This window comes from Mercenaria mercenaria, chromosome 11, assembly GCF_021730395.1.
Source record: "Mercenaria mercenaria strain notata chromosome 11, MADL_Memer_1, whole genome shotgun sequence".
NCBI lineage: Eukaryota > Metazoa > Mollusca > Bivalvia > Venerida > Veneridae > Mercenaria > Mercenaria mercenaria.
The window spans coordinates 843,175-915,263 of NC_069371.1; the positions used below are offsets into that span (position 1 = coordinate 843,175).

General features: G+C 35.0%; 1 long non-coding RNA gene across 1 annotated transcript; it reads right to left on the reverse strand.

Annotated features, from left to right (window-relative positions):
• Positions 1-23,063: 23,063 nt before the first annotated feature.
• Positions 23,064-47,998, reverse strand: LOC128546968 (uncharacterized). The gene is made up of 3 exons (XR_008366226.1): positions 47,478-47,998; positions 45,998-46,087; positions 23,064-23,309 (listed from the first exon to the last, which is right to left on the reverse strand). It is a non-coding gene; the product is annotated as an uncharacterized LOC128546968 (long non-coding RNA).
• Between the last annotated feature and the right edge of the window lie 24,091 nt (positions 47,999-72,089).

Genomic DNA, 72,089 nt, shown 5'->3' on the forward strand with positions numbered 1-72,089 from the left:
TTCCGGCTATCACCAACTTTTTTTGTTTTTGTTTTGGGTTTTACGCCATTTTTTTAAAAGTTTTCAGTCAGTAACGACGGGGGTTAACCCAACAGTGTTCCGGGTTCGTACCGTACAAACCCGTTCTCCGCAAGTAACTGCCCAAATTCCCCCCTGAAACGAGGTGGAGGATATGATTTCGAAAAATGTCGTTTTTAAAAAAGTACGGAGAACTAGCCCCGCCCGAGGATCGAACTCGCGACCCCCCGTCCGTAGCCCACGCTCTACTATGAGCAAGGGGGGGTCCCCAAAATGTAATTATTTTGTAATAAATTACTGAACCCCTAGTCCCAAAATAAAAAAGGGGTTAATAAACGATAAACTATATATTTGCAGTAATTTTACCTAAATAATCTTTATAAACACTTTTCCCCATTTTAGGCTTTTTTTCCCCCAAAATTTGGGAAAGTTTACAAAAGTTCCCGAGGATGTCCGGAGAAGAAAATTGTTTTTTAATTTTATTAGACAATACAGCAATCTTACCTCGATTCGGTTGGGTCGATTCCCCTTACACGATGGGTTTTTTTGGTCCGTTTTTCCTAATTATCTTAATGTAAATTTTTATCATTACTCGATAGATTAGCTCGATATTTTTTAGCTCGATGGATTTTTCAGTCCCGTCAACTTACCTGTACGTTTTTTCACCTGGTTTTGTCGATATCACAGTTGTTAAAAAATTTCCCCTGTTTTTGTAAAGGTGAAATTAAAACCTGTTGTTGTCCCGGGGATGTATTAATCATGTTAATTTGTTTGTGTGTTTGTTTTTTTTTTATTTAATCTTTTAAACAATTGAAAATATTAGAATTGATTTCATAAGTAAAGTATCAATACATGTCTTATATACTTTTTCAGTACAAAATGTAAATGGATTAGTTCCTCTTTTTTCTATAAATATTTGCATTGTATGCACAAGCGTTGGAAATGTGCAGAAAAAGAGTTAATTTATGCTTGCATTAGATTTTTACAATGGCGATGATCCACGGATGTATTTATCACTACAAATAAATAGGGATGAATTGATTAATCCTTTTCTTTTCTCAATCGGCTATTTAGATTAAATGTTAAAATAAATCGGGAACGCGCTAGATGAAATGATGGATTCATTCATGTTTGAATTTAAATTGATACCTTTTTTGGTCCGTGAATGCTTTTTTCAGTTCATGTCACATTAGTATTAAACATTTCTTTCTTTCAATATTGGCATTCATTCTTCATACACGTACACGTTCGAAAACATGCAAAACGTTTGACCTTTGAAATGACCGGAGAATATAATTTTCACTACACGTATTGATTGCATCCCGTATTTTTGAAATATATAAATTATTCAAACGCCGTATTTCCGGCATATACGGGAAATATACGGAGTTGTATACCAAGCATATACGGACATATACGTCCCGTATTTTCGAAATATACAAATTATTTAAATCCCGTATTTCCGGTATATACGGGAAATATACGGAGTTGTATACGAAGAATATACGGGAAATTTAATCCCTGTATTTTCAAAATATACAAACTATACATATCCGTATATCCAGAATACGGGAAATATACGGAGTTGTATACCAAAGAATATACGGGAAATATAAGTCCCGTATTTTTAAAATATACAAATTATTTAAATCCCGTATTTCTGGCATATACGGGAAATATACGGAGTTGTACACCAAGCATATACGGGACATATACGTGCCGTATTTTCGAAATATACAAATTATTTAAATCCCGTATTTCCGGCATATACGGGAAATATACGGAGTTGTATACGAAGAATATACGGGAAATTTAATCCCTGTATTTTCGAAATATATAAACTATACATATCCCGTATATTCAGAATATACGGGAAATATACGGAGTTATATATGAAACATATACGGGACATATACGTGCCGTATTTTCGAAATATACAAATTATTTAAATCCCGTAATTCCGGCATATACGGGAAATATACGGAGTTGTATACAAAGAATATACGGGAAATTTAATCCCTGTATTTTCGAAATATACAAACTATACATATCCCGTATATCCAGAATATACGAGAAATATACGGGGTTGTATATGAAACATATACGGGAAATATACGTCCCGTATTTTCGTAATATACGGATTTATGTATTCCCGTACACACCAGACATATACGGGAATATACGGTGTTGTATACGATCAGAATAACCCTTTTTAGAATTTCCCGTATTTCAATAATATACGGGGTATCGTATACTAAGAATTCCGTATTTCATAGTATACGGAAATCCGTAATTTATTAGTATACGGACTTTTAAATATACAAGCCCCGTACACGCCCGTATTTTAGTTTTCCCGTATTTCTTCCCGTATACGGGTAATATACGGGATCCCGTACAATCCCGTATATTAACTCTTTTTTCGCAGTTTTTTCCATTCCTTTTTAATATTTTTTTCAATAAAAAATAGGGCACATCTTTATAAATAACTTCTAAAGTTAGCATAATTTATAGTATAACCTTTTATTTCAGCGCAGAGAGGCAGAAATATTATAAAGACATATCAAAGGCAAAGTCTACACCATCCAAATACGTCAGTATTATACTGGATGCAATGGATCAAGACAAAACATCCATTCCAAAGGTGTATGAAACACCCAAATCATTAGGAAACATTTGGAAAGTGAAAATTAAGCTGATGGGGGCAATAGTACATGGATATGGACTGTATGGCTTCTTTGACAGTTTTCAGTGGAGTTATGTTGCAGCTTATACCATTTCAATCCTGGTACAAGTACTTTCGTTGTAGGACAACATTCCAGACACGTTGTACATACAGCTAGACAACTGCCCTGGTCAGAACAAGAACAGGTGACTTTAATTTTTCATACAATAATACTTTGAGGCAGAGTAATTACTTTTGTGGTCCGGGTTCAATAGCAGGTTTCATTTCTTTTTTTTTTCTTTTTTGAAAGTTGTCACTTCTATTTAAAGTTTTTAATTTCTTTCTTAGTGTGACACAAACATAATTTGAACTTAATTTGACAAAAACTGTAATGAGATATTTACAATTTTCATAAATGTAGTAATTCATAAAATCTTGATATATATATTTTTTTAAATCATTATCAGTCTCAAGAATTATTTTGAAAGCAAGATTGCCAATGATAGCATTTACAGAAAAGTTACAAGTTTAAAAACAAAAGGTCCGGGAAACTACTTGAGAGTAACCGATATGGAACTGCCCTTTCTGACACCTCATCTATATATAAAAAATGTCAAATATCCCCCATTATTTCAGGAAAATACAATGTTTACTGTTTCAGGTACGTTCTTGGGTTTCTGGCTAAACTTGTAGAAGAAAACATATTTAAAAAAATAAAACTATCTTTCCTGATGGTTGGTCATACGCATGAAGACATCGATCAGCACATTAGTCGGTATGATGATCTTATTTATAGAGGTTCAAACTTGAGGATATAAACAAGTACAACGATTATGTCATAAGAACGTAAGATATACCGCACGAAAATGACTAGTTTTGAACTGTAGATAAATTTCAACAAACAAACAAATACCAAAAACTACAAGATGTGGGATCAAAACTTAATACTTATGGCTACTGTATGGTCAAGTAAATGTTCTTGCCAAATAAACCACTTTTTTCAAACATGTAATGATAACGTTGTCATTTATGCTATTTTCAAACAATTTATACACATAGAAAGGCATGGTACACATGTCAAAATTTGAACATTATACCCCCCCCCCCCCCCACCCCCCAAAAAAAAAACAACATTGTAATTACCCCAACTTTTATTTTCACTTTCACAGCTTCTCAGTATGGTGTGCACGTGAACACATTTTCACACTAGATGAGCTAAAAGGTGGGTTTGAAAGATGTTCAAGGAAGGGACCAATAACTGGTAAATTGTTATTTCAATTGTCAAGATGAATTTCTTTAAATTAAACTTAATACTGTGATGTGTCAACATGTCTAAACATTCAATCCATGGATATTTTTCTGCAAAACAATTTGAAAATAGCATTTTAACACCAAGTTAATAAATTTGTAGGAAAAAGATACTACATAAAAACAAAGTAGTTACTGGGACACAGGTGCAGCCACTACCTGTCACTCTACATTGGTTAACAACTTTGGTGGAAACACAATTTAATACAAGCACCACTTAATTATAATTAACCTATCATAGGAAGTATTGCACTTGTGTTCTCTGTGACTATTTCTCTGAATGAATAGATTTTCTCCAGAACTAGTTTTACCAAGATTCAAACCAGCGCTGTGGTTACAAATAAACCATTTTATTAAGCAGTGAATTATGTCAAAAATTAAACCCACAAACTCCAATATTTTATAAATTGACTACAAAATGACTGAACACATTTGTCTTTAGTAAAAATTGTCTTTTTGGCTTGTCACTTCGAAGAAAAACTCAATGTATTAAATGTAAGACTTTGATGAGAGAAATAACAAGTCCGCAACATTAATTTTGTCCTTTTATTAATTTGCAAAATAACAAAATCCGGAATAAGACTATCCTCTGAAAAAACAATACCTCCCATGACATCTCAATTAAAACACCAGGAGCAAAAGCTCCTATATCATTTGGTAAAAATACAATAATCTGATAAGAAAAAAAAATAAACTGTATCACTTGGTAATTCATGCTATTACAGGTATAAAGACAAGTGAGGTGTATGATTTTCAAGACTGGCTGAAGTTAAACAGTATAAAAAACCACACGTACCCACATGTATTCAAATTGACAAGAAACGGAAATGGTAAAGCATTAATAAAATACAAGAATTGGACAACGGACAAGGTATGTAATAAACTTTGGGCAAATATGTACTGTAGTATGTACAACAACATGTAAGGGGCATGCCAGTTGTGTGCCATTAGTCGATCAGATTATAATGCATATGGGAACAAATTATTTCTGATGTTTTCAAACATGGTTAGTGCAATTCCAAGCAAATATAAATAAGTGAATATATTATCCCTCAATGTCATTAAATTTCCAAATGTCTGTATCGTTTGTTTTCAAATTGACATCATCACCTTTCATGATGCCTATGATAAAATAAGAGAACAAACTTCCAGTGTAGTTCCATCATTTGTACAAACAAGTTACATTTTATGTTTATTCATTTATCAACCAGAAAAAAGTAGCTGTAAAGGCATGGCTATGGATATATATATATATATATATATATATATATATATATATATATATATATATATATATATATATATATACAGAAAAGGAAAGACAACAAAAACGAACAAACCAAAACAAACAAAAAGGACCAGGCCTCCGTGTTCAAAAAATAAATTCAGTCTCAGCCGAGTCTGATAATGCAACTTCCTCATTTACATCTAAATAGCATGTTCAAAACTAAATTTAAAGTTTTTTTAAGTTTAAGTTAATATCTATTTTCAGGTGGCTATTCAATACTGATGTTCAGTCTCAGTAGGAATTTAACCTTGAAGTTTTAATAAAACTGATATTAAAATTTCAGTATCAAACTCAGCAGAGTCCGTAAAATGTTTTGTGAACACGGGGCCAGGTCACATATCGCATTCAGCAATGACTGTGGCCAAAAGGTTCTCTGGTACAGGCTAAAAAACAAAAACAAACACAAAACCAAAGTCCAGTGAAGAGATTCAAGTTTTCTGTATGACCAAACATAATTTTGATTTTAAAGTGAACAAATTTTGATGTTTTCTGCATGTAATCAAGATTTTCAGAGTTTGGAAAAAAGATGTCTTAAAATAAACCATTTTTTCTTGGATTACATGCCTTTTCGATTCAATGTACCAATGAGGTTCATATTTTAAATCTTGCATTTTCAGTCTAGAACTTACCATTTAAAGGTTCTTCAGGGAAGGGAAACACAAGTACAGGTTCATAGGAAAAGCTTAATTCAGAACATTGTGAATATATGCAAATAGTGCTGAAGGCAAGTAATTTAATTGCAAGCTACATGATAGCATATGCACTTAACACACGCAGTTAGAAAGAAAATCATATATACATTCTTATGTCCAAATTTCAGGAATGGTTATCCTGCTGTGGATCAGAGGAATATTTAATTCAGGGCAGTCCTTCCACATACATAAACAAGATACCACCAACAACAGAGAAAATAGGTATAGAAAAAAACCAAAAATGACATCCAACAGGTGGCAAAGTATGTTCCTTTTCTTTTTTTAAAAATATATAAATTGAAAGCATGCAACATAGATGCTTTATAACTGCTTATTCAATTTCAAATTTTACCATTTTACTCATTCACAAAAATTATGATAAGTAAATACTCATAGACCGAACAAATTACCTGGAGCCCTGTATGTAGTTCACTAATAGTAGGGTGACTTTCAGGGCAAAAATGGACATGGGGTGGTCACAAAAGTATAACAAAGGATGTTATATACCAAAATGTTGGCAAATGTCTGAAGTTTATGATTCTGGCAAAAATAAATTTCTCAAGTTAGTGCGGGCCGCGAAATCCAAGATGGCGTCCAAGATGGCTGCCAGTTCTTGTCAGAAATGATCAAATTAATCTTAAAATATTTTTTCTTTTAAATATAATAAAAACCTTATATTTCATATTATATCAATAAAAAGGTTAAAATAAATAAAAACTGAAGAAAAAAATGCTAAAAAAATTTCAAGGTCAAGGCCAAATTCAAGGTCAAACCTGAAAATTAGTAATTTTAACGTCTTTTAGGTACACATTATTGCCTGTATTTTAATGCAGTTCGAAAGATGTGTTATTTATTGTCATCTGGAGAAACACTAACAAGTATGCTGTAATACATTAATAGCGGAAATTAAACAAAATGATTACAAAAGGAAAATCCAAGATGGTGTCCAAGATGGCCGACATTGTCTTTAAAAGCAACATAATTACTATTACGTTCATATGGTTCTCAATATCTCCACTGTCAAAGCATTTTAGTTAAAACTATAAAAGGGTGAACATATTTTAAACTGTCGAAAAGAATGATGATAAGAAAGTAAAAGGTCAAGGTCAAATTCAAGGTCAAATCTCGAATGTGTCTTTTTCATTGTACGTTCTATGCTTCCAAAGGATCTTTTCACAGATTTTCTTGAATACTATTATTACCTGTCGTATGTTCATAGCAAGTGGATACATGTAATTGTTTACCATTGTTGCTGTTGAAAGCAACATCAAAAAGGGTGATATACTGTGTTAATATCAAAAATTTACTAGTACATTCTACAGGAAAATCTAAGATGGCGTCCAAGATGGCCGACATTTTCGTGAACTTTTACGCAAATATTAAAGTATAGTAAAATATGTTGTTGTTTTTTACATTCATTAACTTTCAAATATTTTAGTTAAAACTGCAAATGGGTAGAATTATTATTAAATTCTTGCCATTAATATTTGTAAGAAAGTTATAGGTCAAAGTCAAATTCAAGGTCAAACTTTTAAATAGTTCTGGCTTCCAAATTTAGCTGACGCTATTTTTATATTCTGATGGTTGCTTCCATTAAGAGATCAAAAACTTATAACATCTCTAAAGCTGAATTGTTTTAGCTTACTTCTAAATTGTCAGGTATTAAGTTAAATTTTGAATTTTCTCGTGAAAAACACAAAGTCTTTTTGTATTATAATGTATTTTAATATGTAACAATCTTGCAAATTTCATTGATTATAGCGATAAATTAAGGAATAATATATCCCAAACAGCAATTTATCATTGAATAAAATCACTGTTTTGGGTTCAGATGCAAAGGAAATATATCACGAGGTCACAGTCCGAGTGATATAATAATATGCATTTAAAAGAAAAATTATGATGTTATTCAACAGAAAATCACGGTTTGAAACATATCATTTTGATTCCAACACGAAATGAAGGATTATTATGTACATTCTTGACAACATTTATCAGATATGAGTCTGTTTTGTGTGGTTTTCTTTCCCAGCATGCCGCTATGACGTTTGACGCTATGGTGTAACTATTGTGGCGTGCAAACAGTGATTTCTTTCATAATAACACACAGTTTTCAGTCCCATCTATTTAGTAGGAAAACAAGTCTGGTTGTGTTTGAATTGTTGGCATTGTAAGGCTTAACTTTCATATTACTTTGGGTTGATGCGGGAGAGGTTGTTGGGGCTGTGGGCAGAGAGGATAAACGGATACTACAAGATTGGACAGACAGACATACAGACATAAGTAAATCTAATGGCACCCAAATTATTTGGGGTGTGGGAGCATAAAATCGTGGTCTTGAAAAGTGTTATCATGATATTAATGCCTCCTTTTATGAGGCACTGCAAATGGTGATGTTTGGAAGCGATATAATATCACACAATCCCCTCTTTACAGCCTCTAGATACATTTAACAAAATAAGACTCTTTTTAGTTTTGCCATTACCTACTTTTTTCTTTGAAAGGGATTTACCTTTGTCTTTGCGTCTGTCCTAAAAGTTGGTTTCACATGAATCTCAAAACATATTTGATCTAACATCTTGAAATTTTAAAGAAATATTATATAGTATATACTAGTGTAGTGTATTTGTGCACCTGAGGTAATGTTTGGTATTTTACTCTTGCAGATTACAATTACAATTGACTGAGTCAAAATCTGCATAAAGGGTCTAAAAGTTGTGTTGCATATAGATCTAAAATGTGTTTGACATAGAGTTATTATATAGCATATGGAGTTTTGTTTGATATTTCATTTTACCAGACCAGAGTTATGGCCCTTAACATTGTTTTGTCAAAGATATGCATAAAAGGCAAATAAACTTTTGTCACACATATCTCAAAATTATTTGATCTTGAATCTTGAAACTTTACAGGAATGTGCTGAGGTTGTGCACCTTTGGTTTTATTTGGGATATTTACTCTCAGAAAAACAATTGTTTACTCTTTCAGTTTCTTTTATCTTGTGTTTCTTTGTGATCTTTTTAGTACGCATACTCCCTCCATCTGATGATGTGCTCCCAAACACCCAACACATGGCAATATAAAAGCCCATCTAGTCTTGCATGTTCAACAAGTACCATATTACCATATAGTGATATTACCATATGGTGAAAACTAGTGGGGGTATGGAAATAATCTCACTTTATTTGTTATTTTTGTAGTAACAGACAGCCAAGGCAGTGCTTAAAGTTTTGCAAGATAGTTGACAGACAAATGCGTATAGATATTTCAATAACCTGATGAGTTATTTATTGAGCAGTGCAGTCAGAGAGATAGACTGCATAGTATAATAATGGAATACTCCTTCACAATCAAATTTGTTATTAGACAGAAATGGAGCAAAATTGTGTTTCTGAGACAACAAAAACCTTTAGTCTTTAAGAAAAAGTATTTTGTCAGTATCTAACCCCTTCGAATATACACTACATGTATTACTAATAAGACACAGATCTTGAAAAGCAAAGGCAGACAGTCTAAATCATTTCAGGTTAGTGTCAAATGTAGCAAATGGCTGCAGGTCCATTTAAAATATATTCTAGCAACCTGACTATTTTATTGGCAAAACAAAACTTTCTTCTAGAGATCAAACTTTCATTTGTATACTAGTTAAAGACCTATATTTATAAATAGATTTTTATATACTTACTGTTTTACTGTTTGGTGTTTGAGTTATTGTGACTATCATACAATGTTGCAATGCACTTCATGTTCCAATTAACTTACATACAACATTATCTTTTCATTTACTTTCACCAAAATACTAAATCCGAAACATCTTCACCATGTTTCAAAATGTTCTGACATTTCATTTATTACATAATAGACAAAAACCCATAAAATACTTTTTAAAAAATCTAGTGGTAGATCCAGCACACATTATGGCCTCACCAGCCCCCTAGACAAATTGGCTTTTGCCAAACCTTTGAATTTACACTGAGGTCTGTAACTTACTGATTAACATAACAAAACGTATCAGATTAGAAAAAGGAATATTTATATTATATGTCTACTAGAAAAGGGATCAAGTGAAAAGAAATACAATAAATGTAGATGTTCTTGCTGAATGGCATAAAATAACCCATAAATAATCTGTAAAATAGCCCTGAACACTAACAGAAATTTTAGCAAAAACGTTAAAAATGAGTCAATTTAGAGTTTCATTTTGACATATTACTTGCAATCTGCTCAAGATTCTGAATTTACACCATTTATTTAACAAATGAAAATAATTATCTGTATGTTTTTATTAATACCATAACACAGTTTACTTTACGAGGCACTGAAATAACACAGTTTATCAAATTACTATGAAGATACTGAAAAAAACATGTGTATCTTACACACTAACAAGATTGATGTCAACCTTGTTTGACACATTTTAACTGAAAGCGTTTGTTAGAATGCTTGAGAGAATAAAATATAAATAGAAAATAGGAGCAAACCCTAAACAATCTGATAAAAGAATTCCCAATAGTAATTGCATGTCATATTACTGATGATGGAAACCATGAAAATTCCATTTGAATTGGATGTAAACTGTAAGTAAAGTTCAGTGCATATATATAATGTATAGATGTAATTGTAATATTCTTAAAAAGAGGCATAATTAAAAAAAAAACAATTGGACATGAAAATCATGACAATATGCGTATGTCCGCTTCATGTTGGCAATGTTTCATATTTTATTTGAATCTGAATGAAACTCTAGAAGATGAATATACAAGGTACAGAGGTAGTTCTAATATGGCCGAGTTCAAGACAATAATATTTGGACAATAAAGTCCTGATAACATACGCATGTCCAGATCATGCTAGCAACACAGTTTTAATTGGATTGTGTATCTAGAATCTCTAAGAGAAGTTGAGTACACATGGTTTCTTCTTACATATATAAAAATTAATCAAATTTCATAAAGATGTTAAAATAATATAATACAAAACAGCTTATAGTCAATAGGGATCAAGCGTCACTTGAAATTCTAGACAAATAAAGTTTTACAAATTAAAAAAAACTGAATTTTCCCGCTTTGTAATTTTGACTTGAAGTCACAAACGACATCGCCTGGGTGAGACAGACTGAGGGACGATTAATAAAAGCTGCCGTTGAATCAAAATACCCGAAACCCGGAAAAAGTAGGGGGCAACAAAGAACTGAGGTTATTATTAAGGCATGGGCGTCAAACATTGGGACGAATCCATTCGGGTTATGGGCAAATTCGTTTCTAGGGCGAATTACCCTACTGATTTAGTTATAATAGGGATATATCCAGAAAAAATGGGAAATATCTCAAAACAAATAAAACACGAAAGTTCTGTCAATATGAACATGACCACTTCATATTGACATACAGTTTTATTTGAATTGGAACACTGTAAGTGAAGTTGAATGTACAAAATTGAGTGATGGAAAGACTGTTAAATACTGTATGTCTCCCGGGGTCTTCGGCACATGAGCCATCAAAATGACATTTTAGCGACGCGACTTGGTATTGAATTCGAGTTGTAACCTTGAAGTTTTTCAAAAATGTCTGTGAAGATTTCAAAACATAATTTATCCTTTGCTGTTTTTCCCCCTGATATCTGTTATGATGATAAACAGCAAATATAACAAATAACATTTTACGGTTTTCTTTTCCTTTTTGTGTTGATAATATCGGTAATCTAGGATGTCGTTTTGTAATTCTCCATGTACATTACTTGAGAAATTTCTGTTATTTAACTAATACAGTTTACTTTATGTTGCTTTGAAGTATAACTTTGGTTAAACTTTAATAAAGAATATTGATTATATGTACTCAGAATGCAAAAAAGTGCCATTGATAGTGTTGACCTTGAATTTGACCTTGACCTTGAACACTCTAACAAACATTCTTGAAGATTTTGAGATTCTTGAAGATTTTGAGATGTTTTTATTTTCTGCTTGTTTTAATATATTATATATATATATTATATTAGATGATTTAAAGTGAAAGAAATAAGATGTAATATTTTATTGTTCCGAGCACAATTTTGCGAAAATGTCAGCCATCTTGGATGCCATATTGAATTACTCCACAGTTACCAACATGAGAGAGTTCTGCTATGTAGAAAATACTTTACATGCATTATTGTTGCCTAGTATGATGATAGATAACCGGTAAATAAAAATACAAAGAAAAAAATGAAAATGATATATACTCAAAATACATTTTTTCAGCTAAATTACGGGTTTGACCTTGAGTTTGACCTTGAACTTGAACCACCCAATACCCTTTTTTTGACAGAAATTTTAAACTGACTAAATCTTTGAATGATATATGAAAAATGTAAATGTTTTATGCATTTTGGAAAGGAAAGACCCATTTTAATTAATATTGGTCATATACGACAAAATCGGCGGCCATCTTGGACGCCATCTTGGATTTCTCGGCCCGCACTAACTTGAAACAAATAATTTTTCCAGAATCATAAACTTCAGACATTTATCAACATTTTGGTATATAACATCCTTTGTTATACTTTTGTGACCACCTACCCCTTGAAATATGCCTCTTTTTTGGCTATAGTCACCCTACTATAAAGTACAGTGCTACATTTGATAACTGTAAAATGACTAGAAGAGTATACTTCCAGACACAGTGAAATCAGAATAACACACTGAAGGCTTTAACAGCAAAAATTAATAGGTCCCTCAAATAAATCATACATTTTTAATTGCAGGTTCTACGAGAAAGGAGAATTAATTTCCTGGTGGGACTCTTTCTTTAACGAAATGGAAGAAGAAGGTAACCCGTTCAGTGTTGTTACTCTATTTTCATTATTTTTCTCGTTTCAACTTCATCTAACAGCATCAAGTGGAAGACGAACTTAGTATATTCCATAACATCTGAAATAAAAACAGGAACAGTTAAAAAGATGGCTAATAACAGGGGACAAGATTTACAAATTTCAATGCAATATCATAACATTTCTTACAAATGATCATAAATTCTTCACACAAGTTTCTTACATTTATAATACCAGATTTATATAGCGCAGTTTTCATGATAAACACATTCAAAGGCGCTGTAAATATACCAAATGCAGCCACACGGGGCGCGAAATTCATCCTCTACTAGTAGACAAAGAGCGATCTGACCAGAGGGACAGAGTGAGATCAAGCCCCCAGAACAGATAGAGAGAAATCATTTTAGATACAGGCCTATATGAACACTGTTATAGTGAACTAGAGGGCCATGAAGGCCCTGTATCGCTCACCTGACCTATTGACCTAAAGATCATCAAGATTAACATTCTGACCAAGTTTCATTAAGATATGGTCATAAATGTATAAAGTGTTAACTAGCTTTTCCTTTGATTTGACCCAGTGACCTAGTTTTTGACCCCACATGACCCAGGTTCGTAATTGACCTGAAGATCATCAAGATTAACCTTCTGACTATGCTTCATGAAGATACTGTCATAAATGTGGCCTCTAGAATGTGTTAACAAAATTGCCTTTGATTTGACCTAGTGACCTAGTTTTTAAATCCACCTGACCCATATTTGATCTTGACCTTCAGATCACCAAGATTAACATTCTGACCAAGTTTCATTAAGATATAGTCAAAAATGTGGCCTCTACAGTGTTAACTATCTTTTCCTTTGATTTAACCTGGTGACCTAGTTTTTGTCCCCACATGACCCAGATTCAAACTGGAAATTGAGATCATCAAGATTAACATTCTGCGCAAGATTCATGAAGATAGAGTCATAAATGTGACCTCTATAGTGTTAACAAGCTTTTCCTTTTATTTGACCTGCTGATCTAGTTGTTGACCCCAGATGACTCAATATCGAATTCGTCCAAGATTTTATTAAGGGTAAAAGTCTGATAAAGTTTCATTAAGATTGGGTCAAAACTGTGACCTCTGGAGTGTTAACAAGCTTTTTCTTTCATCTGACCTGGTGACCTAGTTTTTGACCCCAGATGACCCAATATCGAACTCTTCCAAAGTTTTATTGAGAGTAACATTATTGACCAAGTTTCATTAAGTCTGGGCCAAAATTGTGACCTCTAGAGTGTTAACAATCTTTCCCTTTGATTTGACCTAATGACCTAGATTTTGACCCCAGATGATCCAATATCGAACTCGTCTAAGATTTTATTGAGAGTAACATTCTGACCAAGTTTCATTAAGATTAGGTCAATTTCGGTCAAAAATGTGACCTCTAGAGTGTTAACAAGCTTCTCCTTTTGTTTGACCTGGTGACCTAGTTTTTGACGGATGTACGGAGACCATTCACTGCGAAAAAAGAGTTAATATACGGGAGTGTACGGGATCCCGTATATTACCCGTATACGGGAAGAAATACGGGAAAACTAAAATACGGGCGTGTACGGGGCTTGTATATTTAAAAGTCCGTATACTAATTAAATACGGATTTCCGTATACTATGAAATACGGAATTCTTAGTATACGATACCCCGTATATTATTGAAATACGGGAAATTCTAAAAAGGGTTATTCTGATCGTATACAACACCGTATATTCCCGTATATGTCTGGTGTACGGGAATACATAAATCCGTATATTACGAAAATACGGGACGTATATTTCCCGTATATGTTTCATATACAACCCCGTATATTTCTCGTATATTCTGGATATACGGGATATGTATAGTTTGTATATTTCGAAAATACAGGGATTAAATTTCCCGTATATTCTTTGTATACAACTCCGTATATTTCCCGTATATGCCGGAATTACGGGATTTAAATAATTTGTATATTTCGAAAATACGGCACGTATATGTCCCGTATATGTTTCATATACAACTCCGTATATTTCCCGTATATTCTGGATATACGGGATATGTATAGTTTGTATATTTCGAAAATACAGGCATCAGATAAAAAATTATAATGACCAAAGCTATAAGTTATCGATTCACCCCACCCCCACCCCCACCCCCGTGTTACAACAACAACACTTTGTACGGAAATCGACAAATTGGATTATTTGTTCTCCCGCTTTATCGGTTTTAAAGATGTTACTAAAAATTGGTAATGCAAAAGATCTATAGTATGTATGTATTTTAGGTCACTATAAAATTCTTATAACTTTCAGATTAATAATCAAATTCTACATAATATAAATTTTTATTATTACCAACCTTTTTTTATATAATACTTTGAAAAAAAAATACGCATCACAACCGCTTACATAGACTTACAAAGTCTGTAGAGATAAAATAATCTGTAATAGTATTAATTTCTTCATACTGACACTGATATTTTCGCAGAGAAAAACATTTTCTCTCTAGACAGAGGCAAGAGATGTTGTAATTTTTTGCAAAAGTGTCATCTAGAAAAAAGCGTTATTTTGTCAGATTACCGGTACCCATTTTCTAAAAATAAAAGATTGTAATTATTAACTTTATTAATGCTTTTCCGAGATTCCAGTTTTAATCGAATGAATGAACGTGCGTGCCGCCTTATTCATTCTTAAAGCTAGCCTCGGCTACCTAGCTTCTACGAAATAAAACTTCTATCTGGAGTTGTTTTTGTCCTTTCAACTTTAATCTCGTTTAACCCCAATGGTATTCATCAAATGATTTTTGCACGATATTTTTTTTATATTTCAAACACTTGCAACATTAACATTTGGTGACTGGCATCCTTGTAGACTATCGGATGAAAGAATGAATGAAATAATAGTTAAATGATTAGTTGTGAAGAAATGATCAATCGAATGAATGAATGAATGAACTATTTAACGGCTATTCTGAATTTCTTTTTTATATTAAGATTACAAAATTAAACTGACCTTTTTGACGCTTCTGAATTTATTAAAGCAATAAAAAGCAACCCATGTTTCCGATTAATTGAAATATAATTCATGGTCTGGTTTGTCACAAAAAAAATCAGTTTATTAAAAATTAAAACATATAAATCAAATAAGTACTTACTCGTGACTTCCTTTCCCTCTGAAATATGCAATATACAGATTATCGCGTGCGGTCACTTGAGCCAGATGTTATCGCTTCGGGATATTAACGCGTGACGAAGCGTGTTCCCAACTGATTGGATACCTAATATCTATGCATTTAAGATCCCAATTAATTTGCGCTAATTTGTGTTAATTGGCATTCATCGAGTTTCTGATATTGTCAATTTGCGGGTAGAAAAATGTTAGAAATTGTCAGACTGGATTACCAGGCTTACATGGGCTATCTATCTGATTTAGTTAATATGCGTACAATTATTATCAATTAATGTTGCAGTAAAACTGTTCGGCAGAAATTATAGGTACAGTTTATTTTCGTGGAGATGGGTAAATCAGTGTAAATGCATATATCATTTGACTTAATGAAAGACACTCATTAATCTTTGCCAATATTTTTCGAGCATTTTCGTTAATTTTAAGCAATATTTGTATTTTATACAGTCAATCAGTGTCACGCCATCAACGTTACCACGGTTATCATTGCTTTAAAGTAAAGTAATGTGATGTTATCGCTACGATAATTGTGCTTTTTAATCGAACCTCCTTTCAATATTTTACTCCGTAGATGTTATTTGTAGAATTTTATCGTCAAGCATATCCTGTGCATTTAAGGAATATTGATTAAGGAATATTAAAGCCTGTTTGCCTGGGGTCTATATATTTCGAAAAAAAAACAAACTGTGAGAACAATAAACATCTCGCGCGAAGGTCTATCTTTGCATGTCTACCGTTTTTCTGTTACTCTAGCCAGGCCTGTTCACGTGCACGAATAGACATGCGCTCGTGCAAAACCAATCATTCTAAAAACAAAGTGGTCATTTATTAGGAATGAAATCGAGTATGTCTGTAAATTCGATCTTCAAACATTCAATCAAACTAGTACCATTTCTTTCATTTTACCACAGATTAGACATATATACACTGTTACATAATTATTATCGAATATTCGGCAACTCTAATATGAAATAATGTAAATTATATTGACACTCTGATATTATTTATTATATTTTAGTTAGGTTAATCTATGAGATTTGGATAATTTTAAATCCAGATTTACAGTAAGTTTTCTATTTTGATAATTTAATACAGGATTGCTGAATTAAAAACCGAGATGCATTTACATTTATTTGAACATAAAGAGATGAGACGTTTATGATGAATATTTTACTTGTCTAAGAATATTATACTGACCGCGAAATTGGAAATTCTGGAAACTCTTCAGATTGTTTAACCAAATATTAAAAGGTTTAGAGGCAAATATATCGTTCAGAACTTGTTCAGTCACAAAGTTTAAAGAGATGTTTGAAAAATTAAATTTAAAAAAGCCTAACAACGCGACTGTTATGTCACTCTGATATATTTTATCAAAACTGTACAAAAGATTTATTGTGCATTTTGAATAAGTTCTAACACGGAGGATTGCGTAATGGCGGACAGGTTAAGGAACACTAATTTAGCATAGTTTACGTTAACGCTAGCGTTGGTTTAAATTATACCGTGGCTGTAGTTTTGACATTTTGGTAGGAATAAAATGGGGAGGTGTTATTTAGATCCCATTACCGCACTTTATGTGCTTTTGAAGTTTTGTGACAGGTAAAATCTCTCTTGAAAAAAGTCTCTCCCGTACTTAAGTTATTACTGTATGTCAGTTTGAAGACAATCAATCAAAATGAGGTGAGGATTGGCCGGACAACGTGTGACGGCAATATGAACACCATGCATTTTATATTAAATATAATTTGGGAGATAGATATTAACGTAATATAACCATAAAATACAAATAAATCACTGTAGATAACTTGTATGAAATATCAACAGGCACATTTAATGATATCTAATTTCTTTTCGCGACGAAATGAGTATGGTGCGTTCTGACACTTAAATTATGTCGTCATCCCTGCCCACATGTCATTTTATTCGTCATAATTTTCACATCATTTAATAGATATAATTATCAGTATCTATGAATTGCAAGAGTCCATTTTTATAACTTTTAATGCGTGCATTTTTTATATTCCAGGTTGACACAAGAGTTGTTTACTGGGATCAGAAAACGGGACGACTATGTATTTTCACGATAGAGAATATACTTATGTGTGAAGTTTCTACTAGTTTGATCAACAGATGCAGACAGACAGCCCGGATGAGCCATTCGTTCTCAGTGACATTCGCAACAACAGATAAAAGCTTGTACTTATTGAGATCAGAAAACTGAATATTTCCATGGGGTTCATCATTTATAACCTGCTTACATATCGTGTTCCAGCACAGAACCAACATGCGTCTTTTTAAAGCGCTCGTTTTGAATACATCTTCAGACATTAGAAGGGGTGTACTGCTCTTCTTATCAGACGGCAAATCGAAAAACCTATAGCGGTAATCAACATTCATGGGAATAAGGAAAACATGTACAGACAGTAGTAAAAGAAGTGATACTCAACTGATTTGTTGAGTCAAAGGCGCAGAATTAAATGTGCGAATTGCTAGTTTTTCAATTAGAAATGAACAAATTGAGCCGTGCCATGAGATAACCAACATAGTGGGTTTGCGACCAGCATGGATTGTCAGGATCCATGTTGTTTGCTTTCAAAGTCTATTGCAATTACAGAAACTTTTAGCGAAAATCATGGATCCTGATCAGACTGCGCGAATGCGCAGGCTGGTCTGGATCCATGCTGGTCGCAAACCCACTATGTTGGTTTTCTCATGGCGCGGCATGGACAAGAAATAAAAATGATTCATAATCGTTTGAAAAACTGATTTAAAAAGTATTTAAGTTGAATAAAATGTTACTTTAATCTGACATGTCTCCAATTAATAACAATATGAATTTTTTCTCATACCCTGTCTTTGTCTTGCTTTTTTCTAACATACCGTATTCTGCTGTAGGTATGACTGACATTCATTTAGTCACCTTCAGTGTGTGCCCACATACGAAATCAGTTCACATAAAAGAAAAATACGGGATTTGTATACTACACATAGTGCATATACGGGAAAAGTCTGGTAAATGTATCTTTTAGAAATACTGGTCCGTGAATTCCCCGAATACGAAAACCAAATTCAGTCTAAATGTGACACAAATATGGAATCTGTATACTCTGCATATCTTGCATAAATGGGGAAAAACCTGACCCGTATATCAAAAGCTACAGGTTCGTATATCCCCGTATATCAGATGCAAATACATTCCGTATATGACACAAGTACGGGATCCGTATATTGCGTATACAATGCATATACGGGACTAGGCCGTAGCCCGTATAGTAAAAAATACAGTTTCGTATATTCCCCGTATATGACACAAGTACGGGATCCGTATATTGCGTATACCATGCATATACGGGACTAGTCCGTAGCCCGTATATCAAAAAGTACAGTTTCGTATATGCCCCGTATATGACAAAAGTACGGGATCCGTATACTTAGTATATCATGCGTATACGGAAAAAATCCGAAGCCCGTATATTAGAAAATACAAGTCCGTATATGCCCCGTATATTAGATGCAATCACAGTCCGTATATGACAAAAATACGGGATCCGTATACTACGTATATTCGGAATATACAGGCTCGTATACGTGTTCCGTATATTCTAAAATACGGAAGTATACGGGAAAAAAGTCTCAAGACCCTTCGAATACATGAAAATGAAACTTATGTTTAAGCAGGACACGAATAAATACCATTTCTAGGGATTTTTTAAGTACAATATTTGTGAAGATTATGGTGAAATTAAAACCGGGTACTCATCTAAATTTCACCAGGGTGCATTCCATGCTTATCAGATTGTTGGCTCATCATTAACAAACACTGAACACTTAAATAATAGACCCAGAATATCATTTATTCCTTTTTTCCCTAGACTTTCTAGAAAAAATCATTTTCCACTACACTTTTCTAAGTAAGTGGCGACCCTGCTATGCATTATACAACACAAGTATAAAATAATATATACAAGTTTCAATTTCGCTTACTCAGAGGACAGAGACTTGGATGCAGTTGATTTGATTGGCAAACTGAAGAAGTTAAAACTTGAAGAGGCATTGGAGTTGACCAAAACAACAGAGAACATAATCAACATTCCGGAACTTGATGAACCAATCCCGGAGGTGTGTATTGTTCCTGTAAATAAATTGACATTAATACTAAGATCAATATGCAAAATGTGTAAAATATCAAATCTTTATTCAAACATTAACATAATTAATAACATAGAAAGTTGTTTTTTCCAATAAAGCTATTGATTTTAATTTGTTGGCGAATAAATCATCGTTTGGAGTTCAGATGCGAAGAAATTATCCAAAGTGATATAATAATACACATCTGAACGAAAAACTATCTTCAACTGATTTATACAATTTACTTTCAACAGGTAACTATAGGAAGGGCTAGGAGAGTTATCTCTCAAAAGGAAGACATGAAGGTACAAGACGTTGTACTTTATTATGCAGAATAATAATATCTGTCATGTGTTTACAAATCGGATAGAAATATCCGTCCCAGGGTACCAGCGCATTGGGCGGTAATGAAGCTTGCAGAATTACCGCCCATGCGCAGGTGGTCAAGGGACGGATATTTCCATCCGATTCGTAAACACATGACTGATATTTTTTCCTGCATATCGTTTACATGTTAGCATTTTATCCTGGTAGATTATTTTTCTTGCACACCGTATTTTACAAATAACAGGTAGAAATACTTTCTTTGTAGCACTCTTTATATAGTAGAGCCAGGAAATTAGCGTCCGTATACAGAAGTGACGTCACGATGTTTTGCGTTACACACAATAACACAGTTACCTAGTTTTTGACTTTACCTAACCAAGACTGGAATTTGACATTAAAATCATGAAGATTAACATGCTGACAAAGTTTCATTAGTATATAGTCATAAATGTAATCTCTAGTGCTAACTAGCTTTTCCTTTAAATTGACCTAATGAGCTATTTTGTTTTGATTCCACATGACCTATATTCAAACTTGACCTAAATACCATCAAGATTAACATTCTGCCCAAGTTTCATGAGGATACAGTCATAAATGTTGCCTCTAAAAGCTTTTCCTTAGATTTGATCTGGTGACCTACTTTTTTATCCTAGATGAGCCAGTATCAAACTCATCAAATGTTTTCTTTGAGAGTAAGTTCCTGACCAAGTTTAATCAAGATTGTGACCTCTAAAGTGTTAACAAGCTTTGCCTTTGATTTGACCTGGTGACCTAGTATTTTACCCCCAGATTACTTAATATTGAACATGTCCCAGATCTTATCAAGAGTAACATTTAGGTGAGCTAAAAATAAAGTGATATAGAGTTATGGTTTATAAACACTGAACTCGCACTCGGTATTTTCTATGAAAAATTAAAATTTGATTAAAGTATCTATTACATATAAGGAGATATGCTCTGGACAAACTGTTTAACACAATGGGAGATAAAACAGTGTATTATTTAAGTCTGGACTTATTATTAAATCAAGACTTCAGGCCTTTTGTGTTTTGAACAGGCTATAAGTGGTATTTCTTATATAATTACACTAATAAAGAGAACAGAAATGTCTCCCCTATCTTCCGTAATTACTAACAATGATTCCGTGGTAAAACCTCTTTCCTATTGCCTATAGTGTCGAGGGCTGACTGAAAACAAAACCAACTGCTTAGTGTTAGCAGTTCAATTTCATGTATCAGTATTGCTCTAAGGATATACCAAGTCGTCCTTTACTTACCGCTTAACGCATCTGGTAATTTAGATAACTCTGTCGGTCTTAATCACAGGAGTGAGCATCGCTAATGGGGCATCCGTCGTTGCGTGTTGTTACATGTTCAGGAATGACTAAGTTAGACGTTCTGGAATGACTAATCCTTCTGTTTTGAGTTAGACGTTCAGGAATGACTAAGTTAGACGTTCAGGAATGACTAACTCGCCCTTCTAAGTTAGACGTTCTGGAATGAATAACCCGCCTGTCTGAGTTAGACGTTCAGGAATGACTAAGATAGACGTTCTGGAATGACGAACCCGCCTGTCTGAATTAGACAATCTGGAATGAGTAATCCTTCTGTTTGAGTTAGACGTTCTGGGATGACTAACCCACCTGTCTTGGTTAGACGTTCCAAAATGACTAACACGCATGATCTGAATTGACTAACCAGACTGTTTGGGATAGACAAACGAATAACCTCCGGTTCTGGATCAGATATATTCTTGAAAGGCTAATGTCAGGAACTGTGTTAGACATTCCTGAACAGCTAATTTTCAATAGGAGGTATATCTCAATACTTGGTTGGCGTATGGGGATTGCTTTAGTTTTGGAAAAAAATTTTAATAATTGGGTTTAACATAATACCGAGCTATTTTTTCCCAAATCACAGCCCTGGGTCCCTTCCCCGACTTGTAACAAAACCATGTTTGAGTTATCGTTATACTTAATACTCTGATATCCCAGCACTCAGCCTTTTGGATTCTACCATGCTAGCAATAAATGTTAAACGGGACATGTTCGCTACAGGCACTTAGGCAGGGATGTCGGAAGAAACCAATTACATCTAATGAATACAGTCTTCTGTGGGATGGTTTATTCAGACTTGGAAAACGTAAGTACAATAAATTTTATCAAGATTTTTATTCCATATTTTTTATCATGCTTAACTGTAAGCAACGTAAATAAGTAGCATTACGGATGAGGAGGTATTATGGTTTTTTTTGAATTATAATGTCACCTCAGCGCCAAATGTGGGCTCATTGAAGTAAAGAAGCACAAACATGCATACAGTTTTTGCGCCGAGATGACGATTTTTGCCTTAATATATCTAATGGTGGTGGGCGGATAGCTCACTGGTTTGCACACTGGCCTTCCAATCTCACTATTACTTGGTGCTATGACAAATCTACTTTTTGTACAATAAAGGTTGCACGGAACATTATGGTCAACATGACAGATTTGGTCAATATATTCTTCATCGGGTCATCCACAATATTATTTCATAAAATGGAAAAACCTCTATAGTGACCATATACAACATATTCCCTCGCATAAAAAGTATAAAGCAGTTTTAACATTGTATTACCTTTTACTGCATTTTTATAATGAAAAACAGTTGTACATGGTTAAATATTACACTGATACTGTCACAAAATTGTTGCTGCATCAGGTTTGTCTTCTTAACATTTTATCCTCATTAAGTCCTTGTTCATTCACAAATAGATAAATATCACATTTAGTTTTAACTGAGTGTAATCTGTTCCTCTGAACCACTGGAAATACTAAATGATCACAGATACTTCCATCATCAAACAACTTCTTGTGACTTTGATTTCAAACTTCTTGCCACACCTGTATTATAAAAAGAGGAAAATGGAATGAGTGATGTTAGTTAAGATATATCATATACCATATACTAGTAAAATCATTCTCAAATGGTGTTGCAAAATTAATGCAAAGGATGAAAACAAGGTAAATTTCAGGTATTTGTTCATGTAACAATGTTAACTAAAAAATGTAAACCTGACAGTTACATCAATTAAAAGACTTAAAAAAAAGAGGGCCAAGGTCGCTCACCTGAGAAACATATCATAACAGTGTAAACATGTTTGACTTAATGATTTCATGGAAACAAATATTCTGACCAATTTCATTAGAATTGGACCAAAAATGTGGTCTCTCAAGTGTAAACAAGTATTTCCTTCAATTTGACCTAGTGACCTAGTTTTTGAGCCAAGATGACCTACATCCGAATTTGACCGTAATTTCATCAAGGCTATCATTCTGACCAAATTTCATGAAGATCAAATGAAAAATACAGTCTCTATTGCATACAGAAGGCTTTTCTTTGATTTGACCGGGTGACTTAGTTTTTTTACCCTAGATGACCAGTATTCAAATTTCACTTAGATTTTATATAGACAAACATTCTGATTAAATTTCATGAAGATCCGTTATAAAATGCAGCCCCTATTGCATACACAAGGTTTTTCTTTGATTTGACACAGTGACCTAGTTTTTGACCCTGGATGACCCATCTTCAAACTTGACTTAGATTTTATCAAGGCAATCATTCTGACCAAAACTCATGAAGATCAATTGAAAAATACAGCCTCTGTCGCATACACAAGGTTTGTCTTTGATTTGACATAGTCACCTAGTTTTTTACCTCTGTCCTCAGATAACTTGGCCTAGATTTCATCAAGGTTATCATTCTGACAAAATTTCATGTAGATTAGTTGAAAAATACAGCCTCTATCGCATACACAAGGTTTTTCTTTGATTTGATCTGGTGACCTACTTTTTGACCCCAGATAACCCATTTTCGAAATTAACCTAGATGTTATTAAGATAATCATTCTGACTAAAATTCATGCAGATCAATTGAAAAAATATAGCCTCTATCGCATACACAAGGTTTTTCTTTTATTTGACCTAGTGACCTAGTTTTTGACCCAAGATAACCCTTTTCTGAACCACTGGAAATACTAAATGATCACAGATACTTCCATCATCAAACAACTTCTTGTGACTTTCACGAGATCGTAGCCCAAGTGAATTATTATCGCGACGTACGAGTGATTATGAGTGTATCAATTTTAGTAAAACACGATTTTGCTATATATTGTTTCGAGTGTAATATGCCCTTAATCTAAGTCAGTAGGTAAAATGTAATAGATGCCTCAAGAGTGTTAACAAGCTTTTCCTTTGATTTGTCCTGATGACCTAGGTTTGGACCCGACATGGCCCAGTTTCAGTGCTGACCTGGAGATTATCAAGATAATCATTCTGTTCAAGTTTGTATCAAATCAAAGCATAAATGTAACCTCTATATGGCTGAAAGGGCCAAAAATGAAAATTTTGCCTCTTTCAGGGACAGTAACTCTAGAACCCATGACATTATCTAGCTGGTTCTCGAAAGGAACCGAGATATTGAGTCTTAACTTGTGTGTAAGTGTGGTTAAAATCAAATATAAAATGTCACTTCTATCATGTTCACAAGGTAAAAATTAACAAATTTTGGCTCTTTCAGGGGCTGTAACTCTGGAAACTATGATTAGATCCGACAGATTCATCATGGAATCCAAGATTTATTGTTATTGAAGATAATTTACAAGTTTGTATCAAATCAAACCATAAATGAAGATGGCTGCAAAAACCAAAATAGCAAATTTTGGCTCTTTAAGGGACCATATAATTATGGAACCCATGATGGGATCTGGCCAGTTTTCAAAAAGAACAAAGATATTACGCCAACACAAGTTGCGTGCAAGTTTGATTAAGTCAATTGCAAAATGTTGTCTCTATCGTGTTCACAAGCCAAAAAGCAAATTTTGGCCCTTTAAGGAGCCATAATTCTGGAACCCATGATGGGGTCTGACCAGTTTTCAAAAGGAACAGAGATATTATGCAAATAAAAGTTTCGTTCAAGTTTAAAATCGATTGTAAAATGTGGTCTCTATCGTGTTCACAAGAAAATGACGGGCAATCACAAAAGGTCAACTATGTGACAGGTGAGTTATAAAAATGGAGATCTAATAAAAAGAAGAACATTGAATAAAAGGAGGTAATTCAAAAACTTGATAAGGAAGAGTTCTGATTCTTTGACACTGCACTTCCGTCAATAGCCTCTATCCTTTTGTGAAGTTTCAATGAAATGTACTATAAAGGGAGATATTTCAAAAACTAGGTCAAAAACTAGGTAAAGTAGAGTCATGGTTCTTTGACATGTACTGCACTTCCCGTCAATGGTCTCTATCATTTCGTGAAGTTTCAATGAAATGCCATTTTTTAATAATTTTCAAGTAATGCTCCGGACAAGCCTTATTTTATGTAATAAAGGGAGATCATTTAAAAACAAGAGCTATACTAAGCGGGGCAATATACGCCCGAAGGGCTATATAATAGGAGAATGGGAGCACAATAAAAAGAATTTAACTGTTGAAGCCCAAAGGACAGGAAGAACAAAGGGAACAAATTAAAAAAAAAAATTATAAGTCGACAGAAAAAAATTATAAGTCCACAAAAACTTGGAGGTACCATCCATGTTGTACCACAGAAAAGTGGTCTTGGGTTTTCCCTATGACCAATAATAAAAAGGTTATAAAATAAGCTATTTATAGTAACACAGAAGGGAAGTAATTCAATAAAATATTATTGAAAGTGAACAAAAAATGGATCTGCCAAATAAAAACAAGAGCACCGCAATGCAGTGCAATATACACATGAAAAAAAGTCAAATGACTTTTGACCCCTTAGTTTGACCTTTACGCAAGCCATCCGAAACATGCGCTCTGCACATCATCTCAATGTGGTGAACGTTTGTGCCAAGTCTTAAAATCCTTCAGGTGGTTCAAGAGTAACAGAGCCGACACGAAACAAAGTCATATGACCTTTGACCCCTGTGACCTTGACCCTGAAGCAAGTTATCCGAAACATGCGCTCTGCATGTCGTCTCGATGTGGTGAACATTTAAGCAAAGTATCCTTGAAATCCTTCAAGGGGTTGAAAAGTTATACAGCGGTCACGAAATTGCTAACGGACGCATGGACGGACACCAGCGTCATAACATAATACGTCCCTTCAGGCGTATAACTAGGTAAGGTAGAGTTATGATTCTTTGATGGTGCACTTTGTCTCAATGGCCTCTAAGTGAATGTTCAATCAAATGCCATTAATACTTTTCAAGTTATACTCCGGACAAAAGTGTGATGGACGGATGGAAGGATGGTCAAAGCAGCAACCATATCCACGCCCTTCGGGGAGCATAAAAAACATTATCCTGTCACTTGCAGTATTTTCGACCCGATATCAGGGTGCCGTATATCTTTCTTGATATACTGTCAGTTGACACGTGACCAGTGATATACGGTCAGTTGATCATGTGACCTTATGATACTGTTGTCATAAGAAATTTTGCATTGAAACCATCACCGTTGTGTTGGAAATGTCCGAACTAAGAAAATGAGTGTTCAAATAATGAGTTTTTATTCAAAAACGAAGAAGTTATTGCGATTTTGTCGGTTGTTACGTCATTATATAAGTGACGTCATTACGAATATGACGTCATTAAAACGGTTGTCGCACACTAATTTTTGTAAAATAAATTACTAAATATCAAAAAATGAAATAATGACAAGATAAATAGAACAAGTGAATGAAGTATTGCCATGCAATACAAAGTCCCCTACTGGAAGGCACCTGATTTTCTCTACTGCAGTATAACATAATAAACTGATATCTGTCAATGATGTATAAACAATATTGTACTATATATACAATATAATATAACAAAGCACTTGGAGTAAAATGTGCATATATAAAAACGTACAGTTGTTTTCATTTGGAATTTTTTTGGCCTATTATACAAAAAGTTATCATAAAAGTTATTTATAGTAACAACAAAGTGAAATTAATCAAAAAAAAAAAAAAAAAAAAATCTATAAAATGTAAGACAAAAGAAAATCTTTACCAGGTAGAGATAGATCAAAATACACCTAAATATTGGATGTCACAAGCATGTTGTACCACAGAAAAGTGGTCTCGATTTTTCCCTACGGCCAGTAATTAAAATGTTACAATGTAATCTATTTATAGTAACAACAAAGGGACGTAATTCTAAAAAAAGTGTGACTCATGGTGGTGAACATTTGTGCCAAGTTACATCAAAATCTCTCCATGCATGAAGAAGAAATGCTCTGGACAAAGTCATTCTTGAATTTGACATTTGACCTCTAAGTATGACCTTGACCTTAGACCTAGCGACCTGGTTCTGGCGCAAGACAATTTGTCTCATGGTGGTGAACATTTGTGCCAAGTTACTCTAAAATCCCCCCATGCATAAAGAAGAAATGCTCCAGACAAAGTCATTCTTGAATTAGACCTTTGACCTCTAAATATGACCTTGACCTTTGAGCAAGGGCTCCGGGATTTGCGCATGACACGTTGTCTCATCATGGAGAACATCTGTGCCAAGTAATATTGAAATCCCTTAATGAATGACAGAGTTATGGACCGGACACGAAATTGACCCTGTTCATGCCATGTTAACATCTGACTACTAAGTGTGACCTTGACCTTTGAGCTAGGGGTCTGAAAGTTGTGCATGACACATCGTCTTATTATGACGTACAATTTTGCCAAGTGATATTAAAATCCCTTCATGGATGGGAGAGTTATGGACCGGACAGGAAAAAAGCCCTGTTGACCTTTGACCTCCAATTGTGACCTTGACCTTTGAGTTAGGGTCCGGGTTTTGAGCATGACACGTTGCCACATCATGGGGAACATTTGTGTCAAGTAATAATAAAATCCCTTCATGGATGAAAGAGTTATGGACCGGACACGAAACAGACCCTGTTCATGCCATGTTAACATTTGACTACTAAGTGTGACCTTGACCTTTGAGCTAGGGGACTGAAAGTTGTGCATGACACTTCGTCTTATTATGAGGTACAATTGTGCCAAGTGATATTAAAATCCCTTCATGGATGGGAGAGTTATGGACCGGACAGGAAAAAAGCCCTGTTGACCTTTGACCTCCAATTGTGACCTTGACCTTTAAGCTAGGGGTCCGGGTTTTGCACATGACACGTCGTCTCATCATGGGGAACATTTGTGCCAAGTAATAATAAAATCCCTTCATGGATAAAAGAGTTATGGACCGGACACGAAATTGCGGAATGACGGAAAAGTGCATTCCTATAGTCCCCAAAACTGGTTTTCAACCAGTAGGGGACTAATAATAGGTTAGTGCCTAAGATGGAGAAAGTTTATCTGGCTCGGCTCACCCGATAACCTCCTCCACCTCGCAAGATAAACTTTCTCATCTACGGCACTAACCTATTATTCTCTATATACATGTAAGATTCACTAATTCCACTCAAAGAAGCTTACATATTATAGTAGGTAAGTCCATGTCAGACAAAATATCTAACTCTTGTTCGCTCTTTTTGACTTGCCTCGACTGTTACGATAGCAGGCTCAGAACTTTTCAACATCACTGTTCACATGGTGCACGACTCCCTGTGAAAACAACAAGAAGTAAAATAAATACAAGCATAACCATTCTTTTTGCAACATATGAAACAAAAGGGCAATAACTGCCTTTGATTGTTCACCTGAGTTTCACAGCTAAAACATGTTGGGGCTAGCCTATTGTGATGATTTAACAATTTTAGAAGTTTCAAACAAGATAGTTTTCTATATACTTAAAAGTAACACTCTGGACAAGCCTTATTTTGTATAATAAAGGGAAATCATTTAAAAACTCGGTAAGGCAGAGTTAAGACTCTTTGATGCTGCACTTTGTCTAAATGGCCTAGAGCTATGATTATGTGAAGTTTCAATCAAATGCCATTGATACTTTTCAAGTTATACTACGGACAGAAGTGTTAACCCTTATTTTGTTTAATTAAGGGAGATAATTCAAACACTAGGTAAAGTAGAGTTATGGTTATTTGAAACTGCACTTCCCGTCAATGACCTCTATCATTTTGTAAAGTTTCAATGAAATGCCACTAAAGGGAGATAATTAAAAAACTAGGTAGGGTAGATATGATTCTTTGACAATGCACTTTGTCTCAATGGCCTCTAAATGAATATTCAATCAAATGCCATTAATACTTTTCATGTTATACTCCGTACAAAAGTGTGATGGATGGATGGACGGACGGACAAGGGGACAACTATATCCTCGCCCTTCGGGGAACATAAAAAGCAATACATGTAAGATTCACTAATTCAACTCACAGTAGCTTACATATTATAGTGGGTAAGTTTATGTCAGAAAAAATTTCTAACTAAATGTGGCCTCTAGTCGAGTGTTAATAAGCTTTACATGTGATTTGAGGATATTACCTAGTTACCCACATGACCCAGATTCAAATTTGACCTAGAAATCATGAAGATAAACATTAAGATCAACTTTCATGAAGATAGTGTCATAAATGTGGCCTCTAAAATGTTAACAAACATTCTTTTGATTTGAGTGGGTGACCTAGGTTAAGACCCCACATGATCAAGTTTCAAATTGGCCTAGAAATCATACAGATAAACGTTCAGACCAAGTTTCATGAAGATAGGGTCATAAATGTGGCCTCGTGCTCAGGTGAGCAAAACACATACCTGAAGATCCATATAGTAGTAACAGAACATTCCTAAGTCACTATACGTCCTTGAAATGATCTGTGACACTGAAATATACAAATAAAAGATGTAAACCTGATAATGAAATATATCAATATATATATATATATCAATAAGTGAATTGGACAGTAAAATCCATTGAATTTTTTAATTAATATTCTAACACGATTCGGTTCATTTTCCTATTAAACAAAGAAGGCTGAAAACAGCTGGTAACGTATTAGAATCGAAATAATATATCTCATTTAGTGATTTGCTCTTGAATAAAGTCATTGTTTGTCGTTCAGATGCGTATTATTATATCACTCGGGATGCGCTCTCGTGATATATTTCCTTTGCATCTGAACTTCAAACAATGATTTATTCAGCGACGAATCACTAATGAATATATTATTTCTTTAATGAAACGTTTTTTTTAATCAAATGTAACTGTGTTTAGTGTGTATGTTCATTATTTTGTAGACTGTTTTTTGATATTAAAATCAAAACAAGGAAGGTGCAGTACAATGATATGCTCCTGGCTTAAAATCAACCCAGAGGCAGAATCTGACAGCATTAATCCCATTTTTTGCAAGGTAACTACCTTGAAGTCATGTTCTGCATGATTAAAATGCAGATGATATAAAGTAAATTTATAATTTTAAATGAAGTAAGGAGATCAGTGGCACTGAAGGTTGATATGTTAATTCTAATAACAGATTTCTGATTAACTGTATGGCTTAGTTATTAAGACCTACCTTAGGTACAGCTTTCATAGCTAGTCTGTTTGCTTCATCTTGCCTGAGTTATAATTCCATTTTACATTTGTATTTTGTGAATGAATATCCTGAAAAACAGAAGAAATCTATAAACATCAAAGTCAGCTATATTGTGAAAATTCTATGTAATAGCAAGGGCGTAACACTGTTACGCACAATACGCACATGTGTATAATATTTTGTCAAATTACTGCCCTAAAAAGCAGCCAAGACTGCATCAAATGAAGTCAATATTTCAAATATTTTCTAGAGAAGGTCCCCTATATCCCCACCGGAAAGAGGGGGACACCCCCTCCAACACCAACACCTTTTCATGCACGTATAATTCAGATCGCCCTGGGTACGCCCTTGAATAGTATACAAGGATATAAATTAGCAGGGGCCCAGTAGCCCATATACCTAAAGTTAAACATTTATTGTTGACAGTATTGGCCCCTTAAATAAAAATACTAGTTTATATTTCTGGTATACTAAGTGCATCACAATTCTCAATGAATTACATAGACTCCCACAGTCCAAGCATCTCTTTAAATTTGTTGATTCAATGAAGTTTCTATGAGACTCCATTATTAGTGTACTATGTAAGCAAAAGGCTAAAGAAAGTATCTAGCACAGACATTTATAACAATAATTCTAAAACCTTTCAAACTAAAACTAAAAAAAAAATATGCACTTAATTTAATTTAATAAAACACTGTTACTCATTATGTCAAACTTACAGAAAATACTAAAATATTTGTAACACAAGTGTGTGTATGTAATCACAAAATAACCAACACCCCATGTTCAGATCATTAAAGAGGCTTATCACTGTTTTCAGCCATATACCTTTTATTGATTATCCGTTAATCCGTGATAGAAAAAGGAGGTTAAACTGGCTTCTGTTTAGTGTGGTAAAGAGTAGATATTTTTTGTGTATGGTTGAAAAACCAACTCCTTTTATTATTCAGCAAATCTTTAGTAAGTTGTTCAGTATTAACGTGGAAAACAAATTTCAAAATAATACTGTGAAATCATTTTATTTCATGGACATAAAGTTCTGTAGTTTGGACCAAAAAAAAACAGAATAGGGATTTTTCTTTGTTGTTAGGATCATTTGGATTTCTAATTTTATAGATTTATTAAACTAAGAAAGCATTTTAGCAAATTACTCCCCTCTGTATATTAATGATTTTACAGAATGGTCTGGACCCACATTTAACAGCACTTTTTCTATGACTAAATTTCACTAGTACAGAAATCCTCATACAAATGGCAACTTCAAGCCTGGTATTTTTTTAAGAAAAGATCTAGTAACATAGAAAAATTATGACAATCTTGAACAAATTCCTTTAAAATCACAACAGGAGGGAGACCTCCCCTCCCACCCTGGAAAACAATCCTGGATCTGCCCCTGCAGTTGTTAACTTCTAGTGCTTTGTTTTAATACCCTACTATGAGAACAAATGAATGAAGTTATAATTGCCATGCAATACAAATTCCCTTACTGGAAGGCACCTAATATTCTCTACCGCAGTATATTATAATGAACTGATACCTGTCAATAATGTGTAAACAATATTGTACTAAACATACAATATGTTATAACAAAACACTTGGATTAAAATTTGTATATACAAAAACCTACAGAACCCGCCCCCCCCCCCCCCACCCATCCCCGACTTGCATGGACCCTGGCCACAGTCCCAAAAAGCAAACGAGAGCCCTGCTAAACAAGAGTAAAAAGGCTGATTTTTCGGTAATTCAAGGGCCGTTACTCCTAAATGCTTGGACCTATTTGGCTAGTTATCGAACTTGGCCACCTTTAACATTACAATCAGCCTATTCTAAGTCGAAAAGGGGCCATAATTCAGTCAAAATGCTTGATAGAGTTGCCTCCTCCTTTTTACAGACTGGGGTCATAATGGTGGTGGACGGATAGCTCAGTGGTTTGCACACTGACCTTCCAATCCTGAGGTCGGGGGTTCGATCCCCGGCAGCTACTCGGGAATTTTCAGAAACGCTTTTCAGTGTTTCCCACCCAACTAGAGGTGTACTGGTCAGGAGCCCAGGCAATCCTTGCGTGTATCAGTGCTATACACTGGGCACGTTAAAGAACCAGGCTGTCTATTCACAACGAGCTAGGCTAAGTTAGCCGCACAAGCCTGTATCTGATTTCTGATCTCTCTGTCGTGAGGGCTTTGTCTCACTCTGTCCCTCTGGTCAGATCGCTCTGTGTCTGTACTAGTAGAGGATGAATTATGCGCCCTGTGTGGCTGCATTTGAACTATGTAAAGCACCTTTGAACGTGAAATTGATCATGAAAAGGGCGCTATATAAATCTGGTATAATAATAATGATGGTAAACAAGTATGCAAAATATGAAAGCAATATCTCAATGGACTTTGAAAATATTTGGGGTGGTATGCAAACTTTAACATTTTTTCTAAGTAGAAAAGGGACCATAATTCAGTCAAAATGCTTGATAGAGTTGCCTCCTCCTTTTTACAGCCTGTGGTCATGATGGTAAACAAGTATGCAAAATATGAAAGCAATATCTCAATGGACTTTGAAAATATTTGGGGTGGTACGCAAACTTTAACATTAATTCTAAGTCGAAAAGGGGCCATAATTCAGTCAAAATGCTTGATATAGTTGTCTCCTCCTTTTTGCAGACTGGGGTCATGATGGTAAACAAGTATGCAAAATATGAAAGCAATATCTCAATGGACTTTGAAAATATTTGGGGTGGTACGCAAACTTTAACATTTATTCGGTAATTCAAGGGCCGTAACTCTAAAATACTTGGACTTATTTGGCTAGCTATCGAACTTGGCCAACTTTAACATTACAATAAGCCTATTCTAAGTCGAACAGGGGCCATAATTCAGTCAAAATGCTTGATAGAGTTGCCTTTTTAAAGAGTTAAAGAGGTTGTACAAATTGTGAAACAAGTGTATGAGAAAGTGCTTAAACACATCCTTACTATATCCTATATGGGACTGACTATTTCCCAATATGGAACATTTACGCGTCAAAATTCCCAATATTGGGGGTCTAGGCTACATTCCCAAAACAAATCGAAACTGGAAATGTGTCCATAGGACACAGATGCCCGCCCCCACTAAATTACAAAGGACACAAACTTTTTCCTAGGTCAGGGGCGATAACTCCTACAATACTGAATTAATCCGGACGCGAAACCCCAGGTGCACAACTGCACATGCTGACCAACATTCCTGTAAACTTTGGTGACTCTAGGTCAAACACCTTTGGAGCTACGCGCGACACAACATTAAATGACCAATTTTTAACTAAGTCAGGGGCCATAACTCCTACACGACTGAATGAATCCGGACGCCAAACCCCAGGTGCACAACCCCACATGCTGACCAACATTCCTGTAAAGTTTTGTGACTCTACGTCAAATACTTTTGGAGGAAGGCGCGACACAACATTTTTGGACGGAAGGACGGACGGACGGACAGACAAAGGCAAATCTATATGCCCCCTGCCCCAAAGTGGGGGCATAAAAACCCACACGAAATGGCCCGGAAGGCTCAAACCTTTGACCTTGAGTTGTGACCTTGACGTTGAACCGACATGGCTGACTCTTGGGTTCTGCACATCATTTTGATGAGGTGATCATTTGATTCTTGTTTCATGATTATCCTTCAAGGGGTTTAGGAGATACAGGGCGGACACAAAGTGAAAGGCTCAAAACTTTTACCTTGAGTTGTGACTTTGACCTTAAGCCGACATGGCTTACTCAAGGGTTCTGCACATCGTCTTGATGAGGTGATCATTTGACCCAAGTGTCATGAAAATCCTACAAGGTGTTTAGGAGATACAGATCGGACACAAAATGTTACGGAAGGACGGATGGAGATCATTCCTATAACCCTCACCACTCGTGGCGGGGGATTAACAAAACAGAAATAATGCACATATTCTCCGTACTGCCATCTATCTATCCATTTACCAAATTCTATGAAAAAATATCTTGCACCTTTAAAGTTATCACTTGATCCCACTTTGCTTGGATGGACTGGCAGTCAGAAAAACAGGAAACCAGAAGTCTGTCCCCACGATCCCCAGCCCTGCTGAAACATCATTAAAGTACTAAAAACATTTCTTAACCAAATATTTCAACGTATCAAGATTCATTGTATATCTTACATCTCCACCAAAGTAATTTTTCCAGTGAGTTCTAGTGCTGCCTTGTACACAGTCTCGTTCTCCTGGTTCTGTAATCCCTCAATCTTGTCGAGGACTCGAGGACTCGAGGCCGCCAGCTTCCTCTGTCATGACAGTGAGGGCATCTAACATGTTCTGACCTGCACGCTCAGCTGCCTATAAAAAATAAATTGTAACAGGTCTTTACTAGCATGCAAAGGAATCAGTTTATTCTGTGAAATCATTAACGTTCCTAATTACCATATAAACTTAAATCCAGATAATTACAAATACAAGAGGTTCATTGACGCTAAAGCGTTCACCTGTGTACAAGGCTTCAAGTGTGTCTGTAAAAGCAGAGTTAGTTTTCTTCTTTGTTAGCCTACCGGTATATTATATACATGTCACGCACATTTTTGAACCTAGGGCAATAATTTGAATAATTACTACGGAAATTACAAATCTGATAACACAGGCAAAATATCAAGGGTCTAGCTATTGATGATTCACAGAAGAAAATTTTCAGTGTTTCTTATATTTGTTAGTTTGCTTTTGGTTTAATGTCGTTTTTCAACAGTATTTCAGTCATGTAACTGCGGGCAGTTAACCTAACCAGTCTTCCTGGATTCTATACCAGTACAAACCTGTTCTCCGCAAGTAACTGCCAACTTCCCCACATGAGTTATCAGAGGTGGAGGACGAATGATTTCAGACACAATGTCTTTTATCAAATCATCACAGAGAACATACGCCCCACCCAGAGATTGAACTCGAGACCCCGCGATCCATAGACCAACTCTCATTTTTGTCGGCGGCCAAACTATTTCATGTTTCCAGTTTCTATTTGAGTTACTGTGTGCAAAATCATGCGAGACCAAGACCAAGAGCCAATCAGAATGTAGAAAGCGCTGCTTAATTTAGACAAGCTAAAAAGGAATGGATTTTTTTTATTTATTTTTGGGGGATGGCGGGGAGACCAGGTGAGGGTAAAAAACATAACATGTTGATTATAAATATGGATGGAAAATTAAAAATGAAACAAGAGCTCGTCGAACACGAAATGCCCCCCTTCATGCATTCAGTAATTGCACAACAAACAGATATGCTCACTGTTCTGGTTCAATCTGACGTCACCTTGACCTTTAACCTATTGACCTAAAAAAATCAACAGGGGTCATCTGCTGGTCATGATCAACCTCCCTATTAAGTTTCGTGATCCTAGGCCCAAGCGTTCTCAAGGTATCGTCCGGAAAGGGTTTAACTGTTACGGGTCAATCTGACCATAACCTTTGGCCTACTGATCTCAAAACCTACAGGGGTCATCTACTGGTCATGACCAACCTCCCTATCAAGTTCCATGATCCTAGGCCCAAACGTTCTCAAGTTATTGTCTGGAAAAGGTTTAAATGTTCTGGGTAACTGTAACCTTGACCTTTGACCTACTGACCTCAAAATCTATAGGGGTCATCTGCTGGTCATGATAAACCTCTCTATCATCTTTCATGATCCTTGGCCTAAGCCAAGTTTTTGTTCAGAACCGTTGAACTTTTCCTGGCCAATGTGACCTTGAAATTTGACCTAATGACCTCAAAATCAACAGGGGTCATCTGCTGGTAATGAACATCCTCCCTATCAACTTTCAGGATCCTAGACCCAAGCAATCTTGAGTTATCATCCGGAAACCATTTAACTGTTCGTGGTCACTGTGACCTTGATCTTTGACATACTGACCTCAAATTCAATAGGAATCATCTGCTGGTCATGACCAACCTCCCTATCAACTTTCATGATCCTATGCCCAAGCATTCTTGAGTTATCATCCGGAAACCGTTACTGTTCGTGGTCACTGTGACCCTGACCTTTGACATACTGACCTCAAAACTTCTTCGAAGGGGGACATAATAAAAAACAAATGTTGGGGGGATGCATGATCGGGGTGGTGGGCATGACTGGGTGGAGTAGTGAGGTTGGGGGAATGGTACAACATTGCATGTTGATAAATATTCATGGAAGGTTTGAAAAAACAAGAGGGTCATGATGACCCTGGATCGCTCACCTGAGTAATATGTCAGAGCTACATGTTTTAAATGTCAAAATGATGATAAAATATTAAGAAAGTCAGTAGGTCACATTCATGGTCAATGAAATTCAGTTTTACAATTTGTGTGAAAACTGTGTATGTCATTAAAATTTCAAAGCTGTATCTTAAAAAACAAGAAAGTAGGTCAGTAGGTCAAGGTCATAGTCAAGTGACATCATATTACTTGGGGCCATCAGGTAATTATAATTAAACAGTCGTGGAAATAGGATCAGATGATTTTTTAAGTATTTTTCCTATATAACTCACATAATAACTTAGTGACCCCAGGGCGGGGCTTCTTTTAACCCCAGGGGCACAATTTGAACAATTTTGGTAGACAATGCATCATACCAAATATCAAAAGCCTAGGTCGTATGGTTTCAGACAAGAAGATTTTTAAAGCTTTTTCCTGTATAAAACTTGGGACCCCCAGAGCAGAGCCTCTTTTCACCCAAGGGGTACAATTTGAATAATTTTGGTTGAGGACCATAAGACAATGCTACAAACCAAATATCAAAGGTCTAAGTGTTGTGGTTTCAGACAAGAAGATTTTTAAACTTTTTTTCCCATATGTCTATGTAAAACTTGGGATCCCCGGGGCGAGGCCATATTTGACCCTAGAGGGATAATTTGAACTATCTTGGTAGAGGACAACTAGCTGATGCTACATACCAAATATCAAAGCCCTAGGCCATGTGGTTTTGTACAAGAAGATTTTCAAAGTTTTCCCTATATAAGTCTATATATAAGTCTATATAAACAATGTAACTCCTGGGGCGGGGCCATATTTGACCCTAGGGGGATAATTTAAACAATTTTGGTAGAGGACCACTAGATAATGCTACACACCAGATATCAAAGCCCTAGGCCCTGTGGTTTTGGACAAGAAGATTTTAAAAGTTTTTCCTTTCGGTTGCCATGGCAACCAGAGTTCTGCATGGAATTCAATTCTTTGAACAATTTTTAAAGGGAGCCACCCAAGGATCATTCCTTTGAAGTTTGGTGTAATTCTGCCCAGTGGTTTCAGGGCTTTTCATCCTTATATAACAGAGGCCTATGTAAGGCCTCTTCCCAATCCAAAAATATACTATTTTTTCCCAACTATGGCAAAGATATTTCCCAAAATTCAAGGTAAGAGTTCCCAAAATCATGCCAACAGATGGTTAAGATTTTGTTCACATTTTAGTTTTTTAAGAAGAAGCTTTTGTCTGGTATAGTGTGTTTTATTTGACATGGTGGGGTGGAGTTAATCTCTGGCTTATGCAAATAATGGTAATCTCATAAAACGAGCAAAATGGGTAGAGCTACGATGGTTACAGTGTAGGGTAGATGGCTAGTGAATAAGAAATCAGGTTGCCGAATATAATGCATATCTTGCACAATAATGCAGTGGACTGTTGGGAAACCACGCCTTCCAGGTCGATTAAAATGAACTATATTGACATTTTGTTGCTCTGGAGCATAACAGTGCTCAGAACCATGTGTGACACATTACAAGTCTAATCTGTTATGTTTTATGGCCTGGAATTTATTCAGTGTTTCAGGGGAGATAAATTTAATTTGTCTTTCGGTGTTTACTTGTGGCTGATTATTTTTCCCAAAATGGACAACTGTCGCGCATAAATTTCCCAATTTGAAAGGCCAAGGGCTCTTCCCGATTTCCTGATAAAAAGCTCTGGGTTTACAAGAAGTAGATTTTTTTAGAAATTGTTGACGGACGACGCACGACTGATGACGCACATCAAGCGGTCATAATAGCTCACCTTGTCACTTCGTGACAGGTGAACTCAAAATTAAAATAAGGAATGAAAAAAAAATATTTTTTTTGGGTGGGTGGGGGGTGACCAAGGCAAGGGGATGACCAGGTGTGGGTACACAACTTCACATGTTTATAATAAATGTTCATGGAAAAAATAAAAGAAGTTTAATGAAATTCAACCAATTGGATGGTTTGTTGTACAAATCTGTGGATTTTTAAACAATTAAAGGGCAATAACTCTGAAGTTAGTAAAGGGGTACCGGTTCGGACGAAATTGTGTGTGCTCAATTACATTATGGTGATCTAAATTCAAATTAAGTTTCATAAAACGTGTCCAGAAATGTTTCCCAGGTGACCCTCTAACAAGAATTACATGTTTCTGCCAAGGTATTTCAAGCTGTTTTTCAAATCACTTGTTTATTTGACCTGGTGATCTAGTTTTTGACCCCAGATGACCCATTTCGAACCTGACCTAGATTTCATCCAGACAAAATTCTGATCAAATTTCATGAAGATCAGGTGTAAAATGCAGTCCTTATTGATTACTTAAGGTTTTTCTATGATTTGACCTAGTGACCTAGTTTTTTACCCCAGATGACCCATTTTCAAACAAAACCTAGATTGTATCAAGGCAATCAGTTTGACAAAATTTCATGAAGTTAAATTGAAAAATACAGCCTCTACAGCATTCACAAGCTCAATGTTGACAGACAGACGACAGACATTGAGTGATCACAATAACTCACCTAAGCATTGCTCAGGTGAGCTTACAAGGCTGCTCATTGTGGTGACAACTTGTGCTAAGTTACATCAAAATCCCTCAAGGCATGAAGAAGAAATGCTCTGGACAAAGTCATTCTTCAATTTGACATCTGACCTCTAAGTGTGACCTTGATGTTAGGCCTAGGGACCTGGTTCTTGCGCATGACAATCCGTCTCATAGTGATGAACATTGAGCTAAGTTACATTAAAATCCCTCCGTGCATGAAAAAGAAATGCCCCAGACAAAGTCATTCTTGTATCTGACATTTGGCCTCTATATGTGACCTTGACCTTTGACCTAGGGACCTGGTTCTTGCACACTCTGTCTTATGGTGGTAAACATTTGTGCCAAGTAATTTTAAAATAAAAACCCTTAAAGGATTTTTGAGTTACAGACTGGACAGGGAAAAAAGCCCTTTTGGCCTTTGACTTCTAAGTGTGACTTTGACCTTTCAGCTAAGTGCCCAGGTTTTTGCGCATGCCACTTTGTCTCATTCAGAAGATGTTGCCTATAGTATTAACAAAGTTTTTCTATGATTTCTGCTACTGTCCTACTTTTAAACCTTTTGTAATCTATTTGAGACTTGGTCTAGATTTGACAAAATCAAATATTCTTAGGTTTAAGAAAATCAGGATGTGGCCTCTAAAGTGTTTACAAGATTTTTGTATGATTTTCCCTAATGACCTAGTATTTGAAATCAGGTAACTTGTCTAGATTTTATAGAGACAAACATCCTGACCAAAGTTTCATAAAGGTTTGGTACAAAATGTGCCCCATTGAGTGTTAAAACAAGGGTTTACAACTACTGACCGTGTGACCTAATTTTTGGCCCACATGACCCGGTAATAACCTTGTCTGAGATTTTATTAAGGGTAACAGACTGACCAAGTTTCATTAAGATGTGATTGAAACTGTAACCACTAAAGTGTATACAGGCAAATTGTTGATGACGATGACACAGGGAGATCACAATAGTTCACCTTAAGCACTTTGTGCTAAGGTGAGCTAAAAATCTTACAAATAGTTTAGATATGTGGTGCACACGAGTTTAAGCTACTTGCCCCAAAGTGTGACCTTGACCTTGGTCATGGGTTGCTCGCTCTGCATGTCGTGTAGATGAAATAAATTGGTGAAAAACTTGATGGACAATAAAAGTTTAATGAAAATTCATTCCAAAATGCGATTTCTAAATGTTATTGGTAAAGATTTTCTATTATTTTACCAAATGACCTAGATTTTATGCCAAGGTGACAAAGTTTTGCAACTACCATTTAATTTATTTTGACCAACATTCCAACAAGATTTCAGGTATATCAGACAACTGTTCCTGTAACTTATTATAGGATCCCCAATTGACTAAGTTTCATCATATAAAGAAAAACATTCTGACAAAATGTCATGTAGATCACTCGGAAAATGTGGTCAGATGATTGAAAACATGTTTGTCCTACGATCTTATCCAGAGATGCAATTTTTTTATCATAATCTTGATTTCTTATTAAAAGCTAACATTCTGACCAGGTTTCCTATGGATCAGGTATGGTATTTGGAGTGCTAACAAGGTTTTTCTTTGACTTGACTAAGTGACCATTAAGACTAACATTATAGCTATATTTCATCTACAGACCAAGTAAATGTCCTCTAGCGTATATACAAGATTTTTCTATTGCTTGAACAATTGATAACCAATGTTTTCTAGACTTTTTAAAGACAAGCATTCTGACAAGGTTTTATATTGTTCGTGTAGAAAATTTGGTATCTTCAATGGTTCATGGATAAATAGTTTTTTTATATGATTTGAGTTAGTGGCCTTGTGCTTAACAGCTGATGACCTAGTTGTAAAATTGACCTAAACTTTAGTATGGACTGTTCTATATATACATGTAGATACAAGTTCAAAGGGCTATAAATCTTGGCTTCCTCAAATAATGCAACTGAAACTTGCAGGAACCTATTTCTTTATAGCAGTTAACAGTTCTACCACATTTTATACTACGAGAAATGACTATGGAAGGACGGCTGAAAAGATGGTCTGCCAAAGCCAAAACTATATACTTCCGCCTTCGGCAGGGTATAATAAAAGAAACCCATTATGAACTATGAAAAGGTGTATAGAAAATGATTGCCATCCTATACTTTATATACTGTACCTGTTTTGTACTGTCATGTTATCTCTCTTCCATGAAGTATCTCTGGCCATAATTTTTATGACTGTGGTCATTTTTTCATTTGGAGGAACTGATTCTCTAGGATCCGAAGACTGTTTGACACTGCTCAGTCAAAAAAAACCTTCCGAATGGCAAACATTTGAAAAGACATCTAAAAATATAAAATCATAAAAAATCGTATTATCATACTGTATATATACGTAAATATTTAATCAGTTTACAACTTTGAAATTCTAATATAACCTAGTTATATTATGTGTATGGTGAAAAGCGCATATATTTAATTGAAAATGAAATTTGCTAAGATATTATGATCATTAACATAGTGTCCAAGTTTAAGGATAGCACAGCCACATTTGCAATATATACCAACAAGCCGACAATGCATTCATATCACAGCAAAGAAAAGACCTAACCTTAACAAAAGCTGTCGGAAGACAGGAACGCTCGACTACTAGTATTCAACAATCTTGTCAATTGAATATTGAAATCGAAAAAGAGGCAACATTTTGTAAAATTGCAAAACAGGGTTATGGAACCTGTGCAATGCATATCAGCTTATAACAGTGGAAATTTGTGTTATGTTTCAATCCATGATTCCAACTAGTGGGTACTAAGAGACTAGTTTACATACAAAACCCAAGAAACTGCAAAGTTGGAATAGGGGTATAATATTTTGAACAAGAGGGCCATGATGGCCCTATATTGCTCACCTGTTATCATTGCACTTGAGGACAAGAAGGTCCTCAGAAAAAATATCTAAATCCAAAGGACAGGAACAACAAAGGGAAGAAATTTAACCAAAATGAAGAAAAAAATTCTTACAAGGTATAGATATGTCAAAAAAAAACCTAAAAATTGGAGGTACCATCCATGTTGTACCACAGAAAAGTGGTCTCGGTTTTTCCCTATGGCCAATAATAAAAAAGTTACTAAAAATAAGCTATTTATAGTAACGTAAAAGGGAAGTTATTAAAAAAAATATTGTAAGTGAACAAAAGAAGGATCTGCCAAATAGATATGTTGGCATAAATGAAATTTCAGATCAGTATCTTCATTAGTTACGGAGATATACCCGTTTTAATTTGAAATAAAGGGAGGTAATTTGACATAAAATCAGTCCATAGTTATCTACCCTGATTGTCTCAATCCAACTAATAACAATAATGAAATTTCAAATAAGTCCTATAAGGACTTACTGATATAAATCCATTTTGATTACAATCAGGGGAGGTAATCAGATATAAAATAACTCTGGAACCTACGACTGGATCTGATTTGTCATGGAATCCAAGATTTATTGTTGTTGAAGATATTTTGGAAGTTTGTATCAAATAAAACCATAAATGAAGTATCTATATGGCTGCAAAAGCCAAAATAGCCGATTTTTGGACTTTTAAGGGGCCATAACTCTTGAACCCAAGAAGGAATCTGGCAAGTTCTAGAAAGGAAGCAAGATCTTATTGTGATACAAGTTGTGTGCAAGTTTGGTTAAAATCAAATCATAAATAAAGCTGAATTGTACAGACAAGGTCAAAATAGCTAATTTTGGCCCATTCAGGGACCATAACTCTGGACTCCATTACGGGATCTGGCCAGTTCAACAAAGGAACCGAGATCTTATGGTGACACAAGTTTTGTGCAAGTTTGATTAAATTCAAATCATAAATGAAGCTGCTATTGTGCAGACAAGGTCAAAATAGCTAATTCTGGCCCTTTCAGGGGCCATAACTCTGGAACCCATAAAGGAATCTCATCAGTTCAAGAAAGGAACCGTGATCTTATGGTGACACAAGTTTTGTGCAAGTTTGTTTAAAATCAAATCATAAATGAAGCTGCTATTGTGCAGACAAGGTCAAAATAGCTATTTTCGGCCCTTTCAGGGGCCATAACTCTGGAACCCATAACGGGATCTGGCCAGTTCAAGAAAGGAACCGACATCTTATGGTGATACAAGTTGTGTGCAAGTTTGGTTACAACAAGTGAATGAAGTTTTGCCATGCAATACAAAGTCCCCTACTGGAAGGACCTAATTTTCTCTTCTGCAGTATAACATAATGAACTGATATCTGTCAATGATGTATAAACAATATTGTACTATATATACAATATAATATAACTCTATAAAATATAAGTCCACAAGAAACTCTTTACCAGGTAGAGATAGATCAAAATACACCTAAAATTTGGATGTACCGTGCATGTTGTACCACAGAAAGTGGATTCAATTTTTCCCTACGGCCAGTAATAAAAAAGTTACAATATAATCTATTTATAGTAACACCAAAGGGACATAATTCTAAAAATAAAGTGTGCCTCATAGTGGTGAACATTTCTGCCAAGTTACATCAAAATCCCTCCATGCATGAAGAAGAAATGCTCCAGACAAAGTCATTCTTGAATTTGAACTTTAACCTCTAAGTATGACCTTGACCTTAGACTTTGAGCCGGGGCTTTGGCACAACATCTTGTCTCATCCAGGGAAATGTTTGTGCCAACTGATATTTCAATCCTGTTTTGCATGACAAAGTTATACACCGGACAGGAAAAAAATACTATTGACATTTGATTTCAAAGTGTGACCTTGACCTTTAAGCTAGGGTTCTGGGTGTTGCGCATGACACGTCGTCTCATCATGGGAAACATTTATGCCAAGTAATATTGTAATCCCTTTATGGATGACAAAGTTCTGGACCGGACAGGTAAAAAACCTTATTGACCTTTGGCCTCCAATTGTGACCTTGACCTTTGAGCTAGGGGTCTGGGTTTTGCGCATGACATGTTGCCTCATCATTAGGCACATTTGTGCTAAGTAGTATCAAAATCCCTTCATGGATGGCAGAGTTATGGACCGGACAGGAAAAAATCCCTATTGACATTTGACCCCCAATGGTGACCTTGACCTTTGAGCAAGGGCTCCGGCATTTGCGCATGACATGTTGTCTCATGGGGAATACCTGTGCTAAGTAATATTGAAATCCCTTAATGAATGACAGAGTTATGGACCAGACAGGAAACAGACCATGTTCAATGCCATGTTAACATTTGACTGCTAAGTGTGACCTTGACCTTTGAGCTAGGGGTCTGAAAGTTGTACACGACACATCGTCTTATTATGAGGTACAATTGTGCCAATTGATATTAAAATCCCTTCATAGATGGTAGAATTATGGACCGGACAGGAAAAAAGCCCTATTGACATTTGACCTCAAATTGTGACCTTGACCTTTAAGCTAGGGGTGCGGGTTTTGCGCACGACACGTCGTCTCATCATGGGGAACAATTGTGCCAAGTAATATTAAAATCCCTTCATGGATGAAAAAGTTATGGACCGGACACGAAACAGACCCTGTTCATGCATGTTAACATTTGACTGCTAAGTGTGACCTTGACCTTTGAGCCAGGGGTCTCAAAGTTATGCATGACACATCATGTTATTATGAGGTACAATTGTGCCAAGTGATATTAAAATCCCTTCATGGATGGGAGAGTTATGGACCGGACAGGAAAAAAGCCCTGCTGACATTTGACCTCCAATTGTTTGACCTCCAATTGTGACCTTGACCTTTAAGCTAGGGGTCCGGGTTTTGCACATGACACGTCGTCTCATCATGGGAAACATTTGTGCCAAGTAATATTAAAATCCCTTCATGGATAAAAGAGTTATGGACCGGACACGAAATTGCGGAATGACGGAATGACGGAATGACAGAATGACGGAAAAGCGCATTCCTACAGTCCCCGAAACTGGTTTTCAACCAGTAGGGGACTAATACAATCAATAATGAAACCACTATCGTGCAGACAAGAAATTGTTGACGGACGCACAGACGACGGACGAAGGGTGATCACAAAAGCTCACCTTGTCACTTTGTGACAGGTGAGCTAAAAATACAAAGTAGAGTTATAGAACCTGTGCACTTTATGTCAGATCATCACAGTGAACGTGTGTGAATTTCAATCCATTCCCTTGATGGGTACTGAGATACTGGCTTACGCATGGGTAAGTCCAACAGCTCTACCTATTCTTTGAATAGTCAAGCTAAATAGATTGACAATTGTGGAATGTAATTTGCCAATAGAAAATTGAGCAAGGCCTTTTACTAGCCAGATAGTTTTAACCCTGAATTCAGATTGACAGCCTGCACTATAATTCATTATATTGTTTTTCACTGAAACGTTTAGACTATTGTTTTGATTTGCTCATTACCTGGTACTGATTCTCCAAAGGGTTATCAATGGTTTGTGCACTTTCACTCCACAACAGCATGCTTATGTTTAAAGACATTGCCCCTATAACCTATTGAAATAAAAAACTAATTTACAGGCATTGTTCCATATCATTGCTGCCTTTTGTAAATTTAACAAAATTTTCATTGAAAACAGCCAAGTAGTGACCTAAACATCTTTCATTACAGTCATGAAACTGTTAAGTTTTCATTTAATTCAGCTAAAATATAGTGAAATAAAATGTTTGAAGTTATTTCTTATCACACTGATAATGTTAACAAACAGAAATGTGCTTATTAATTAAGGTTTAGGAGTGTATCTTCAAAACACAGGAATATTTGATAAACGAACATCTTTAAAATTTATCTACCTGACCATTACATGGTCTGCTGTGCTGTCCCATACGATCGATACTTAAAATATTCCCAACAAGAGGGTCATGATGACCCTGTATTGTTCACCCGTTAAATATGCTAAATGCAATATATGTAAGGTCTGTGCCCTGTGGTAGAAGAAGATTTTAAGTTTACTACTACCTGGTACTTTATCTATGTGACCCCAGGGGTCATGATTTGAATAAACTTGTAATTTGAGCACTTTAACTAGTTTTTGACCCCACATGCCCCAGGTTTGAACTTGACATAAAGGATCACCAAGATAAACAGTCTGATCAACTTTCATGACAATAGGGTAATAAATGTTGCCCCTTGAATGTTATCAAGTGTTCCTTTGATCCGAGTGTGTGACCTAGTTTTTTACCCCAAATGACCCTGTTTCAAACAATTGCCTGGCTTAGGGATCATCAAGATAAACATTCTGACCAAGTTTCATGAAGATAGGGTCCTAAATGCTGCCTCTACAGTGTTAATAAGTCTTTCCTTTGAATGTGCAGGTGACCTAGTTTTGACCCCCACATGACTCAAAACTGGCTTAGGGATCATCAAGATAAACATGTTGAACAAGTTTAATAAATATAGGGTCATAAATGTGGACTCTAAAGTATTAACAAGCTTTTCCTTTGATCTGAATAAGTGACTTAGTTTTGAATCCACATCTTGGCCTTGGAATATTCAAGATAAACAATCTGACCAAGTGTCATAAAGATAAGGTCATAAATGTTGCCTCTACAGTATTAACAAGCTTTTCCTTTGAGTGGTGACCCTTTGTTTAGATCCCATATTACCCAGTTTCAAACTTGGCCTAGGGATCATCAAGATAAACATTCTTTCCAAGTTTCATGAAGATTATGGTCATAAATATGGCCAAGCTTTTCCTTTCATTTGACTTAATTTTTTAACCCACATGACCCAGTTTTGAACTTGACCTAGAAATCATCAAGATTAAAATGATTGTGACCATGTTTCATGAAGAGAGCTCATAAATGTGGTCTCAAGATTTGTCCAGAGACGGGCGTATGAAAAGCTGAAAACATAACACAAATTATGTCAGGCCCTATTTACCATAGAATAGTTTATGCTGCCAGGCCATCAGTCTTTTCAAGAGCACCTGTGACCGTACCAAAAGTTCAGTCTTCATACACTGGCTGTAACATCTTTTCCTGAAAACACAAGCCAACAAATGACATTAAAAATAGAAGTACAACAACAGTAATAAACAAGAGCTGTCAGTGGACAGCGCGCTCAACTATTTTCAGTGCTTGATAGTATAATATAAGCTATGAGTAAAAGTATAACATTACAATAAGCATATTCTAAGTCGAAAAGGGGCCATAATTCAGTCAAAATGCTTGATAGAGTTGCCTCCTCCTTTTTACAGACAGGGGTCATAATGGTAAACAAGTATGCAAAATATGAAAGCAATATCTCAATGGACTTTGAAAATATTTGGGGTGGTGCGCAAACTTTAACATTTATTCTAAGTCGAAAAGGGACCATAATTCAGTCAAAATGCTTGATAGAGTTGCCTCCTCCTTTTTACAGACTGGGGTCATGATGGTTAACAAGTATGCAAAATATCAAAGCAATATCTTAATGGACTTTGAAAATATTTGGGTTGGTATGCAAACTTTAACATTTATTCTAAGTCAAAAAGTGGCCATAATTCAGTCAAAATGCTTGATAGAGTTGTCTGGTCCTGTTGACAGAATGGGGTCATGATGGTAAACAAGTATGCAAAATATCAAAGCAATATCTCAATGGACTTTGAAAATATTTGGGGTGGTACGCAAACTTTAACATTTATTCTAAGTCGAAAAGGGGCCATAATTCAGTCAAAATGCTTGATAGAGTTGTCTGGTCCTTTTGTTAAGAGATTCACTAGGCAATGCTACACACAAAATATTAAAGTCCTAGGCCTTGAACTTTCAGAAAAGAAGATTTTTAATTCTTATACGCCGTAATGAGTAGGATAGCTCTAGTTATTCTTCGAATAGTCGAGCTAATAACATTCATACACACAACATACAGATCCTCAACATTTGATACTTTTCAGTACTATAACCATTATTTACAAACTGTATTTTATTTGGTTATTTTACTTTTTATCAATCTTTATTTTATCATATATAATGGTCATTTTATCATATATATGATTTATAATTACCTGGTTGCATATGTAGCTGTTAAGATTATATTATCTAAAATTTAGGTAAAATATGTCACACTTGGTACCTGAGGTAATGCCAGTGTTACTTTTAAGTCATAAAAATTGTTACATCAAGGACATAATTATAGTGCATAAATTTCAAAAATTTTAAAGATTATTTAATCATTATATTTTTTTACAAAAACCCCATGACTTTTTTTATGTCTGAAACAGTATTTGATGTAGGACAGTTGTTTCATTTTATAACTGAACACTAAATACCGATAGTTTTCATATCATTACACTGTGGTTATAAAAAATCCTGTAGCTGTCATCTTGCCAGTTTTAAGCAGCCTAGTAATTGTGGCGAATATAAGAAATTAAAATCATTCATATTCAACTGTTGCCTTTGACCTGTTGTCCCTCTTACTGGTTTTTATTATTGTTTAAATATAAGAATAGACTGTTCTCCTACTTAGATATGTCATGTATAATCATACCTAAATCTTACAGAACTTATAGACATTAAGTGCAAAATTATGTGCATAAATCTCCAACACCATGGCAGCACCATTTACCCTGCACACATTCTTACACTGTGTAACACAGCTGAACTTTCGGGCAAAAACAGCTCCTGCCTATGTAAGGTATGAATAAAGTGTTCTACTATGCCTGCAGAATTTTTCAAACTCGCTACATTGCTGTAAATACATACGAAATACAAACCAGAGAAACTACAATTGATTCCCACACAGCGGCACTTTTTCCAGTGACCAGTTTGAATTACAGTTACCATTCGTGCAACTGACCCCTCAACTTGACTCAGAGATTGAAAGTCCTGTAGTTGTACAACATCTGAAAAATGATGGAAGCCAGTCTCACTATCTTTCATTAAATAAAGGAACATCTTAAATGATCATATGTTTGTGCAACAGTGTCAAAACAATCTGACTGCCAAGAAAATGTGAAATTATATAAATATAAAAAGTGCCTTTGGCTTTCACAGCAACTTCACCATTAACATTTATATCATAAATTACTCTGAACTTTTCAAAAAAGTAAAGTGTCAAAATGTGATACAAAAACTGATACCTGTATGTAAATTGTGCCATAATCTACAGCTTAAGTAATAAAAATATTAAGTACAAAGCAGTGTGATATTATACCTTACTTAACTGGCCTGAAGTAATATGTACAGTTCCAATAACCTAAACTGAATATCCAGCTTAATGCACTAACTCCTATGAAGAAAATCCTGTCTATCCAATTTGTAAATGTAATCTCATTTGCACACTTGTTTCAAGGGCGGGGGAGGAGGGGGCTAGTGTGAGGGGCCTCCCAGGATTTTGTTTACTTGGAGAAAAAGACTTTTTCCCCCCTTTCTTTGAAAGACAGAGTATTTTTACAGAACTTGAGGGTCAGAATATTTTTTTCATAGTAACCCAAAGATATTTTTGGGGAATTCAAAACTTAAATTAGTAAAAAGCTTGTTAAAGAAATTTTATAATGTTATGCTCAATCTTGCATTTTGCTGACTTAATTAAGAGAAAAAATTGTTATCATCAAATGTTTGGTTTTTTTTTATAAATCAGAAGAAAAGTTTCCTCATGACATTATTTGTCTGAATATTTTTGAAACATGTCTGAACAGACTGAACCCTGCCTGAACCATTTTTAGCAGTCTGAATCTTTCTGAACAGTGTGTTTCTGTTCTGAACATTTCTAAATGTTTTGGAGGTTGTACTGAACTGTATCTGAAAGATTCAGAAATGAATTCAAAAAGTTTCAGCAAATGATTTTACTGAACTTTTACTGAAATACTCTCTAAAGATTAAGAACTAAATTCAGGATATTCCAGAAATAAGTTAAAAATGTTTCTGAATTCACAATTTCAAAAATATTTTTTATACACAACAGAATATGCATAATTCTTTTTCACAAATTCATAAGCTTTACAAGAGAAAACACTGTACAGTCTGTGACTGATAACTTCGGAGTGACGTCACGTTTGTTTATGTTTTCTGGACTTAAAAAACTAACAAAATAAGTAAAGCAGCTTACATAAACAATAATATTAGGTATATTTTATTGCAACACGTCTGTCAGTCCCGGTAGCTCAGTGGTTAAGGTACTTCCGCCATCTTGAATTAAGAGTGACCTTCATTTGAAGTGTGAAAATATAGTGAACAAAAGCTTTCAAATGCAGCTGTTCCAGAATACAAAAACAGCTCAGTTTTCAAGACCTGAACTAAAAGTAGCTGTATAAAAAGTAAAACTAAAATTTGGAAATTTAGAAAAGTAATAAGGTTATGAAATTGTAGTGTTCAACATTTTAATTTATTATTTTTTTCACTATTTTTTGTGAAGGGGGTTCCATCACAAGATGTGAAATCTTGGTAACAATAAGATGTATGTAATGAAAAAGAAGTATTTTATTTAAATGTGCAGAGTTTAAGTTACATAAAAAAGTCAAAGCTGTAACAATAAAGCATGATTTTAAAAAGTAAACCACAGTTGAAAACTATACTTCATGTAAAATGTCACACTTTTTTGGGTGCGCAGGGGACAAAATTGGCTATATAATTTAATATAACTTTAAAACTGCTTGAGCCATCAAGATAAAATTGCACACACTTATTGATTACATTGATTTGGATATAATTTGCTCCAAAACACATTCTAAAACTGAACTGAATTAAAGTAAGGTGAGAGAGAAGAAAAAGCTTCATTATTTTGAAAACCACCCATGTATTACAAAAGAATGAAGAAAAGACCAAAGTATGACTGAAACTAAACAAAAGGATAAATATAATTAGTTTATTATGATGTTGATATTGCTATTTTTTCCTCGTGGATCTGTTTCCCAGAAGCTAGGTGGGGGCAGGAGTAACTGTATCAGTTTTAGATAAATTGAGGTTTGATTGATAATAAATGTTATATGTTAGATATTGTTAGAAATAAAAAGTCTTCGCTATTCTCACTGGAAACGATTAGCATTTATGATAAATTTATGTACCGCCAAAGTAATAAATAAATGCCTTGCGCCTTGATCGTTTTGATTGGTTAACAGCATAATGTTGCACCATATCATAGGAAAATCTAAGTTAACCCTAACCCTGTCCCTGAAATATCACTAAATAGGCACTGTCTATCAATGCTTTCGGGGCTTTCATTTTTTACTTTACTGTAGTGTCATTGTATCATACTTTTCTCCCCTGCCAGTAGAATCTACAGTAGTTGACAAACTTTTTTATTTCATAAACACATAAATTCCGAAAAAAGATTATCGGACTATCTAAACCCTAACCCTAACTCCAGTGATTATCGGAATATCTAAACCCTAACCCTAACCCTAACTTACCAACCGAGAGAAAATATATGATGCAATTCACGTGTTTTAAAAGTGACGTCACAGTCAATGCTTGCGTTGGCTGAAGATATTTTTATTGCATTGGCAAAGACAGGAGGATTTCAATAAATGACAGAAGGCGAGTAAAAAATGTTTTTATTAAACATCAACAATAGTTAATTATGAGGTCGTAGAAATAAGGAAAATCATTTGATTTAGATATCTAATTAGTATAGATTTAAACAGTTGCTGTAATTTACAGTAATGATAGGATCGTCTAACGGGGGTTTCACGATTTGTGGTTTTGTTTTGGAAGATGACAAAACCAAGATAGAGCATGCAGGTAGAGATATCTAATGTATTAGATACTTTTGGTAGATTTATATTTTGATGCAAGAATATGTGCGCGAAATAACCAGTAAGACGCCTAGCAACACGAAATTAGCGGCCTTGCAGCGTGGTGTTAGCAGTCTAGCGGTATAGCAGCGTGAAGTTACGTCATCTTGTACTCTTACTGGTCAATGACGTTATTCAATCTACAAATTCAGTCCATGATTCCATTGATGTATCTAGCTCGTTATGAGTGACTGGATATGTTTTGAAATTTCCATGTTATTAAAAGTCCATACTGCAGTAATGCTTTATTAAAAAAAAACCCAGATGATACAGCTTTTCAGATAGATGTTATGACCACTTACATGGTGGTATAGAAGCACTACATTTAATATTGCAATTTTGCAAATGAACTCAACTGTTATTGATAATGACACAAAGGGATTAAAAACAATAGATTCAGTAAAACATTCTGGTATATTCAGCAATATTCAAACCTTTGACAAATATTAATGAAGGAGAAGAATTCTATAAGACTTGTCTTTCATTCTTATCCTTTCCTGTTTTGTCTTCACTACAGTATGTCATACGTATAAATATAATGTACTCTATTTTGGGAATAAATAGGTTTGAACTAAATATTAATGAAAGTGAAATTAGGCATCATGAGCTTTTAAACATGTTGATCTACTTCGTTAAGTTGCAGTGGAACCGGAAAAGTCAATAATCATAGGTTATTAGATTTGTATCGAGAAATATGCACTAGTTCTGCAATTCAATTGTCCGTATACAGGGTATTGCCCAGGTTGTCCCAAAGCTTGCACGGACAAGTGAATACGGACAATTAGTACAAAAAAGCACTTGACAGAAATGGATAAGCAAGTCATTATCAGATTTCGCCACCCCTGATTGTGTAAATATGTATGTAATAAAAAAGAATTTGGCTTTGCATCGAGCAATATGCACTCGTTCTTTAGAACTCGTGCATATTTCTCGATCCATAAATATTTATTGCTAGAATAGCATTATTTCGTTTCATCATCTGCAGAATCACTCTGTCAACGTTCCTCTGGTACTCTGCACAGGGATATAAATTAGCAAGGGCCAAGTACCCACAGCACCTAGATTTTGGACTGGGTCCCAAAATTGTTGGAGAAAATGTCCATAATGTAAATTATTACATACCCGTTTTTATTCCCCGTTAAGTTACACTGGTACCGGACACGTCAATATTTTTCCTTACACTGACGCCTGAATTTCATATCGGGTGCGTGACGTAATTCAGTGTGTGTTGTTGCACTATTTTTTTCTATTTAGTTCAGTATTGTCAATCCTATTCAGGTTATTGAACATATTTATGATATATACATAATATTTATACATGTAGATGCGTATGTAATAAAAAGGTTATTATCTTTGCATCGGGAAATATGCACTCGTTCTTCAGCGGAAGAATATTGCGCTCTTAAAGTCGCGCAATATTTCCGCTGAAGAACTCGTGCATATTTCCCGATACAAAGCTAATAACCTATAAATATTTATTTTTGACAGCCTGAGCCCCTAAATAAAAATAGCTATTTTATATCCCTGATGTAGACGTTATAACCCGAAAAAAGCGTGCGTAATAGATCTCTAAAAATAGCTCAAATGATAACATTCATCATAATAAATATTATTATATATTGAATTTCAAAAGCCTGTGTTGAAAATGAATTTATTGTGGACATGCTTGTACGATTTTGTCGATACATGAACTGAATATAAAAAATAATCGACGGCGTTTTATTTCTGCGGGAAAATGACACATGTATGCGTTTTATATCATTCCGTAGGCCTACATATATATACAAACAAATGTTTACATTATTTAGCTCTAAACACACATTTTAAAAAATTACAACAGACATAAAGAAAAAAGATTTTTAAAATGTCTAGCCTACATGGCAACGTCATTTAAATTATTCTGAATATGTAATTGTGACCGTCATGCGTGACGCGTGATTTTTTAAAGAAATAATTATGGCAAAATGAGTAGTATGTTGATATATCTTTGCTGAAAATATTTTCTGATGATTGTTGACAAAACGAGTTTTGAAATGCACTTAAGCTATATGTATACTGTCAGATACTCCACTCTCGGAAACTCCCAGCTTTTACCCGAACTCCTCATCCCTGGGTCCAGTAATTATATTTTATCAAGCGATGGACAATGATTGCAGTTCGCCTAAAGAATTACTATCGCAGTTACGAATTTTGTAGTGTTGATATGACTGTATCACTTCTTTTTTGTTTCAAGCCTGATTGTTATTGAAATTAACATTAACATTGAGCTTACACTGCTGTAGGCTATAAACAGAAATTTATCTGGGCTATGTGCAGGGAATACGAAAAATAACATAAAATGAACTCCGCTGTTGTGATTTTTAGAAATATTTAAATGTGTCGAAATTCAAGCAAAATATAGTTGCAATTTTTTAGACCGAATCCAGACAGTATGATAAACCGTATTGCAGAGAGCAAATTGTGTTAACTCCTTGGGGATGGGAGGGGGTGGGGCTGCTTTTCCTCACGCCCTCTACTGCCTCTTGGCCGCCAGGACTTGTGGTTATAAATTCCTCGGCTTATCTTCAGATTAAAAAAATAAAGGGAAACTCTTATTACGGAAAAGGTGGAACAAACTTTAGTTGCCAAACATGTCCTGTTTATCTAGTCCGCTAAAATCTCTGAATACAATAAGGAAATATTCTCAACGATTATCATTGTTTTTTTAATTTGCAGAAACCTAAACGAACCGAAACATCGGACATTATTGACTGCAGTACAGTTTGAATTACAAGACAGAAAAAAGCAACAAATTGCAGACGTCCAACATTCTTCCTGCTCACATGCTTACATCTTGTGGCGTCAGATAAATAGCCAGTAGCCAAGTATTGATGTAGCCGTAGTGGAATAACTGGGAAACTCTTAATTTTATCTTTGGAGGTATGTTTCTTTTCTTACACCGTCGTACGAAATAATTCAGAGAAATATCTAATATTGATTTGTAACAGAAAATACAGATTATTGACGGAACAAACAAGCCACAGTCATGTCGTATAACAGTCTGCGTATTCTCCATTTTGCCACCTGTATGTCTTTCCATCTGTCCATCCGTCCATCTGCCCATCTAATGGTCGATCAGTTTCATTCCAAAGAATATTCCTGAAGCCAGTTCTGAATAGGGGACAGATTTTCTATGTAGGAAAAAGAAGGACATACTAGTACACAGTTTTTGCTAAAAAAACCCAACATTCTTAATCCAAAATACAACACATCTGATGTTAAATGTTCAATATTTCATTCATCCAATTCTATTTTAAAAAAAATATTCTATTTTGTCCACCGTTACATGTCGCAGTAACAACGCTAAATGTCGCACTCCCAATTTAAATCTAAGATATATAATATTTACAATTCATTGTGTTTTGTTTTTAGTTTTTATTTGTTGTAATAAGTTTGAAGCTGCTATAGTAAATTATTACATGACTATATTCTATTGTTTCTCTGATTGGCTGAAAACGGTTCGAAAAGTAATGAGTACATATCATATCAACTTCTCTTGGGTTATAAATAGAACGAAAATAAAAATAGATCGAAGTAGGTGCTTGGAAAACCAATATCAACCTGATTTGCTCTAAATTTATTCCTTATTTCTTTATTAAAGTTACAATTGTAATAACAAGACTGACTTTACATTTATTCATGTAATAAAACAATTATTGACTTTAACTCTTCGGGTTGATAAATCCTGATATAATCAACCTGAAAAAGTCAATAATTGTATAATGATGTGTTAAATTGTTAGCGTTAAGCCCAGTGGAAGTCATACTCATACATTCTTGTATACTTTTTCAAGGACAGCAGACAGAATAAACACCTAATTAACATCATCACTTTATTATTATTATTAAAAACAATAATGAAATATTTGTTAATCGAACCAGCTCGATTCGCTAGTTCCTCGTGCATTAACACACATGACACATGTCTTTTAAAGCATCGAGTGCATGACGTATTTATTGATTCTGTGTACTGAAGAAGAAATATACATTCAGGGGAGGAGAAATCTGATTTTGACTTGTTTGTTCGTTTGTGTCATTTTTTTTTTACTTGTCCGTATGATAGTTATATAGTAAATTCTGGTCAAATTTCACTTGTCGGTCCGTTTACAAGCTTTGGGACAACCTAGGCAATACGGACAATTGAATATGCCGCCCCTGACACTGTAGACTAGCTCCTAGACTATGATATATTTTTTTTTACATTTTTATGACTGAATATAGTGAACTGAGTCAGTCTATATCATTATGTCCAATGTCTTAACATCATTCCTCTGTGAAAATCTCTAAAATAGACAGGCTTTTGTCTCTTTGAAATTGAATTCGACAAAAAAGGGGAATAATGTAGAAATATATTTATCATCAGTCTAGTGGCTAGTCTATATACATTGTTAATCCCTTAAAATGCTTTTGCTGTTTCCGACTCAGCACTAAACTGGCATTTTTTCGGCGGAATAAGTGACCGAGTCGTCATTGTCAGTCTGGTAATTAAACATAACATCATTAAATATAAAATCACCATATAAAGAACTATAGGAAAGAAAAATGTCATAAAGTCCCAGCATTCCAGAGCTAGTGACGCTCACGAGTAAAGAAACGAAATTCATGTTCATTTTCATTCGGTTAAGTTCTAGAACATTTTTTTTTACATTTCGAAGAAATACAGTTTGTTAACAATAATCAATATACAGCTTACACGCCGCAACACACGGTCATTATGGTCACTATGGTCTAAGAACCATGGTATAATGCACGTACAGTTTTCCCGCCAAAGTAAGAACAGTGTATGACTGCCTGAGATATACACGTATTCGTTGTTGGTCGTGTTCAACGAGCCATTGATCTTAGTGCTAATTACTGGAATGGCTATATTAATGTCGATCTAGTATAATTCCGACAAAACATATCCAGACGATACAGCATGACACTATTGGAAATGGGTTAAGTATAATTTTGACTTAATGTACGATGCGCGTTACTACAGTCTATAAAAATACGACCTGTGACAAACATATCAAAATTATTTAAATTTTAAAAATAAATTAAGTTCAAATCTGTATCGTGCAGGAGTTTGCCCTTGAGACGAACGGCATTTGCTCGTGAGTCGAACATGCGTTTGATCGCAGTTAGTACGCTTGAAGCGTTTAAGTAACAATGCTGAAATCTTATAAGAACAGCATTAAAAAAAGAGACATACTTAAATAGTTAAAATGTATATTATTAGTTTCTACTTATTTTCTGTCTAGATTACACTGAAATAATTTAAGGACAACGGCAGGATCGGCGGGTGACCCCGTGTACAAGGTAACTAATTATCAAAAACCACTGCAAGCAGCTGTCTGGTCATAGATTGAACGCCGGTACTCCGGTCACTTCGAGTTAGATTTTTTGATTTGCCTAGTGTAATAAACAGCGCATTTTGTCTACCTTGATAAGCCTGTGGAAACACCTATTGCAGCGATGTTCACAATCAGCATTCATTTCGGCCTGGTTACAACATTATATAAAATTTTGACATTACAATTCGTACACAACAATGCTTCTGTTTGAAAACACAGAAAAAAATCACAAGATTTTAATACGTTTCATTGTTGTATTCATACCAAAGTTTACCCTGAATCCCTGAAAAAAAGACATACCCTTCCCGCGGGCACCTGAGAACCTGTCCATGCCCTTACTGTCTTGTGAAAGTTTATGGAAAAAATATATTGTTTTCAGTTTCACTTTAACTGAACAAAATTATAAAATGGAAAAAGGAAAGAAGCTCGCATTGCTGAATGAAATGCGGTTATTCGGTTAATATAAATACATTTACAATTCTTTTAAATCAAATGCATGATTTTTTTTTAATTTTTAGCTGGCCGACAAAGGTAAATTAATCTAAATATCCACTTGGTGGGTTAAAAAAACCAACACAACTTAACTTTTTTTTAATTAAATCAAACCAACTACATTATCGGGAATTATTGATGCGTTCGGAAAGGATCAATACATTAATACGTCAAGGGCACATATCAGTTTATGTCCGCTTTTGAACTTAAAACTTCTGGTTAAAGTTTTGCATGCAAGATACTTTTATAAATTGATTCCATACCTCATGTTTTTATTTCGATGTAAATGAGATGTGGAGCCAAAATTTATAGTCCTGTTTGGCGCCATATAATCTATACTGTGTTGGTGCGCCGTAAAACCCAAATAAATAAATAAATATATTGTTTTGTTATAACATGTATGCATTGTTTCTTCAGACAAAAATACCAAGTTGGTGTTATTAATAAACTTTGAATATTGAAAGAAGAAGCACGGGTGGCTATCATTTTTATTTTATATTTTAACTTGTGATACATTAATCTATAAATACGCTAGAAATAATTGTGAAAAACATCTTTAAACGGATTGAACGATAGTTGGGTGCAGTCTAAAAATGTGAATAGCTTATATAATACAACATAGGCACACATTGGGCTATCGTCACAAAAATGCCCGTTTGTACGATTTGGGACAAATTGTATTTAAATCCAAATGAATGCGATTAGTTTATTATTCTTCATCTTAGTACACATGTTAAAGGTGGCTCAGTTACCATAAATATGTTGGGTAACTGAGCCATTTTGGACAAAGAGTCATCAAACAAAGTTTTCTGAAAAGACCAAAATAGCGTTTCGGGTATTTTTGCCCGAATTGTGATATTAACATGTATCCAATAACTAAAATATTAATACTTGAGAGATGCTGCAATTTATTTGCAAGAAACACGCTTCGTAGTTCTTAAATGGCTCAGTTACCCTAATTTCCCCTATATCTGTAAATGTCACAGGGACATTGCACGTATTTGATTGACATTTAATTGACAAGGAGGTATAAGATCTGTATAATTTAGTTAAAACAAAGAGTTATAAAAATAAATAGATCGGCAACTTGAAAGGCATATAGAGCAAACCTCGCCAAACCTCCCGCGGCTGCAAACGAGATCTCGTTACCGGAAGTTCTCCACGCGCCATTTTGTATGCGAAAGAATGACACTGTCAATTAATTAATTATCACCGTATGACCACGCTTTTTTGATAGTAAGAAACGTGTATTTTGTGCTTAAGACTATTTCATCTTAAACAAATGTTGTTTTAGAAGCTAACCTGTATTTTACATGTAGTTTTAAAGATACAAATTGCAACTCCATGCTCGCTTCACTAAGATAACGCCGAATCACGCTCGGACCCGAGATCACGCGAGATTACAGCCAGTTGCCATTCTGTGTATTATACTTCTTTGGTTAAAACCACTGAAAATAATAATAATAAAGGAAATGTGTTTGTTTTACATGTAAGATCAAAGCATTAACCCCCTCGTGAAAATATTAAGCATGTGGTGTTCACTGTTGATTTATAATAGTAATATCATATTTTCACGTTAAACTGAAAAGAAAAACAAATACCCTTTACATAATCATTTATTCAGATTTTCAGATTTCAGATTTATTGGCATATTGGCATATACTTATCATTCCAGTCTTGTACATACTGATCACGTAATCTCTGTTTTAACATTGGCATATAATTAATATCATAGTTCTGATTATTCCACAAATAACTATATCCTAAGATATCCAGTTGTCTTTTAACAGCTGAAGCCCAAGTAGATTCAATATTGTTATTTAACAAATCACACTGTTCTATAAAAATTTTGTGTACAAGTGACTTCATTATATTTAACCATTACTTTAGAGATCGCTCTTTACATATAACAGAAAGAGGTAAACGACCAAGCTCACCAAGAACAGCCGCATTGGAAGTCTGAGGACGAACCCCTAAAATGATTTTACAGAACCTGAGATGAATTTTGTCGATTTCCTTGTAGTTATATATTCCCCATACTTCTGAACCATACAGAATTATTGGAGTTACAAGAGAATCGAACAAAGACAATTTTGTTTTAATGTCGATCTTAATTCGATTAAATACTGACAACAGGTTATTATATGCTTTCAGAGCCTGGTCATTTAGCGTTTTAACAGCATTTAACATAGTACCTGTGTAATTAAATTTCACTCCAAGATAGCAAAAAGAATCTACTATTTCGACATGTTCTCCATTTATAAACCATCTATAATTATTTCTAGATTTTCTCTTTTCAAATATACAAATTTTAGTTTTTTTAACATTTATTTTCAATCTCCATTTGTGTGAATATTCAAAAAGATTATTGAGTTGGAGTTGAAGAGTATCAGGATTGAGTAAATAATGCAATATCATCAGCAAATAGTAACATATACATAGATAACAAGTTTATGTCGTCATTTGTAAGTTGTGAGAAATCAACTATACTATTTATATCATTCACAAAGAGGATAAAGAGCAGAGGAGAGAGTGGCTCCCCTTGTTTCAAACCGAGTGATATATCAAAATAATGTGATATTGTATGCAAGTCTTTTATACAGGATTTAACATTTTGATAAATGGCTTTAATCACTTTGATCATTTTACAACTTATTCCAGACTGCACTAGTTTTATCCATAAAGCGTCATGTATAATTGTATCGAAGGCTTTTTCGTAGTCAACAAAGACACAGTAGAGTTTGGCCTTGTTTAACAATACCTTTTGAATAATTGCATGTAGAAGAAAGATACAATCTGTGGTACTACGTTTATCTCTAAACCCGTATTGTACATCATTTAACACATTCTCATTTTCACAAAAAATATTGATACGATTACGTAGAGCAAGAGAAAAAATCTTAGCAACAACATTTACAAGAGTTATCCCTTTATAATTAGAAGGATCTTTATGGTCACCTTTTTTATAAATAGGAACTATTGCTCCCTTACTCCATGCCTCCGGATATTCCCCTTTATCATAAATAATATTGAATATCTGAACAAGATAAGGTGATATAAATTCTTTCGAGTCAATAAAGAAATCCGCCACATTTTTGTCAACATCACAGCTCTTATGTCTATTTAAATGTGAAATTGTCTTGCGTATTTCCTCTACAGAGAAAGGACGATCAAGGCTACCAGTAAATAGTGATTCGTCCCTATTAACAAAATCATTTTGATTGAAAGTGTTCTCATGTTGTATATTAGACACATTGCAAAAATAATCTACAAAATCATTTAAATCAACATCACTACTAGTCCTATTCGATTTACACTTATACTTTTTGATATATTTCCAAAATTTTCTAGAATTGCTTTTACTTAGATTAGATAATGTTTGTTTCTCTTTCATCATGTACTTTCTTCTAGAATTTCTCTTCGCATTACAAAAATATTTTCGAGCATTTAAAAATAGCACCTTATTTTCATCTGTAGGGTTTTCATTCAGTAATCTTTTACACCTATAAAACTCAGCTTTACTTGATTTACACAATTCATCAAACCATGGTGATCGCTTAACATTTGGTCTGTTCTTACGCTTCAATGAACATGTTTTGCCTTGCAGTTGGTAAGAGATATCATAAACTAGATTGGAAAAATCATTAATACATGTATTTATATTGGATTCATCCGAAAGTAATTTATTTGTAATTTCATCAAACAATGACTTTTTATCATTTAATACTGTATTCAATTGATTTATATCACAATTTCCCCATATTATTTTGTCATATGACTGACATCCTTTACCACAATTTTTCAAATTTACAAAATTTAAATTAAACGAGATAGGACAATGATCCGAAAATTCGGATAATTCATGTACATTCATACAATCAATCAAAGAAAATACATCAGTATCTGTAATAACATAATCGACCACGCTCGCGGCCATAGTATTTCTTGTCATATTATAACAGGTAAAATGACCTGGTTCTAATCGACCATTCAAAATACACAAGCTATTCTGTTTACACAGCGTTAGAAGTTTATTCCCATAACTATTTAAGTGTTGATCAAATGATGATCGTATCGGTAAATTTTCAAATAAGTAATCATCGTAAGGCATGTCAATATAGCAATCAAGGTTTATATCTTCAACTATATCTGACCTTTGACCTACTCTTGAGTTCAGGTCACCTGTTAAAATAATATTACCGTACTGACTATAATGTCGTATGTCATCGGCTATTAATTCATAAAAGTCAAATTCAAACAACGGAGAATCTCTGTTCTTGTAAACACTAGAATCTTCAGGTGGGATATAGCAGCTACAAAGATATATGTCATTTGAAGTACCAAAAAACGTTTTTTTAAGTTTTAACCAAATTACACCTTTATTGTTTAGACTAGCCAACTCTATATATCCTGAGAATTTCTCTTTATAGAAAATAATTAGACCACCACTGTTGCGCTTTGCCCTTTTGTTAAACTTTGGACGAGGGCAGGAAAAACTCTCAAAGTGTTCAATATTAATATTTGAAGTTTTAGAATTCCATGTTTCTGTAGTAATAATTAGGTCATATTTATTAACAAAATTTATGAAATCACTATCAATGATTTTATTGCAAATCCCCTGAACATTCCAAAGAAGAACTCTAAGCTGCTTCTCGTCTGCTTCCTATTCATGACTCATTGCCTGGTCTTCAGGCTGAAGATCCGCTTCATCGGTTGTGGGACGATTATTTTGGTTGCGTTGCGGCACAGGGGGTACACGAGGATTTTGATATCTATTACGCTGACCTCGAGGCGGAAATGTCGGGACTGGACCAGGTGGTGGGTTGTCAGCAGTGTAGGCGCGGTTTTCAATATAAAGCGTATCGTATGAGATAACGGCCTCCTTTTGGTTTTCTCTTGCTGCACGAGATAGGGAATAAGTATTTTTCGGCGTTCCTGAATAGCTTTTGGGAACTGATCGCTGATGCGATAGCGTTTACCCTCAAGATTTACGCGCGCTCTCTGTTTTACCTCCACTTTATCACCGTAGTAATTGAATTTTACTACAATCGGTCGTGTCTTGTCCTGATCGAATTTTCCAATCCGATGCGCACAATCGATTTTATATCTTGTACCAGCATCTTGAATATCAAGCTCTTTTACACACAAGTCAATAATCTTTTTGGTGCAGTTTTCAATTTTACGCGCATCACGTGACCTCTCCTCGTCAACATTAAAGAACAATAAATTATCTCTCATCAGTCTAGATGTAACATCCACAAGATCGTGTGACATGGTTTTATTTTCAATCCTCAATTTTTCAACAGATTTGGCTAATGCAGCATTTACATCTTTTTCGACTTTCAGTAATTTTTCCAGGTCTTTATGTTTACTGTTCAAATCATCCGCAATCTGACTATCGAAATTTCTGCTAACTTCAATTTCCGTTACCCTTCTGCTCGTTTCATCAAGTTTTGTTTCAAGCGATAATACACGTGTTTCCACTGACGACACTTTTTGTGAAATAATACTTATATCAGATTCAATTTTATCTAGTTTAGAAAGTTTTGCTTCCGTAGATTTTTGACTAGACTCAATGGCAGTTAGTTTTGACATCATAGATTGGAACCATGTTTGATCACTTATGTTGTGTGGAGCAGGTGGGGTTGTAGGTGTGGTCGGCGTACACACTGATTGCATCGGCGGGCCATTCAAGACCTGTAAGTGCGGTGGGTAATACTGGCCAATATATGGTGTTCCTGTAATATGCGCATTTTGTTGGTAATTGATTGAGCCAGGCGAAGTCATTGTAGGATCTGATGCTGACGGCAAGGTGGGCTCGTGCACGGAAGAAGCAGTACGCTTTTCCGGTTGATCATTAACGTAGCCTGGAGACGCCTCGTCTTTAGTACACTGGCCGACAGATTTTCCGAATATTTGGTTTGACCGTCACGCCCGCCGCAGGCCTTTTTTTCATCAATTTGGGAATGCCACCGACACCTGTGGAACTGGGAAATGCTCTCGGAAATTGTCTTAATTGGGACAATTTGCAAATTGCCAAAATCTACATAAATGTGTTTTTGTGTGAAATATTAATGAATTGCATTTCAGTAATTGTTCAACAGTATTACAATTTATCTAAATATACATACAAATTAGCAAAACTATCTTAAAACAGCAAAAACCATAAAAGGCATAATCATTTGGGAATTTTAAATTCAACTTTGGGGAAAAAACATACTTTTTTGCATTCGGATTACCTCCTTTTACCGGAGGTAGATTGATAGGGAAAAATAGCCGCGGGACGTGGGCGTAAGTTGTAAAAAGCCGACCTTTACGAATGAAAACACGACTTATATATCATGTATATATTATGTGTAAATATTAGACAATATTATACGCCATAAAGGATTTCCAATTGGAACCAGAAGCAGATGTTTCTTCAATCATTTGGCGGGAAAACTGCACGTGGCTTCCATGTTACTCCTTTTAGTATTGACCGCGTGTTAACAACTTAACATCACATTTAGCATTTGCGTTATATTTTCGTAATATCGGGCTATCTTCTACCTTATAATGGATTTCCAAATTGAACTGGAAGCAGACGTTTCTTCAATTATTTTGGCGGGAAAACTGCACGTGCCTTCCATGATGCTCCTTTGGTATTGATCGTGTGTTTACAGAAAATTTCGTATTTGCGTTATATTTTCGTGTCAGCAGCTATATTAAATTTTCATGGAAGTGTAAACAAAATATTCTTCAACCAAATGAGAATGCATGCTTCAGGGCTTGAATTTATTTCGTTTCTGTAAGACAGTGACCGTTTCTGAAATGGTTGAGTTCATAGTATTTTTCATTCGAGTGTGCTTAATATTTCATTGATGTTAGAAAAAAAAATACCGACCCAGAAGTAATGGGTCGGAAATGGCAAACAAACATATTTAAGGGTGGTCTTGAAATGCGAAATGATTACTTGCAGGCTTAATTGTCTGACTTGTAAGACTTACCGACTGAAAAAGCACATGACTGCTGCACAATAAAGAAACAATTATAACATGGTCAAACATAAACACTCATTATAAGAGAAGTGAGACATTTCACACTCAAATTTACTCACTTTTATTTTTCATAAAATTTGATGTACAGCAAAACCTGTCTGTAGAACTGATATTCCGTTGTAACTTTTCACCCGTAATTCTTATCAAATTTAGACGCATAAATTTCAGAGGCTATTTGGCTCAGTATATTTTCAATTTTTATATGTGAAACGACTTAAGAAAACTAAAATTATCTAGTTGATCGAAACTGAATGCGGGTTAAGCCCGCCCACGTTGCATACAACTAAGTTGTTTTAACTCGACTATACGAAGTATGGAGACCTGTCCTACTCGACCCTCGGTTAAAGTTTTGATGCGCTTTCCTTATATCTCTGTAATTGCTTGAAAGATTGGACTGAAACTTAAAATAGTTATTCATTCCTTATCATCATCCACATCATGTGGCACAAGGGTCATAAGTCTCGCACCAATATTTCATGAATTATCCCCTCCCCTTTTACTTGTATTTCCTGTGATATTTTTGGTGCACTTTCGCTCTATCTCAGTTATTATTAAATGGATTTCATTCAAAGTTAAAACAATCATCCCACATCATAATCCACATCATATGACACTAGGCTCATAACTCTGGTACCATTTGATCATGAATTATGCCCCTTTTTACTTTGGATTTTAGGTTAATTTTGATGCATTTTCATTAATCTCTGTCACCGCACAAGGGACTTTATTCAAACATAAAGTATTTATTCTACATCATCATGCACAACATATGACTCAAGAATAACATCTCTTGCACAGTATTTCATTAATTAATCCCCTTTTTACTTAAATCTTCAGATTAAAGTTTTGGCGCCCTATCACTTGACACAAGGGACATAACTCTGGTACCGTACCGATATTCAGTTCGGATCAATGTATATAATGAATGTAAAAAAGTAAGAAACAATTAATGCAAGATGAGGTAATATTCTCAACTATTATGATAATGTCTTCTTTACTTGCAGAAACTTAAATGACAGTATTGACTGGAGTTTGAATTACTCAAAGGGAAAAAGACAAAACAGTCCAAAAACAAAAACAGTCGTCCATCTTTCATCAGGCATATATCCATAGGTGTTGGATAAAAAGCGACGTTATGGAGCCGAAGTGGAGTACTTGGGGAAATTATCTTTGAAGGTAAAGTTTGTATCCGGTACAGTCACTCTATCCGTGACTAATATTTTTCAATGGGGCAGTTGTAAGTTACTGTGGGAAAGAGTTTAGTGCTTGTAAAAAATGAAATGTTGTCGAAAACGGGCGTAAAACCAAAAAATAAACAATAATTATTCCCGGTTAATTCTAACTATTATGTTGATCGAACTATGCACAGTCAAAACGAAATGAAGTTAATGTGTACGGGCATGAAATAAATAAGTTATTGCACTTGCGCAATTGATAACTATTATTTGTTTTGGGTTTACGCCGTTTCTCAGCAACCTTAAATTTACACAGCCTGTCATTATAGTTTCTAACCAGTAGACACTCCATAAAAAAAGACAACTTTCTCCATTCATGGAACGCTGTAGCTAGTCGAGCTTGAACTAACATCTCCAGATTCCGGGGGAAATTGTATTTAAATTCCCAACTTTCATTGTAGCGTGAAAATGGACTCGATAGTCAAGGAATTTTATAATCTTATTCTGTTCAAAAACATTTCAGGAACATTTTCAGAAAATTCAAATTAAAAAAAAAAATGCTATGGAGGAGAGAACGAGCAGTAAAATGAACCGCGCCATGAGAAAACCAACATAGTGCGTTTGCGACCAGCATGGATCCAGACCAGCCTGTTCGCTTTCAAAGCCTATTGCAATTAAAGAAACCGTTAGCGAACAGCTTGGATCCTGACCAGACTGCGCGGATGTTGGTTTTCTCATGGTGCGGCTCAAATGTTTAATAAATAGTATCTTTTTTTTTATTACGCTTTTTTGTACGTAACATGCATTCATGTATACAAGTGTGACAATAAGAATCGGAAAGAATACAAAATTAGAATACGCTTAAAATGAAATTTATGTTGTAGTAAACTTTTTTTGGGATTAACTTATTTTTCCCTAAAATACAAACAGTTTTTTTTTGTGTGAAATTTTGATGCCCAATTTTTTTGCGCGTCAAAAAACATGGCCGCCAGGGCTAAAAATAGAAAAATCTTCAAACGACATCTCCTCCTTAACCGATGATCCGATTTTGAAATAATTTCACACAAATAGTCCTTATGTCACCCTCTACCAAAATTGTTCAAGTTATGTTGATTCGTCAAAAAAAACATGGCCGCCAGAGGCGTGGTCACTTTTCCCTATATGGATATAGTGGAAACTTTAAAAATCTTCTTGTGTGAAACTACTGGCCCGATTTTAGAATAACTTAACACAAATGGTCCTTATGTCACCGTCTACCAAGATTGTTCAAATTATTTTGATTCGTCAAAAAACATGGCCGCCAGAGGGCGTGGTCACTTTTCCCTATATGTATAAAGTGGAAAATTTAAAAATCTTCTTGTGTGAAACTACTAGCCCGATTTTAAGATAATTTTACACAAATAGTCCTTGTGTGACCCTCTACCATGATAGTTCAAATTATTTTGATTTGTAATAAAAAACATGGCCGCCAGAGGGCGTGGTCACTTTTCCCTATATATATATAGTTGAAACTTAAAAATTCTTCTTGTGTGATACTTCTAGCCCGATTTTAAAATAATTTTTCACAAATGCTTCTTGTGTGACCCTCTACCAAGATTATTCAAATTATGTCGATTTGTCAAAAACATGGCTGCCAGGGGGCGTGATCACTTTTCCCTTTATGTATACCATACTTGTCCAAATTATTGCCCTAAGGTGACTAGGTCAAAAGATGGCCACACCCCTGTGTCTGACATATACTTACTGTAGGCTTTTATATTAGAAAGTTTGAAAATCTTCTTCTCTATATCAGTAATAGCTAGAGCCTTGATGTTTGGCATGTGATATCAGATTTGTAATGTCTATCGTAATTTTTCAAATTATTGCCCTAGGTTCAAAAGTGTGTGTGACATGTATGTAATATAGGTTAACATAGAAGAAACCTAACTCTGTACTTATAAGCACACTTGAAGCCTTGTACACAGGTGAGCGCTTTAGGGTCAATGACCCTCGTGTTTTATGTTGTTGGTTTTTTTTGTTCGGTTGAGCACCCTCGAAATATTTTATACTCATCATTTTGCAAAGACGCTGAATAGACAAAAACCTTTAAATTTTGGAAATATGCACCGTTCGAGCACTACCTGAAAACTTTGGCTTGCCCGAAACAGGATTTACTTGTCCTGGGCTTCGGGCAACCCACTCACGACGAATACTGTAATTATAATGCGTCAAAGAAAATGTACATGAGATATTTTATGAAGCTAATAGCGTACGACAAGTAGACGGAATATTGTGAGTTTATATGCCGTTCGTTCGTATTTCCATCTGTCTGTATGTCGGTTCCGAAAAACTTTTTCACGAAACCTGGTAGATATTATTATAGAATAAATGAGTTCGCGTTTCGTTTCCTTGCTTGTTCTTGGGTCTGTCTGTAAGTCAGTGTCTGCCACGCCTTCATCGTCACAAAAGTTGCTCTGCTGAAAATTTTAAGGAGCCCGAGATTTATCTCATAGAATGCTACTGGGAATTTGATCCCAGTCCTTTTATTATGCCTGCATTTTTTTTAACAAAAGGCAATAAGAAGAAATACATGTACAGCAATTTAGTCTTTGCTACACCTAAAACTGTAGATGATATGTACACTTTTCAAGAATATTTATGTCTCTACCCTCTGGGAGACATATTGTTTTTGCCATGCCTTCCGTACGTCACACTTCATTCCAATCAGTAACTGGAGAACCATTTGATCTAGAACCTTCAAACTTCATAGGTTGTAGGCTGCTGGAGTAACGACTCCTATTGTTTTTGGGGTCCCTCCGTCAAAGGTCAAGGTCACAGGGGCCTGAACATTGAAAATAATTTCCGATCAATAACTTAAGTACCACTTGACCCAGAATATTTAAACTTCATAGGATGATTGTACATGCAAAGTAGATGACCCCTATTGATTTTTGAGTCACTCTGTTAAAGGTCAAGGTCACAGGGGCCTGAACATTTAAAACCGTTTCCGGTCAGTAACTTTAGAACCACTTGACCCAGAATGTTGAAACTTCATAGGATGATTGGACATGCAGGGTAGATGACCCCTATCAATTTTGGGGTCACTCTGTTAAAGGTCAAGGTCACAGGGGCCTGAAAATGGAAAACCGTTTCCGATCAATAACTTGAGAACCTCTCGACCCAGAATGTTGAAACTTCATAGGATGATTGTTCATGCAGAGTATATGACCCCTATTGTTTTTGGGGTCACTCCGTTAAAGGTCAAGGTCACAGGGGCATGAACATTGATTACAATTTCCGATCATTAACTTGAGAACCTCTCGATCCAAAATGTTGAAACTTCATAGGATGATTGAACATGCAGAGTAGATGACCCCTATCGATTTTGGGGTCACTCTGTTAAAGGTTAAGGTCACAGGAGCCTGAACATGGAAAACAATTTCCGATCAATAACTTGAGAACCACTTGACCCAGAATGTTGAAACTTTACAGGATGATTGAACATGCAGAGTAAATGACCCCTACTGATTTTTGGGTCATTCTATTAAAGGTCAAGGTCAAAGGGGCCTGGTCATGTAAAATCATTTCCGGAAAATAACTTGAGAACCACTTGACCTAGAATGTTAAAACTTAATAGGATGATTAGACATGCAGAGTAGATGACCCCTATTTATTTTGGGGTCACTTGATCAAAGGTCAAGGTCACAGGAGCCTGAACAGTGACTTGAGAACCACTAGGCCAAGAGTGTTGAAACTTAGCGGGATGACTGGACATGCCAAGTAGATGATCCCTATTGCAGCCAACCATCAGTGTCTCTTTGATTTTCGCTCCTGACCACTATTGACTTCTTGCCTTTAGGACTTTGCAATGGGGGAGACATGCGTTTTTTTACAAAAGCAATTTCTAGTTTTATTATGCTTTGTTCTTAGTATACTTCAGGTTTAAAGGGATGACTCGTTTTCAAACATAAAATTAAAAATAACGCTCGGAAATTAAAAGATGGATGTTGCCACTTTAACGCTGATTTCATTGTAATATTACTGATTTTATAATTTCAGGAAAAGTTACCAAGAACCAGGCGCAACAGGATTGTTCAAGGATACAGAAAATTACTTACCGTATTACTACCCCCACTTAGATGATTGCCGACATCTGTCAAAAAATGAAACATTTCAGGAGCTCTAAAGAATTGTGAATTTAACTTAATCATAGTGCATCTGAATGGACATATATTTCGTATTTGTTCAGTGGTATTCAGATGCAGTCGACGGTGCAGAATACTGTGATTGTAATGCTAAGAACTGCTTCATGAGTAGTTGATTCATGAGATTATTCCGAATACATTTACAGACATATGTCATTTAGTGCAAACATTTTGTAGTGAGTTACACAGGATTGTGTCTTCCATGATTTATTTCCATTAATATGCAGAAGAAAAAAACAGTGATCATAAGATGCATAGTTTTATTCAAAATCAGAGACATTTTCTTACTGTCACCAAGTTGTTACACTTGAAATTATTTTCATGTTATTTTATTTTGAAAGCGTCGTTTATAGACATACATTGGTACTTCAAAAGACAATGACTTGAAATTAAAAATATTTCTTTAAAATCATCATCTGCGTGTGTGGTTACAATCACAATAATTCTAATTGTATTTCTTGACAGAGTTATGCCCCTTTCATTCTTAAAATCAAAATTAAAAATAAAGAATGTCAGTACACCTTCTTTACTTGACCTTTAACCCCTCTGTGTAGTAGGGGCTTTTCATATATTGGTGTGTCTTCCTTTTAAAGTAGAGGTCTCTTATTGAGACATTAATGTTATTTATTTTACTGTCAAATTGCCGAATAGTGGAGCTCTTGTTATTTTCACCCTTATACATTATTCACGATGTTGACAGGCACAATGCCTGTGAAGTTTCTCGGAAGTTATGGCCATTGAATTTCTCAAATTTGCTAAAGTTGACCAGACTTGAGCAGTTCTTTTCCTTTGTTCACCAAACTTGACTACTATGCTTACAGGCATAATATCTCAGAATAGTTCTATAACTAGCTGGATATTCCCAGTTATGGCCCTTCAGTTACTACGAAAAATGACAGTACCTTAGCCAAAATTTTGTCAGCTCATTATCTGGATATTCCCAGCTATGGCCCTTCAGTTACAACGAAAAATGAAGTACCTTAGTCAAAATTTTTGTCAGCTCATTATCTTTGCTACTCTAAACATCGCTCTAAATCTCTTGCCCTTGAATTAATCAAAATTTTAAAAATGTTACATCTGTCTCAGAATTCTGAATAAGGGGTTTATTTTGGCGGTTTGGTTCAGTTGTTTATTTTCGTATCAAATGTCAGGAATCACTATATAAATCTAAACTTGATAGTCCTTTGAATAGAGATGTGTTATAAACATTAAATAAATTTCGTAGAAGCAAGATTTGAGTTGCATTTATACAGTGTTCGAGTGAAAAATATGTACTGTAGAAGTTTGAACACTTTATCTCCTGCTTCAGAATAGGACGGAAAAGGGAAAACTTTTGACAAATTGAAATTATTATTTATAAATATATCGATCGTTGCTAAATTTGCGATGATAATTTGCTATGATTTCTTTCATAGTCAGAAACGTCAATGTTTAAATACAGCTTGGATACCAGTAATGAATACTTACCCAATATGAAGGAATCAAATGCGTTGTAATAAGAAAGGACACGCTTAATCAATAT